Below are 72089 nucleotides of genomic sequence, written 5' to 3'. Positions count from 1 at the left end.
TTTGTTTAACTATCTTGTTTAATGTTAAGTTTATGTGACAGTTGTAATAACGCTTTATACTTAGGACTATCAACATAATATCAATGATTAGTAAAGAAGGCGAGACATTTCAGTGTGTGCACTCTTGTTTATGAATGAGGTGATTGAGAATATACAAATTAACTTAAGGAAGCTGGCTTGTCATGTTTGGGATTTTTTGTCAGATTTTTGGAATCCTCTGGTTTTATACATTTGAATGCCTTGAAAAAATTTGCCCGGTGACCCCCATTTTTCTTTTTGTAAATCTTTTACATGTATAATGATAAGCCATCTATAAAAGTCTTATCAAATTTTAATTACTTTTTAACAGTTTTTGAGAACTTCAACTTGTCAATGATAAAGCTATGAAAAGTTAAGAGAGAATATTTTCCCGCCCAAAATTTCAATGGCTAATATCTCGAAAACAAGCACGGTGCTCTATATATTTTTTGGCTCTTTGGATTCCTTTATTAATCCCCTATCAATATAAACTAGTGTTTTGAAAAGTTAATTACTTTGAAACTGAGAAGCGAACTCCCTTAAAATGGTCCTGAGAAGAAAAATTGCAAAAAAAAGTTAAAATGAGCATGTAATATTTAATTTTGAGTACATCATAAACATTTATATTTGATTTGACATCATAACAATAAACTGTCTGCAATGAAAATAAATTAAAAAAAATTGGTTCTCAACATCAAATGTTGTTGTTTTAAAGGAAATTAAAACAATTGAAGTCAGTACAAATTGAAATGATCACAAAAGATTGGACTTACATTTTTCCTTCATCTCAACTGAATTACGACCAATATAAATATTCATCATATACTTCATGCAGATGCAAGTTTTATACCAAATCAGCAATAAAAGAACAGTGCAAAGCATTTGCCTGTTACAGAAGAATGTAGTGAACTGTTTAAATGCATATCTGATTTTTTACTGTTTTGTTCAACCTTTTCTTTTTAGAGAACTTGTCTGCCTTGGTTGTAAGAGAGTTGTAAAACATCCTGTTACTAAAATGAAAATGGAAATATATGCTTCAGTTACTAATTTTAAATCACATAGAATCAAAATAGATGTAAGTTTTTTATACTTGAAGTATGTGCCATGTAGTGTATTTCTGTTCACTGAAAGAGAAATATTAAAACTGAAACACCATTGAAAGAGACACATAGGTGAAGTTCTTTTATTTTTGAATAAACAACTTCTTTATTAGGAAATTCTCATTTTTACTTGTCAAGGTAAATGTAGGTGCAGTTTTAAAAAAAAAATGAAGACCACATCTGCTGTACTTGTGATTTTAAATTACATACAAAAAAATAAAAAATTGAAAAAAACTGCACATTGGGAGGTCTCAAGCTTGAAGTATCCTAGAAAACAAAAACTAAAAAAGTTTTCATATATATGTTTATTTCCATGTTATATCCATTTTATTGAGTAAAGATTGCATTCATGCAATCAAAACCCAAATCTGACTGGCTTGATAGTTATCAAATTTTCATACTTTATAAATATTTTGAAATAAAATAAATGATTGTTTAAGCATTTTATTAGTATTATACTAAATATGTTCATAATAAAATAAAATTTTAGATATAAAATCTTGTAATTGCAGCTTTTAGAAGACACAATACAGTTATTATTACCACAAGATGAAAATGATGAAGAGGTAAATAATACACAATTTGCTTAACCGTCTTTTGGGATTATAGTGCGCACCCCCTTTATGGTCCAAGAAACATGAGAAAAAAGTTTATTGTTCGTATAATAATCCTAGACATTTTTGGAAAAATTACAGCTCCAAAATCAGCAAACAGGAAGTCTCCGGTAAACAGGAGTTTTTAAAAGGGACACCAATGCAAACAGATGGGCAAATTTACACAATAAACGTAACTACGGAGATATAAAATGTATTTTATTTGTATAAAACATGACAAATCTAGAAAAAAAAGACACATATTACAAATATAACATGTAAAACATAAAACATAAAAACTGCACAGATTTTAAACTGTTTTTTTGTATGGTAATTAGTTCCTAGCCTGATTACTTAATTATTTTAATTTATGCTTTCTGTTTCAGCTTTTTTAGTGCAAGTTAAATAGCTGGGTTTTTTTTACATATCTTATTTCTGTTGTTACAGGGTTATGACATTAGTAGTGTGCTGAATTCCGACGTCGGACCCATTACCTGTGTTGTGATGAAGAAGAACAATAATGACATATTTTTAAAAGAAATTAGAAAATCCTGATGAAGAGTTTCTTTTCATAACTTTTCCTCTCTGTGATTTATTTTTACATATATACTTAACTTCAACCAGAAGAAGAGGTATTTCTGGAGATATGTTTTGAGTTATTGTATAATCCATTTAGAAACATTCCAGATTTATTTTTAAGTATGCTTAATTGAGCCTTAGCATTTTTTAAAAGAGGCTTAGCATACAGTTAAATATATGCTCAAGAGCTTCATGGCTCTAATAAATCTTGAAATCCATTCGATTGATTCAGTGCAAAAAAAATGTATTACTCAGTATCTGTTTTATATGTTTTGTGTTTGTAAGGGAAGATTTAAATATCTTATGATATTCCAGTGTTTGACTGGTAATAAGTAGTTGTTTTAAACCTGTAGTTATCTTATGTCATTATTTATCTTTATGTATTATTGTACATTCCAATAAACTAAGAAAACTGATAAATGTCTGTCATTCCTCTGTTGTCTTTTTCATTTTAAGTTAATTCCTCTGAAACTGTTTGTCCAAAATGAAACCAAAAGTGGACACAATGATTTGCTATACAGTGTATCTGATATTGACAAACAATGAACCAACACAGCTATAAATACATGCAGATTCACACATTTTCAGTTCTTAGTTGACTGTATTCAGGCTTCTATTGAATCCCCTTTGCCACTTGATGGTTTGCATCAATACTCTGCACCTTCTGTGGTATGTGGGTTGCAGTAAATTGTACATTTATAGTTATCACTTGGCATCAAATGTTCATTTTTGTAAACTTTTACAAAAAATCTTCTCATAAACCTATGCACCATTTCAACCAAATTTTAACTAAATGATCCTTACCATATATAGTTAAAAGTTCCTGTTCCTATCAATCAACCAACATGGCTACCATGGCTATAGATAGAACATAGGTTTTTATGCATTTATTATATACCATCTTAAAATCCGAACTAAACCTATAAAATGATAAGCAATACAAGATCTTTAAAAATATTTATATGGCCAAAACCATTGGAATATTTTTTATAAGAGTCATTGCCTCAAAATAACAATTTTTTATCTTATTTTTTTCAATTTTGTCTTTTACCTCAATTTCATTTCCAGCTGAGGGATTCACTGCCACATGAGCATATTTGTTGAGATCATACCCATGGGCTTATTGATCATAAGCTGAAACTGATATTCTTCTTTTCTTGAGATGTGCTTTTACACTATTACTAGTTATTTATTAGAACATTATAGCTTACTGAAGTGTAAGTTTCAAAACTACAGAAATACAATCAGGACAAATCTTTATAACAGCACTCAAATTCTCAAACTCACTGACACTAAGGTGAGTATATCTTCCTGAAAGCCAGCAACCCAACATAAAAAGATTTGCAAAATTACAACATAATTATGTCTTTTTGGGTTGCTCACCAAATGTTTTCAATATTACTGAACTACAAACAACTGAAGTGGGAGGTTTAGCTATATATAAAATCAGTCTTTTTGGGGCGCTTTATAGCTTTCTGTACGCTGTGAGCAAAAGCTCTGTGTTGCAGGCTACTCTTTGACCTATAATTGTTTACTTTTTACATATTGTGACTTGGATGGAGAGTTGTCTTATTGGCACCATACCACATCTTATTTCTATTAGCTAACCATTTTCCTTGGGAAATGCCAGTACCAAGTCGGGCATGACAGTTGTTTTCAACTGGTTCCATTTGTTGATAAAGTCTAGTGTTTGATTTTGTCAGTTTTTATGGATCCCCCTATATATATCTATACAAAATATACATGAAGAAAGTTCTCAAACAAAAAATTCATAATAAAGCAAATCATCATTGCTACCAATACTAAATATGATTTGTGTCAGTAACATGCATTATATAACAAAACAAGTTGATGATACATAATCTTTGGAGCCTCTTGTTAACAAATACTTTGTATGACTTAAAAAGAAGGAAATTTGTTGTTTCAAAACCCATACCTGATATAAGAAACATTTCTTAATAAATTGTTCACAATTCAAAAATTAGATTAGCATATTTTAATTGCATTAACATAGAAGATAATTCATTTGCTTATCTGACTGACAATGACAAAGTTATATATATACTTAACCCATCAACACCAACACAAGTGAATAAACTAGGATCCTTAATAAAAAAAAGTCAATGGAACTGAGGACAGGGAACCCTTTAATATTTACCTGAATTTGTGTATATATATTGAGTTACTTAGTTATTGTCTTTATTTGTTTTTGTTGTTGTTATATGTCACAAACTGTAAAGTTTATATGGCAATAAAACTTTGAATTGAATTGAATTGATATATATTTGAGTTTAATACATAATAGCATTATAACAGCAAAGTGTGTTCCAGTAAACCTACGTTAAACTTATTGCAACAATTTCCTGCTTGGGTAGCTTTCAGTCCCTTTATTCCTTTCCAATTAAGAATTGTAAACAGTATATTTAAGTTCCAATGTTTTAGATGTATACATGTGTGATTAGCCTACTTACAGGATAGGTTAAATATGTGACGCCTCTGTCCAATAATTTTTCGATTTACGTTTTAAGAATGGATTGTATTGCAACAGTTGAAAAACACACAACTCATGCTGCATGTTTTTCCTGCATTTGTATTAAGAGGAAGTCTCTCTTTTGAATATTGTTTGACTAAGGTGGGCATCGAATCAACTACGATCTTTCCTCGAGGCAAGTATGCTTCCTTTAGACCGCAGAGGCTTTTCTCTCTCCTGATTTAAGAAATACAAAAGACAATCTTTGCCAAATATATTCTAAAGCTTATAAAATGCATTTGAATATCATATATCTAGAATGCTTCTAAACTTTTTCTGGTGACCGTGCACATGTTTGTGTGTGCTCAAGAGTGAAATTTGTGGTGAAAATACGACCATATTTGCAAAAAGGTTAAGATGAACCTTAATTGCTTTTCTATGTATGCATATTATGCAGTTTGAACTCTTTGGAAATTTGAGGAAGCTTTTTGATATAGAGGAATAAACTCGTCTGTTTGAATACTAGAAAAAGTTAACACAAATACCGCGGCAAAATTGACCTTGGACTTTTGACACCAGTGGATTACCTATTGGATGATGACCACACCATCATATAGTATTAATTTATTAGATTCAGTCACCTGTAACAGGTAGGATTGAGTAAGAATAGTCGTATGAATTGTTAGTAAACAATATTAGATATTCAAGGATACATTCATTAGCGTAAGTAGCCTTGACTTTGTTTAACCTTCGAAATACGAAATGCATAATGCTTTTTTTCTTTCTTTAATGAAATGTGCATAGTTATTTTAATTGCATAGTTAAAATACTTGATACCTGTAATAATAAAAGATGAAAAGCTTAGAATAGGACAACTATCAAGCGAATGGGACAGCTTTGAGGATCGGAAATATCATGCCGACCGACCACTGTATCATTTGGTAGTTAAGGTATGTTTGTCATGTTTGTGGATCATCTGATTTTAATGAAACCTTACAGACTCCCCACCGGAGAAGGAACAGACTACTATTATAAAATTTATCAGCTATTAATAATAATACTGTGTATAGGACGCAATGCACAAACTCGTGCTTTATTAGGATGAAGTAATGTATATCAGACTATGACATTCTATACCGTGACATAAATGTTATTAAAAGGCTTTTAAAGATGGGTCGCAGTTATTAGAAAGTTCGATACGGTTCTCAACATACATTGAACTGCAAATGTCCATATTGAATAAGCGTTGGAGGTGATATGTATTTGTGTATGGCTATCATGTTGTGAATAGATACAAAAATATGTGGCATGGGTGCCAATGAGACAACTCTCCGTCCAAGTCACATTTGTAAAAGTGAACCACTATCCCAATAATTTCTAAAATTTATCAACTGAATTTTTAAAACAAATATGTGATAAATATGACCGTATCAACGTTTACATTGCTTGTGTTATTTAAAAAGAAAATGTTAGCTTTAGTACTCAGAAAATAAAGTTTAAAAGTCTCTGTGAGAAGCCTCCAGGGGGGTAGTCAATTACCTGGGTCTATTAGTGTTAGTATAATATTCCCAGGTATTAAATGATAGATACTTGTGAACTTGTCATCGTACATTTATTACATGAATTGTAAATAATAAACAGATTCTAAATAAACAATGTTTAAGTATACAACTTTTAACGGTTTCTTGAGTCCTTTGTCCTTGAATCTCGTTTGTAGATGAGATAACTATTGTATAACAGTGTTACAGTTATCTAAGTTCGTTTATAGATTGCATTGTTTGCAAGTAATGTTTCAAAGAAAATATCGTTTTATAACTTTTTTAATGAACAGACAGACAAATCGTTATTGTCACAGAACTAGGGCTAAAAAAGCATACATATATATATGTGATAAATTATATAACTAAAAATACAACTTATACAAACAGTATAACATAAAATGTATTACTTGGTATAATATGGCGACTCCGATTCCCTAGTGTTGGCCGGAATAAGTTATGTTTTCTAAAACCCAAACGGAGACTTAACATTTGTTGGAAACATGTCAAAATGTCAATGCAAGATTACCCACAGTATATTAGGGACGACATCAACAGTTCAATGAAGGATAAAAAAAACTTTAAGTCACACAGTTTTTTCACTGACCCCCCCCCCCCCCCCTTTTTAACTTAAGTTGGGAAAAATTGATCGACCAATATAGATGTAAATATCAATGTCAGATAAACAAAACTAGCAGTTTAACCCCACCCCCCCCACCCCCCCCCCGCAAACTATTTGATTTAAGATTTTTATCCTACATTGATCGTTTGATGTCGTCCTTTATTATAGAGGTAAGCTTAACAAAATCCTTTTTTTTTATATAGTTCATAACAAAACTATTTGAGGTTTCCATGCAATGCACTTTGTTATTTCTAATAATTAAATAGTTATTTAGTTTTCATTTCATATATATCAGGTACTTTGCAAAAATTCATCTAGTGAAATGGAGCGGAAATTGGCTACAAAAACCGTGAAGTCGTTTATTCTAATTTGTAGTGTTCACTAGTACTACAACTCCAATTTAGGCGGAAGAAAGAAAAATCTTTAACTTTTTAATGAAAATCGAAAGTGTGCACACATAGTAATGGCAGTTTTTGAAATGTATCGACATTGTTGATATTCAAAGGAGAAATATCCAGCACACGTACCAAAGTGGTATTGTACAGAGTACCCGACTTGTTTACCAACCGTATGCGTGGTACATTTGTATTTAATTTTGAGTACGAAAGTTTTGAAATTAATACCCTTTCCTTGCTTAAAGTTCATGCAGTTAACTCAGTCTTATCATTTCAGTGACCATGCTGTCAGTTTATGCGGCGTTCTTAGCCACGGGCCTTGCTGTGGTTGCTTACTTTGGCCACCAAGTATGGTCAGTAAATAAAGCACCAACGATGGCGGAACAAGTTAAACGAGAGCTCATTCCAAATGAGGAGTTTGTCAAACACTCAGATACATTCAACAAGCAGCAAGTTATAAAGGTATCAATTAGGATTTTTACGTCTATATACATACCTGTATTAGAATGCAACATATTGTACATGTCCGATCTCTAACTAATTGGTCTTTTGCAATATATAAATGGTATATAGGTTTTGGGGAAACAAGAGAATTATATGTTTAATGCATATAATATTGATATTTTATCCTAACATTCGCAATTTTCAGCCAATTCGATGCATATTGAACTGAAACTATTTCATACACCCCTCAGTCACTAGTAATTACTTTACAATTTGTATGGAACCGGCTTATTGTAGCTTTACTTATATATTGTTATATATATGTACCTGTTTTTGCTGAATTCCTCTTTTTGAAGTTTTGGTACTAAAAGACAAATGACCTGCAGCATTTCTTGTTATCCTAGACACTTGACTTTTATCATCAGTAAACCTATAATGCACCAGTTTCAGTGTGTAATATTGATTGATTGATGGATTGGTGTTCTAATAATTGTAGCCACATAATATGTTGTTAAGATTCACTGTTTATGTGTACGTTGCACGTATTACAACCATGCAGGATGCTTTAGTGTTCCGCCGTAGTTACCCTTGGCCGTCTGTCCAATTTTTGTTTCTGCGCTCTATCTTGAGTTTGCCTCTTGCAAATTTTGTGAAACTAATACACAATGCTAATAAACCAAAACTGCTATAGACATAATTTGTCATTCTAGAGTTATGCACCTTTTGAACGTTGAAAATTACAAAGCTTGAGCGGGGGCATTCGTGACATATTCTTCTAAAACTTGTATATCATAATTGTATATGGCAATCTTATTTTATAGGTTACGGATAATATCTACGTAGCCATTGGCTTTGCTTTAGGGAACTCTATAATGGTGATCGCACCGGAAGGTCTTATTATTGTTGATGTAACTGAAAGTGTCACAGCAGCTACAGAAATTCTCAAGGAGTTTCGAAAGATCACAAACAAACCAATTAAAGCTATTCTCTACACTCATCATCATCAAGACCATATAGGCGGAGCGCAGGTAAAAACATAACAAATAAGACTGAAGTATTTGTCTATATAGATAGGACACCTTTCCTGCTGCGACCGCTATAGGTTTTTATGTCCAGTAAAATTGGGATGAATCAATAATTTGGCGCATATATATTTAAAAAAAAAATCAAATCCTCATGAACCCGTGAACAAAGTTTCAAGTTAATATGACACAAATTCATGGTAAACTATACATTGACCAAAATGTTTGACAAACTGGAAAGATGACACGAAGAGGACGAACTGCTGGGCGCACAGACCGGAAAACGTTATAAATGCCTCTTCTTTCACGAAGACGAAGCACAACAAGCACAGGGAAAGCTTTAGACAATTAAGCACAGAACAAATGTACTGAACAATAATAACAAAAAGATAAACATATAAATTAAATTAAAAATGGGAATGGGGATTCTGCCAAAAGAGACAACAATCAGATCAAAGTACAGAAACATCCCAAGGCCACCAATGTGTCTTCAACACAGCGAAAAATCCCGGTTTCAGCCGGCCCATAAACAAAAATGTGTACTGCATGTTTAAATAGAATGTAAAATACAGGTAATCAGAGACTGTAAATGGATAAAACAATCAATGATCAATTTAAAATTAAAAAGCTATCAAGTACAGGAAAAGCGAAAGACACCAAAGGGACATTCAAACTCAGTAGTTACAGTAGATAATAAACTGACATTGCCATGCAAATAAAAAAAAACAAACAATAGATAAAAAACACTACAGAAAGCAAACTTACGTCTGAGTAAAACAAACTCAACAAAATACCGTGTTAATCGCATGTTCTCCGAACAGTTAAGCAGATCCAAGAAATTGTACAAAACAAAACAAAAAGGAAAGTGAATAGTACATTTGAACTCAGAAATTGTTTTTAGCAATATAGTTAACAGGGGAAACGAGAAAAATATACAAAACAATGTTTTAACAGTTCAAGCACGTAAAAGGTAAAAAAAAAAAAAAAAATAAGATCATATACAAACAAACAAACAAAGAGAAAACTGCACTGGAAAACTACGAACAAGTAAATGAGAAAGTCTGGATACCATTTTCTTCTTTTTTAATAAAGGGATTCTTAGAAAAGGGTGTAGCATTGCCAGAAGTCTGGTCTCATCATAAGCTACCACATGAAGTCGCTAGTTTCTTCACTACATCATATGGTGCTAAAGTTAGACGATCTTCACGACAGTTTGGTGTAATGGTACCAGCTTCACGCAAGATCAATGCTGGTTTAGGTCTTAACTTGCGATATGATTCTCATGGGTTCATTCCTCCTTCCAAATTAGCAACTGAGAAAGTCACATTTGCTAAAATTGCAGGCAAGTATATTGTAATCTTTTATTTAAGAGCCCATCAATCGTGATAAGTAATAGCGATTGTAAGTTTATTTCACGCACAAATTTTCATGCAGCATCTCATAACTATTAGTATTTTAGAAGAATTGTATTAAATATATTTATAAATTTTGACTTTCATGTACCATAAACGTTGTCTTCTTTTCATATACTTTAAGTGATAAAAAGAGTATGCTAGTGTTTTATGTAGTGTTATGTTGTCGTTACAATTGAGCTTCTTTTTTTTAATACATTACAATCTTTTTCAATCCAAATGTTTTTTTTACGTGTTTCTACTTACAATCACAATAGAAATCAGTATGAATCCGAATATTAGTATCATTTCTATATGTATATCTGCGGATCTTGAAGTGGAGGCAACATATTTCGTTAGTCGTTGGTTTTTTACCATTTTGTTCTATTCTCTTTTTCTTCTGCCCATTAGTATATATTCTGTAAATCCAATCCAGGCCCTTATATCTCTCGTTAACTAGATATACTGTTTTAACTGATTTGTATTCTCCTTTCTAGGACTAGATGTGCACATCCATCATATTCCAGGGGAAACATCAGACCAAATTGGGGTATGGATTCCGTCCTGGAAAGCATTCCTCAGCGGTGATGATGTCTACAAAGCTTTCCCGAACATTTACACGATACGCGGAGCACCAGCCAGAGATCCAGTAGACTGGTATACATCTGTTCAGAAAATGCTAGATCTGGATCCCGACTATCTTGTTCCTAGTCACCATCGGCCAATCATCGGGAAAAATGACATTCGGAATGTATTAATTCCTTACAGAGATGGAATTCAGTTCGTTCACGACCAAGCACTGAGGTTTATCAATAAAGGTTTGACACCTGATGAAATAGCAAAGCGTGTGAAATTGCCAGAAAAATTAGAGAAACATCCTTATTTAAGAGAATTTTATGGCACTGTTCCATGGTCAGTGAAAGGGGTGTTTCAGTTGTATCTTGGATGGTTTAGTGGGGATCCAGTAGATCTTTTCCCCTTATCAACACCAGAAAAGGCATCACGTGTCATTGCGTTGGCTGGAGGAGTTGATAACACTATTTCCGAGGCTATTAAAGCCTGGAATAAGGATGATATACAATGGTCTCTCGAGCTTGCTTCATATGTTCTCATACAAGATAAAAATAACAAAGATGCCAAGAAACTTAAAGTTGATGCTCTTAACTTATTGGGCAGCAGACAGATCAATTCCATTGCTGCTAATTATTACATCACATGCGCACTCGAGACAGAAGGCATTGTTAACCTCGAAGATGAGTCAACTAGGAAAAACGAGTGGCAGATAATCCAAAAGCTGCCAATGAAGCAGTTGTTCCAAATATTTAGTTCTATGTTCATGCCGGAAGTTGGCGTTTGTGAAACAACCGAAGGAATCGTCCAGTTTATCTTTTCAGATACAAACAGTTTTGTGGTATTGAGAATTCGAAATGGTGTCGCTATTATTGAGGAGAATGGAAGAGCAAAGAATGCGGATGTAACTGTAAAGACAACCGAGACGAAACTTAAGGCAGCGTTCATAACGAGACTTGATGGACCAGGAGACTATACAAAAGACCTAAATATAGATGGCGGCATAGTCAAGTTTAAAAATTATATGAATTGTTTCGAAGAAGATTTCCAACTTCTTTTGCCGTAGACAACAACGTTAATTAGAATAACAACATATCATATTACGTCAAAAACAAAACAATACAGGTTTTATTAAGCAAATGCCATTGTTTGAACCTATCATTGAACATCAGTTTTATAAAACAAGTTATCATGACATCACAAAATAAACTGTTTGTCAGTGGTTAACACTTCATTTTACTGTTGGGAAATTATTGAATCCTGGGATGTAATTCGTGCATGGTGTATCCCCCCCCCCAAAAAATAGAATCAACTTTGAAAGCAATATATAGATGAATGTTAATAATATACAATGCATTGAATCGCTTAGCACGTATTAAACATGTACAAAATGTTATTTGCAATCAAACACTATTTATAAAACAAAATTAAAAGAACTAACCCATTTGTACGGAGTTGTTGCACGAATCGATTTTTTTTTTGTCTTATTGGCCCAGATAACGTATATAATTTATATATATGCCCCAGAAAATGTGTTTTAGTCAATTATAAATGTATAGGCAGTAAACTGATATAGACATTTACTAAACTGAGATCTGGCTGCGACTTCCTTATTAAATATCTTCCGAGAAAAATATTAATAATTTTAATTTGGTAATATCAAAATAAGGAGATGTGGTATGATTGCCTTTGAGACATTCATCCACCAAAGTTCAAATATAGTGGATGTAAGCAATTATAGGGAACTATACAGCCTTCAACAATGAGATAACCACATACCTTATGTCGACCGACTACAAAAGAAAAAGCTGCGAATTGAAAAATATGAAACAATTTAATTGAGAAAACAAACGGCTAAACAAATAATTTACGAAAAAAAATATGACAGACATGGCCCAACCTTGGCGATCGACAACCACTGCACTACATTAACCCTTTTTCAACTGAGTTTTATAATTTGTGCTTATGTTGTACTGTTAAATCACTGTCCCAAGTAAGGGGAGAGTTAAAGCGCTCACCTTAATCCTTTACGTGTCTGTCGTTCAGAGGTTAATTGTCGTTGGTTCATGTCTGTCATATTTGTTTTACGTAAATTGTTGTTATACATTAGGCTGTTAGTTTTCTCAATCGAACTGTTTCATATTTTTAATGTCGAGGTTTTTAAAGCCGACCATACGATATGGGTTTTTCTCATTGTTGAAGGCCGCAAGGTTGCCTATACCTGCTTACATCCACGTCATTTGATATTTGGTGCATAGTTGTCTCATTGGTAATCATACCACATCGCCTCATTTTTATACAGGCTCCTGACTTGAGACAGATAAATAAAGAATGTGGCGGGGTTAAACATGTTTAAAGGCGCCAACAACCCCCTAACCTTGGATAATGATATATTGGCATAGCACAAGAGCATCAATAAACTAACACAGGCTCCTGACTTAGAATAGGCATATATATATTTATATATATATATATATTTATGATATGGTGGAGTTTAACCTGCTTGAAGGCGCCCATGAGCCCTCCTCTAATCTGGGACAGTGGTGCAACGTTCCACTGAGAAGACAAAAGTACAAATTGTAAATATCAGCTGTAAAAGGTTTACCTCACCATATCGATACAAATCAGAAAAAAATAATAAAACAACAGACTTGACGTGGCTAGGTATTTATACATCCCTCGCAACAAAAAAGACATAAAGTTACACTTGCGAGTTAGTTTGTTTTTTGTGAAAAGAGTTGCTTATCCAAAAGCTTTTTATTGTCTGACCCTCGAGACAAAAACGTATTAAATTCAGCTAAAAGTATAGTTACTGTTATCTTGTGTGCATATGGGTCGAGGCAGAAGATAACGCGAAATTCAATATTTTAAATAACGAGGAAGACATTTTTTTTTTTATTTTTTTTGTAATCGTCTAGTAGGTTATCCAAATATCGCTCATTTAACATATAATAATACAGTAAAACAAACAATACATTACCATTAACAAATTATAGTTACTTTGACAAAATCAAATATCAGGTTTCGGCAAAATATTTCCTTGTAACTTAACAATAACAATTACCATAACCATTATTGAATTGTAAGTTGATAAAAGGTTATTATATCAATTTAAACAAAACAAATAACGAGATAGATACAGTGACTATAATATATATTTGTATATTGAAATTCAATTTCGGTTGTATTTGTTGTTTAATTTCAGTCCCTTTCATATATCATATAGTATACACATCACCAATTCTCCAATTCAAGTCTGTATCGGGATTCTGAAATTAAATGCACACACAATGTTCCCTATATAATCACCCAAATGTTTCCAACAAAAGGGAGGGGCTGTCCCCTCCTAAATCCGCTTCTGGGAGAATCTATTCAATAGGTTACCTAAATGTTCGCACAAATTGAATTTGCATCAATATTCATTCATTAATTAGTTTGCAAGGAAGAACCATTGTTGCAACTTGATCATTAATTAGTTTTAAAAGTGTAAGAATATATCCAGATGCAAAGATTATATACAATGTAGTTAAAATTAGAATAAACATGGTGCCCTTAACAACGTCATATTGCTGGGTCGTATAGTAGTGCTCATAAAATCCTCTTTCTAAATTATTAACATCAATTTTCAAATGATCACCAATCAAAACCTGGCTTCAAAGTTATTGTGGCGTGAATCAGACTAGTGTGGATACTAAAAAAATCCAATCATCTTTTAGACAATCTGCTATAACATCATAACTGCGAGTACTCTCAGTACTTCGTGTCTTTTTGTTGTTGGGATATACAAGTACCCGGCCACTTCCACTCTGTGTTTTTGTTAGATGTGATTTCTATTTGTATTCATCTGATAAGTTTAGCCTTTTTCAACAGATTTTTGTCGAGCCTGCGACTTTTGTGCGTACCTTGCAAGGTCCCCATGCCCGTCAGATAGTTTTGACTTGACCTTTACCTCATTTCATGGATCATTGAACAGGGTTAAGTTTTGGTGGTTAAGTCCATATCTCAGATGCTAGAAATAATAGGTCCAGTATCATGATTCGGTGTATGGAAGGACTGTAAGATGTGCATGACCAACTGGCAGGTGTTATCTGACATTGACCTCATTTATATGGTTCAGTGGTTATAGTTAATTTTTTGTGTTTTGATCTGTTTTTCTTATGATTTATGCAATAGGTCTAATATATTTGATGTATGACATGTTTGTAAGTTTACAAGTCTAGCCTAGTCTTATTTTCATGGGTCATTTGTCAATGTTTAGTTTTCTTTGCCAAATCTGTTTCTTAGAAACTATAACATGATACACGGTGTATAAGCAATAGGTCAACTATATTTAGTGTATTGAATGATTGTAAGGTGTAGATGTATATCTTGTAAGGTTTATATTACCTTGACCTCATTTTCTTTGATCATGTTAAGTTTATGTGATAGTTGTTCAGCTTTAAATTTATGACTATCAACATATTAATAGGGGAGGGTTGGGGTCCCGCTAACATGTTTAACCCCGCAACATTCTGTATGTATATATTATGTGCCTGTCCCAAGTCAAGAGTCTGTAATTCAGTGGTTGTCGTTAGTTGATGTGTTACATATTTGTTTTTCGTTCATATTGTGTACATGAAATTAGGCCGTTAGTTTTCTCGTTTGATTTGTTTTACATTTGTCATTTATCACCCCGGGGCCGCGTTTTATATATATAGCTGACTATGCGGTATGGGCTTTGTTCATTGTTGAAGGCCGTACGGGTGTCTATAGTTGTTAATTTCTATGTCATTTGGTCTCTTGTGGAGAGTTGTTTCATTGACAATCACACCACATCTTCTTTTTTATATTCAAGAGTTGTACCGGTGCGGCTTCGTTTCATATTTATAAAAAGAATGACCAACGTAGATACAAGTACTATCTTTTCTTAGGGAGGAATAAATAGTACTATTTTTTTTTAACTTGGATTCATGATTGACAACATACGGTTACGTTTGAAGGACGTACTTTTAAAAAAACTATCGATATTCTCATGGGAACAAACTGTGCTCCCTTGCCAGTGGATGACTTTATACAGAAAGAAAGAAAAGAAGTTATATAGTAGTATTCCGGCTTTAGCTTTACTTTCCGCTATAAAGATCATGTGTTATGTAACTAATTAACTCAAAATTTGGTGACTAGTCTGTGTTTAACCATGGAAGTATTATATTGACTTATAATACTTCCATGGTTTAACGCATCTATCCTATAGAAATTGAAATAACGGATAAGATATGTACAGAAGTTACAGTTAACTCTTCTTCATATCTTGACTAACACCTAGAAATTAAATAAGAGGGCCACGGTTAAAAAACTAATATTGATGACAAAAGAGATTTTTTTCAGCTTGCAAATTGTGAACTTTCCATTTCTATACTAGCAACATTCCAGCAGCCACTGCATACGGAGTATACTATATCTCCCAGGGCTTGCATTTCTCATCATGATTGCCTTGCTAGAGGATTGTTCTTCACAAGGAAGCTATTAAATCCATTGAAAGTTCCAAGTGGTGAAGTTGAATAATCAATTAAGTCAGCCCTTGGTTAGTTTTACGGACGCCATCAACGTAATGGAATATATGGTAAATACAATCCACAGAGACGGGTCCCCCTTTCCATTATTGTGATGTAGTACCGAATTAATCTAATTACCGGGTTTGTATTAAAATGAGCAACACAAGGGTGGATAAAAGCATAAAAGATTTATTTAAAGTCGGTTATACATATAACAATACAACATAAGCTCTGTAGAGCTTTTATCCGACATACGTATAAGACAAGCACAATACACAATGATACATAAAACACATAAAACATGCAAAATAAATAATGTTATCAAGCACAACAATTAATTAGCACAATTAAAGCATATAAGCAAACATAAAATGCAGATAAACTAACATTCATGCAATAGCAATTATAAAGCACTAAAAGTAATTCAAGCATTAAGACCACATATAAAAAATTATGCCAAATAATTTAAAAGCCAGAGTATACATAATAAATAAATAAACTTATCTACAGCTCATTGAGATCTGCAGGAGGAACACTGACACGAACTGCCCTCCCAATTACCAACCAAACTTTTGAACTGACCCAATGGCATTTCGTCCCTCATTTTATTTGGCAGTTCGTTCCAGAGTTTGGCTCCTGCATATCTAAATGAGTGTAGCCCATGGGTAGTTGTCCTTACACTGGGAACATCTGCTATGTTGTTATTTGTAAAAGAGTAATTACATTTTTTAATTTCAATAAGTTCATGTAGATATAATGGACATTGTTTATTAATAATTTTATATACCTCTATTGCTATCATTCTAATTCTTCTGATTTCTAAGCTTGGTAATTTTGATTTAATTAATAGTTGTTCATAGGTACTACAATAGTCTTCATATATAAATCTAAGGGCACGCTCCTGTATTTTCTCTATTTTTTTGGTGTTACACTCACCACAGAAGTGCCATATTACAGGACAATAATTAAAATTTGACATTATAAATGAATAATATATAGTAAGTCTACCTAATTTTGTTAAATTTTTACCAATACGTTTAAGTACATGTAATTGTCTTGATGCCTTTTTACAAATATTGGAACTTCTTTTTTTGGAGCATCTTAGACTACCCCAAGTTTTTCAGGTGCTGCGCAGTGAAGCTAATTGTGTATTCTTTGAGTGTAGCGTAATACAAGCCGATTCCAGTTTATTCCCCTTTGTACATATAGTATGCCAATCCGGAATTTTCTTCATATCCATTTTCATTCATGTTTCTTCGTGTGACGTCTTGCGCAAAGTTATGCGCACTGTTTACGTATTGTAATGGAGTGTTGATATTGTCATTGAAACGACGAAATGTGTAAACTTTTGGAGTTATCTAGGCCTCCATAATAATATTTTATAAGTTAAGAAAGCAGACATGGCACAGAGGAAATCGAAAGGAACATTAGATGGAAAGATCGCAGGTCTATATGATCTGGATAAGACGATAGGCAAGGGGCATTTTGCAGTTGTCAAACTTGCAAGACATGTTTTTACTGGTGAAAGGGTTGCAGTCAAAGTTATTGATAAGACGAAACTTGATGAAATATCTAAATCACATTTATTTCAGGAGGTTCGGTGTATGAAATTAGTTCAGCACCCAAATGTAGTACGTCTTTACGAAGTGATAGATACTCAAACTAAACTGTACCTTATTCTAGAACTTGGAGATGGGGGAGATTTGTATGATTATATTATGAAACATGAACAAGGTCTAGGTGAAGATTCAGCACGGAAATATTTTAGGCAAATTGTAGAAGCAATTTCTTACTGTCATAAATTACATGTTGTACACAGAGATTTGAAACCTGAAAATGTTGTGTTCTTCGAGAAACAAGGAATAGTTAAATTGACAGATTTTGGTTTCAGTAATATGTTTAAGCCAAGCGAAAAACTTGAAACTGCCTGTGGATCTTTAGCATACTCAGCACCAGAGATTTTACTAGGAGATTCTTATGACCCCCCAGCAGTAGGTGAGTAGCTATATATACATGTAGTACAATGTACAAGGCAATGTTGCAAATCAGCATGCATACATGAGGGGGTTGGTCGGTTGGAGGGGTCCTGATCCCGAAATCCCAGGCTTAGAAACATGAAATCCCCAGGTCCCAAAGTTAAAGAAATTTAAATCCTGAAGATCATTCAAAAAAAGAATTCCCAGATCCTGAAAGGATCAATCATGAAATCCTGAGCTTAGAAACTCCTGATCCCGACGTCCTGAAAAAGGTCCTGCCCCCCTCAAACATTTGTTTTTGTATCATTTTTAGAATCCATAACATCTTGCCTGGTTGCTTAGTTGATATCCTCAGAAAATTTGGCCAAAAAATCCAACCGAAAATCACCCAACTTGCATGTACATGTACATGTATGAACTGTAGTTTAATCAATATGGAAGAAGGTGCACCAACAGCCCCCACTAGTGTACATGTACATGGTGAAAAGAATTTAAATTCCAAATTCGGGTGTGTTCGCCTAAAACCGCATTCACATCATACACATGTACAAGTTCGGTTCGCACCCTTTAACAGAAGGGGGGGGGGGGGGGGGCAATATATACCTTTTTATGTTAACCTGTTTTGGACTTTTTGATACAATGTACAAGGCAATGTTGCTTCCTTACATGAAGGGATGAATTACTTTAGATCACGCTACACTGTACCGTGTAGACATGGTTTGTGATGGTGAAAGTTCCTCCATCGTTCAAATTTCATCCATGGAGATCCCTGTTTGTATATTGCTTTTGAATAAAGAGGATGCAATGTAACTATTAAGATTTTATTGTTTCACTATAAACACCATAAAGATACATGTACATGTACATTCTAAAAGCGAAAAGGGTTTTCTTAAATTAGTGTTTTGAGAATAGATTTGGTGAAATGAAAAATGAATATATTGTTATGATCATGCATGCCAAGACATCAAACGGTCACCAATTGAACTTGTCACTTGTAAGTTAAAGATATTGAAGCTTGAACCAGCTCACACAATCATTCAGTTTATGCACTATTCCAAATCAAAATGATCACTAGTATGGCATGTCTAATTTCAGCAGGAATTACATTTGTAACTCAAGTCTGCTTTTAAATAATGGAGCGAGTTGGTAGTCTTTACAATGTTATAACTTCACAATGTTACCAGTTAACGTGATTGCGGTAAAGCATGGAGTGACTTTGGTAGAAAGTGGTGTGCTTCCTTTATTACTACAGTGTATTATTCTACATCATCATGTTCAAATGTACATACATGTAGCTAGAAATTGGAGTGTTTTACACCAGCATCCAAAATTTCCCCGTTAACTGTGCTGTGAGCCTTCAACTTAATTCATCACATCATGTTTTTAGCAACATGCATGACATGTTTATTATTCTCTTTATCAAATGTTTATTTTTACATAATTGTAAATAAAAAGATAGTTAATTATCATGTCTTTTTCTATGAACAAAAGTTACATATTTTTGTAAGTCATGTAAGTTTAAATCTAATTCAAACCAAATTTCAAAACACACAAAAAAACGATACATGCATAGGCGGATCCATGGGGGCCTTTCTGCCCTGTTGCGGTTTTGGCAATGTACTTGTAAAGTTGCCTTTTGTGTAATCCATTTCTTATCAGAAAGTTTAATTAGATTTATGACACCTGGTGATTGCCCACAGGTTAATCAATTACAGCAGATTAATCTTGTTAGTCAACTGTAATTGCTAATTACTAAATATTAAGTGCAAACCTACATGTACATGTTTACATGTATATAGAATAATGAAGTATACATGTACTTGTACAATGTATACATATCGTATATAAACATGAACCTCTTAATTCACCTTAAGGATTTAGTTTTCAGATGTCGTGGTCATAAGTACATTACATGTGCAATGTAATTACATGCTTTGACCCAAATATGTCAACTTATTCAAGATGGTAACTTCAAAGAAATCTCATACTTAAAGTCACATGTACAGATGTTAAATTTAATTAATACATGTAATATTCATGATATTAGTAAATGATATCTTAATATGATGCACATTTTATCTAAAGAAGAATAAGTGTTTGTTAATCTGTCTTTTAACTATATTTGACATGTGATACACATCATGTACATATTGTAAAAGCAAATGTTCATGTAAATATCTTCTCCATCTATCCCTTGGTATGCATACAGTTTTACTTTAAAGTTGGCATGGGCTACCATAGGTGGAGAAGGGACAGCCAGCAACCCTTATGGAGCTACATGTACATTTATGATACATTTTTTTTTGTACATTAAAGTCATTTACATGTAAAGAGTACAGAGTTACAGAAAAGAATGGATGACCTTCAAATTCATGATTAACTGAAAACCAGGGTTTCAATTAATGTAGCTTATAAATAAGAACATCATTTAAAAATCTGGGTATTTAATTTAGACCCCAGAGGAGTCATGTTAACATATTAAGACACTTCAAATAATATGTCTTCATGGGAGTTCTTTTAAGTTCATGTACAGATTTAATAAAACTAATCCTAATCTTATTGTATTACAAAATGCAACAATAAATGTGTATGTACTTTAAAAATAAACATAGAAAAACATTCATAGTCTTACAGAAGCCGTGTTTGAAACCTGTCCAACATTTTGTTATTTTGAGAATGAAAAGTATAAAAATATATCAACTGTAAGCTGTGTGGTTAATAGACAAACCAATATCTACATAACTACGATTACAGGATTGAAATTTTTCTAGATTATCAACGTGATTAAGATCTTGTTATGCTTTTGTTTTGAGGAAGATTCTGGTTTGCCAATCGGATGAGTTGGATTTGTTGATAACTGATAAGTTGCACAAGGTTTACTTCCGCTGCAATCATTTACATTGTATAAAATATTATAAATAAACTTGGTTTACATGGTGAACTGACAGATCTCTGCATTCCATTAAAATCTTTATGCAGTAAGAGTGTTTAATGTCAGATCTGCACCTTAACTGATCATCAGATGGAGTTGCATGTATATTGTAGACTGCAGGTTAATGGCATGTGGAGAATGATACATGTATAAATACCAAAATATGTGTGAAAGCGCTTTTACTAATATCTGACACTTTCTATAAAAAAAGCTGATCAATACATCCAACAAAAGTTAGTCAGGTCAAACTAATAAATCATTTATAATAAATGTGCAACAAGTGAATAACCTTTGGAATTGCACTTACAACTGATAAATTAGAACACATAAATTTTAACGTTTGCAAAGCATTTGTGTGAGCATTCAGGTGTTCTTTATTTATTTTTTAGGGAGGGGGACATGTTTGATGTTGTAGTTGCTAGATACATTTGTACATTGCATATTCCTATTTTCACTTTTCCCTCATATTGACATACCTGACATAATATAATATGTAACTAGCTCACTCACAGAGTAAGCCATTTTGTTTGATACATTCTTATTATTTTGTTTTCAGATGTATGGAGTTTAGGAGTAATTCTGTTTATGTTGTGTTGTGGAGAGCCACCATTCCAAGAAGCCAATGATAGTGAAACATTAACCATGATACTGGATTGTAAATACAAAATGCCAGCACATGTTTCACAAGAATGTAAAGAGTAAGTCACAAAAACACTGTCATACTATTGGTTTATTCTCTATTTTGTCTGTCTGTTCTAAGTGAAGGTTTAGATTTTAAATTTCAAAAGGGTAGAAACCTGTGTCAACCAAGGTCATAATATAAGTTGTATGTATATATATAAAAAAAAAGACGATGTGGTATGATTGCCAATAAGACAAATTTCCACAAGAGACCAAAATGGCACAGAAATTAACAGTGTTTAACACCATACAGCCTTTAACAATGAGCAAAGCCTATACCGCATAGTCACCTTTGCTACTGATCATGAGCCCCAAACTGATCCATCCATTGAGGGTTAGTAGTGAAGTGTATAACAAATGTATTGCACAGAGGACTTTTCCTGCCAAGTTTTGTATAAAAATATATAATGAAATACAATAATATTAACAGATGACATTACCATTAATGTTAGATGTGATGTCATGAAGTTGAACTCCCTATGCAATATACTAACCCCATACAACTCCAACTGGGGAGGGGTCATCACTGGACAATAAAACTTGCTGTGATGCTATACATTGTAAGTGGACAAAATGCAGATATATGTATATGAAGTATGGATCAATTGAGTGGTGTAGACCCTACTCCATGGTTTTTGTCCACAAAAGTACTCTTAATTGCATACAAGAAATATATACCTAGACTTATGTATTCTGATGGGTAACATAAATAAAATTTACCAATTTTTGTGGATTGAGGAAAATTGGTATTTTTGTGCATATTTGTTATTGGTTTTTCAAAATTCTACAAACAAGTCTATACAGAAAATTTTATCCAGTACATGTATGCATGCTGAAAACATTTTATAGTGAATGTGTCATGCGATTTACATTTTACAGGGCTATTTTGAGAACGAATTGTTATATGTACTGAATGATAAACTATCTAGAATATACATGTAATTATAAATTTGATATAGGAATTCAATTACACATGTTACAACTATGAATGCTTTCAGGACTATTTGTAAATTGTAATATATATACTAATTATGTGTATATTGTTTATCGTCAACAGTTGTTTTGCACTTTGGTCATTGTTGGCAGTACATGTAACTGAACTTGTTTTGTTTGATGGATGATTCAATGATTTTAAACCTATTTTCAGTATTTGAAAAATAACTTTTCATTTAGTTTGTGACACATGGCATAACCACTAAATATCAACTAGTATAGATTGTATTTTTAAGTCTGTGACACCCACTAGATTTCTTTTGACCATTCATAAGTCTTACAATTGCTGTTTCATATGCTTACACATTTGTACCTTATCTTATTTGTCCCCTACTGAAGAAGGGGACTTTAGATTAGAACTCCATCCATCTGTCTGACTGTTCATAGGCCAGTCCGGCAAATCTGTTTCCACACATTTTTCTTCATGCTCGAAGATGTTATTTTGATATTTGGTACATAGTTTTATCATGACAAGCCACAGATCAAGTTTAAAGTTTGTTCTGGTCTGATGATTTTGAGCAGGGATATGGTCCTCTAGTATACATGTATATACAGAACAATTCTGGATGAATCATTGAAAGACTGAAGTAAACTGGTTTAAAACATGTCCAGGACATTTCAATGTTATACATGTATCAAGTCACTACATGATTTAACATTGGAAGTAACTGACAGGCCTTTCATTTTATACATGTATATTCAATTAGACAAATAGATCTGTATATTTTTATGTCACCCCTACATGTATACATATATCTACCACTAATGATAAATCAATGGCATACATGTATACGACTTTCAAATGAGTGTATGTTACAGGCACCATCAACAGATTTTGGGCTGAAAATTATAAGACCAATTTTATGAGCTTTTTTGTAATTCATTGAGCCAAATTTTACCCAGTTTTCACTACATGTATATATGTATCATGTATGTTTATGTCAGATCATATTTTATTTCCCAGCTTTGACTGAAAAGAATGATGTATTTCGATAAATAACAAATGTATAAAGTCCAAGATGAAGGGAGTTACCCTACAAGTATATGTAATTTATGAATATATATGTGATATTGATTATGAATTTAAAGGGTTTAATTTTCCAGATCATTAAAAGATATGTATATTTATAAATTCAATGACAACAAACATATAAACTGCATGAACTGACACAGTTATTTTCAGTACATGTACATGTATACTACTTTTAAATAATTATTCAGGCCAAAACACTGCAACAACTGTTCAAAGATCAAATTGTTTTGCATCCAAACATTAATTCCCATGATAATAGTAACATCAATTTGATGATGAATTTCAGAAATTTAAGCTGATATGTGATCTATCTCCTATTAGTTGATTCAGATCAAAACTGATCTCCCTTGTCGTCCTGAGTGATTCCTATTGATATAGCCGGTACTTGAAGATTACTGATTCAGTGGTACTTGAGGGATTATTACATCTCAGTACAAATATTCTTGATAACTTAGTTTTTAGATTGCTATTCCCTCTTTCATTGGTGGTTTTACTTTTTAAAGTGTCATACAATGACATCAGCATTTAGATAAACACCTGATGTGTGTGTAAATATGTATAAACTTTTTTCTATATATAAGGAATCCGGAATAAGCACCATGTTCTTTGCTCTCACTTCTTTATATGTTGCATGCTTAGTGGAAAAGTGATAAATATTGATGTTTAAATCTTTAATTTGACACCACTGGGGATCAAAGTCATCAAACCCTCAACTTCCTGCAATGGAGGTGAGATAGTACTTAAGCCCTACAAGGTGGTTATGACATTAAGACATTGTCGTCCTTCATATACATGTAATATATATTTGTCACTTGATGCTAAGCATCTACCAACAGATTGAAACTCAGGTGAACAGACTCTAGACACCTCCCTCTAGTTCATACCTAATGTTCATATCATTGATATCAACCGTGATACCCGATAAATGAATGAAATAACACAAGAATTGAAATCCTCAGTTAATATCATGATTTTTATCTTGTGGAAAATTGGCAAATAAAATCTTTTTGTTATGCAATCATTTTAACAATTTATTTGCAGACATGTAATACTAAGACAAGCTATTTTTTATGAAGTAGTTCAAATTAAAACAGTGAATCAGAACTAAACTAACAATGTGATAATAAAAAGCATGTGAAAATCTCTTACAATTTCCTTATCTATGAGAGGTAAACAACTGAAGTGGTTTTTATGGAAGACATATGTCTATATTTCTAAAAGTGGTGTAACATTAAACATTCAAGATGGACTGACTTGCTGTTTATTGAAATTTTGTCACACAATAAAGATCAACAATAGGTGAGGGCGTCAATATTTGTCCAGTGGCGGATCAAGAACTTTTCCTAAGGGGGGGGCCGCTGACTGACCTAAGAGGGGGCCCGCTCCAGTCATGCTTCAATGATTCCCTATATAATCAACCAAATTTCCCCCCCCCCTGGATCCGCCTATGTTGTCTCCTAAAAATTTGAAAAATGCAATAATTGTATCTAGCTCTGGCAAAAAGATTTACAAACCCCTTCATGGCATAACACTAGCTCACTCAGTAGTTACAAGCACATTAAATCCTTGTTCTTGTACATGTAAGATCAGCCTGGTAATATAAGTGATTGTATCAAAATATTTGATTTGAAAACATGTGTCATTCTCAATTGACATTGAAACCCTGATATGATAACTTTTAGACAATGATTTCTATCATGTCTATAGGAATATATAAATAAGTAGACAGTGGTGGTGGATCCAGAATGTTTCGTAAGAGGGGGGCCACAGACTAATCATGGGAAAGAGGGGGGGGGGGGGGCTCTGATCATGCTTCAGTGGTTCTCTATATAATCAACCAAATTTTTCCCACCCTGTATCCACATATGGTAGGTGTGGTATAATTGCTAATGACATTTACTATCCACCAGAGTCTAAAAGTCTTTTTTTCCGAGAGAAATGTTACTATTGAAGTAATACTAATGATACTTCCTGATGTATTTTTGATTGACAATGATTCAATAAAAACCTAATTGTGTTTGTTCTGCTGTCTTGGGGACTTGGTAATATATGGTCAGTAGTTTGACATTTACCTAGAAGCTCTTTCCCATTTATTGTTGATTTCCATTACTAATGATAGGGACAAAAGACATTTCCTGGTAAACGATAATTGATTTGAGACTAGCAGACAAACTGTTACTATAGGATAGTATGATAATCTACAGTTATTGATTCACAAAGTTTGCTGAAAAGAAACTAGTAATGCCAGTTGGGAATACTAATAGATTACTTAGGTTGATTTTATGTTTGTCAACATATCAATCATTCTGCAAAGATTTTTCAGACATTTTAAATTGAAGGGCAAAATATTTTTTGTCATCATACAAACCATTCATTGAATACCTTATTTGTGTCTTAGAACTCTAGGTGCTAAATGTTAAAATTTAATAACTCTTTTCAATCTTTGTTACATTATTATAAACTTACAGTTTTCTCAATTGTAGATATCAAACTTTGGGTCACTATGACCTACATTTCAGAGTTAGAATGGTAGGACCTGTGTATTATTTTACTGGGGATCATAAGTCAAAAAGTTGAAATCTTTGGTCATTTATAATTGTTGATTCACCATGGAGCAGGTCTCCTTGATATTAAACAATACCATGGAATTTGAAATTACAAAACTTTCTCTTCTATAAACACTTGAATTATAATACATTCTCTTATAAAATTTATCAAGTTAGCACTAAGAATATATGGTGCTCTAATTAGAACCTTGAACAACAACATACACTTCATATATTTACTTTGTTGTACAGTATATATATATATGTAGGATTGAGATGTTCATGTCATGGATACATAAAGAACAACCTTTTAAACTTTCACGTAATCATAATTTAAACAGTTTTATGGCTGCAACATTTAAATGCTGGGAGATTTATAGAAGAATAAGTCTTTGAAACTGAAGACATATTTTTCAAAATCAATATGTATTTTCCGGTGAAAGATATAGATTAAAAGGAGAATGTTTCAGACATGTTTCCACAACTCATTGTAATTTTCAATTGGATGCAGCTTAATTAAAAAGACTTTTAAGATAGAGGTTTGCATGGATTTTCTCTAATGGATGCAAGTTGCAAAATTCAATATCACACCAATTGTTTTAATTGATCAATTCTTTCTGTCAGAATGGGTTTTTAATTTGAAATGAAATTTGTCAATCCAGTTTTATTGAAATTTACAGCTTGAGAATACATGTATTAAATCTAAAATTAATGGGACATTTTTATTCTTAAAATAGTTTATTTGTTATGCAAATAATGCTTTTAAGAAAAAAGATGGGTTTTAAAAAAAATATTCTTATGAGAATTTTAACTGTCCCCATATATATATATATATATATAGATCTAACATAATTTACATTGTTGGGTTGATGTTTAGACGAGTTGTATATACACTGTATATAAGTAAAAAAAAATTCTGTTTAGTATTAAATTTATATTAAGATCCATTTTGTTACATCTTGTGATCAATTTTATTTGGCAATCGCCAATGGCAGTCAGCAGGGTTAAAGAACATCAGTTGTTCCACCTGTTAGTCAAATGCATTTTGTTTAAATATACTCTTTCACTTTTTTGGTCTTTTGGAAAATGTTGTTTGTGCTGTTTTTAGACCCTTCTACAACGAAATTTGTTTTACATGCACATTTTAGACTTGCATATATATATATATATACATGTATATAAATCCAAATGAAATCTACATAGAATTGATGTACTATTGAATGTTACTATTAGTACAGTTTAAATAAATATGTCATTCATACAGGTACATTGGACTTTTTAATTTGTTTACTCCAGTACTTTCCTACCAGTTCCTGCGGTTTTTAAAGATGATAATTCAGTTTTCTGTAGTGAAATAGTGCATTCAGGAAATGAACATTTGAAATCGATTATTTATTTGAATTGAATGGTAGGGATGTCTTCAGTTGTTACATAGAATGTCATATCTGATTTTAACGAACTGGTCATAGCTGGTTTGTTTCATTATTTACAGTGTGTAAGCTTTTGTCAAAGGTTGTAGGCAGTTTTAATGTGATAGAGATCTACAATAATTAAATGTTAAAGAGTTGATCGATTAAGTATTTAAATGGGTTTAAATGAAAGTTTATTTGCAATCTAACTTTAACATTCAACACCTAACTGATACTTGAATATTTTTTAATTAAGTGATATTTTTCAGTCTGAGGAATTAGGATAAATATTCCACAAATTTTATAGGTCAAACTGTTGTAGTTGTTGTGTATTGGTGATCATTTGTAAATGTTGATGTCAGATACAAGTTGTAATTCAATATTATTTAAATCTGAGGCAATATACACTGGCACTCTTCCTTCAATTTACCCTAGGCCCATTATACTTCACCAAAATGTGCACCTTCCATGTTCTTCTATCCTATTTTAATCTTGCAATTGAATCACTTTCCATTGGTACGTGTATCTTTTGCCTCTCTTTTCTACATTGTGTAATCCACATTCTATTTGGGCTATGTATACCAGTATAGTGGATTCAATATAGGTTACACAAATCAGAATTTGCTGTACATGATGTGAAATCCAATGTTCAGCAATGGCTAATGGATTCACACAATCTGCTGTCCATTATAGCGAGAAAAAAAAGTTTTTTGATAACCATGATAAGCGTTAATAGGTAGTAGTACAATGTTCAGGTGGCATTTTGGCTTATGCAGTAACTTTTTCTTGGAGACCACTGGACCCAATTTAAAGCAAACAGCAAGCAATCTTTGTTTGATCTCTTTTGAAACAATTATGACAGGTTAAAGTTACATTATTGCTAGAAACACTGACATGAGTCGACTGAGAGATAAAAAAACAACTACCGTAGTACTAGTTTCATTAATTTATCTTCATCATGATATTACTAAAATAAATTAAGTAAATTTTGTTTGAATGTAATGCCTTTGAATAATTTATGAATATAGGTTTGCATTTCTTAATTTAAATTATCTTCTATATTCTTAAAATGGTATAAACACGGTCCCTTGGTTTTTCACTGTGACAATATAATATTTGACACTGTACACACAACAGCCATCGATCAATCTTGCAGAATGACATTACATTAAGACTAAAGGTTTATAATACCTTTTTAGGAGACTACAGCTATTTTTATGTTGACTACAAATTGATGATTTTTTTTAATTCTTTTTCAGTTTGGTTAGTATTATGTTAAAGAGAGAGCCATCAGAAAGAGCAAGTTTAGAGGAGATTTTATGTCATGATTGGTTACACATGCAAATGGAGGATATGCCACCACCCGCATTGCCACTCATTTCAAGAGAACATCTGTCGGAAGAAGATCATAATTATTTGGTGGAAAAAATGGTGGAGGGAGAAATTGGAACAAAAGAAGAAATATTAAAGTATGCTATCATGGTATTTTATAAATATAATATAAACGATAGATCAGCTGTTAATACCGGTACATGTATGACAGAATATGAGAATTGCTTTGAAGTACCAGTGGAAGTGTAAATTGCTTTCCAGTTTATGCTTTTTAGTTCAGAAAAAATAAAAAATATTGTATATTTTAAACTGTCCTTGTAAATTCAAAACATTCATACATTAGATGATCTAGAACTTAAATATTCATAAATACTGTACATGTGCATTGTATGACTGCCTTTGGAAAAAGTGCTACATTGTACATGTGTTCTTATTTTTATGGTACATGTATCAACAATTTCTACATACAAGTCTTAGGAAATTTGTATTTATGTTTAACTGTTAAATCCATTATTCACTTAGACAACTTTATACCAACTAATATTAACATCACATTGATATATCAATAAATTAAAGAATCATGAAAGTAATATTTGAAAAACCTTTAAAGTGCAATAAGTAGAAGTTTAGAAGCAGGTTAAACTAATTAGTACAACCTCCTAAGGTGGATTTGAAATAATTTTATGAGTAAAATTGAATTTCTCTTTGTAGGTCTATAGAAAAAGATGAGTATAGTCATATAACAGCAACATACTACCTGTTGGCGGAGAGAAAGTTAAAACAACATCGTCAAGAACTACAGAACTCACTATCACAAATTAGGAAACACTCAGCTCCATCTGGTGGTAAACCACATTTGGAACCCCTTGCTCTTTCACCTCGGTATGTGTATTTGCATAAAGTACTTGATTTCTTTGGTTTTATATTGTGAAATGTTGTTTTATCCTTACTTTTCTGTAGAAAAAATAGTTTTTTAAGTAGTTCCTCTTTCTTATTGACCAAATGAATAAGGCAATAGTAAAAAATATGTTTATATCATCTACCAGTAGATAATCAGTATAAATTTATGTGTCTGTAGTTCATGTAAATCAAAAACAAATCAGTCTGCAAACACAAAATGTCATAGAAAAGATTTAAGTTTTTCTTGATTTAATGAAAATGCTTTGCCACTTAATGTATGTCCTGCTGAACTTTGAACCTTGACCACTGCAATTTTTGAGTGAGATTATTGGTCCCTTTTTTTCAGTGTATCCAACAGATTTTAACAAAACACGAACACTTTTAATTGGAAAATTTGTTGAATTTCAGAGGTAAATTTAAATTTATGCGACGTCAAATCAGCAAAGTATTAGAAGACGCTTAAATAACATGTAAGCTCAAAGTATATGCAATTGCTTCATTTTAATATGAATGTGTATTATAACATTGTTTGGAAATATAATACATCTGCTGTTTTCTGTTTTGATATAAACTAGACTCAGTCTTCATTTGGAAGAATTTTTCTGCATTTGAGATTTTAGTAATGAATACAACTGGAATAACATGAATAAGACAATTCGTCTTTAAGAAGGATGTAAATACTCATTATTGAGAAATATTGACATTCAATTCTAGTGCAATTCTAGTTCTCTTGTATCATTAAAGAAAATGAGAATTCAATAACTAGTGTCCTTGGCCTGAAGAAAATTTGATTGAAAATGTGGCTAGAATATTATTAAGACTTTTATCTATACTGCTGACACAGACATTTTACAATATATAGTAATTCTTATAGTCGGAAAGTAAGTAATTTGAAAATATGTGCAGACGTTAACTAATAAGAAAATATCCATTTAAACGCGGACAAGTCAATAAAAGATAATTATATTTGCATAGGAGCTTGACCATGCAAATAGTCCAAAGTTTTCAATAAAGTCAATAATTAACCAACATATATCCATTGTCCTTTCAAACATCGTTCTGTGCATTTTGTGTTTGTAGGACTGCAGACAATATTGTGCCTTTCTTTCTTAAGGTATCTGCTTGATGGAATACCCCTATAGCCAACCATATTATTATATACATATATATTGTTCTTGGAGGGCATTTCTGTTAAAACATACATGTAACCTAAGAAACGACTTTGAAAATAGGTGTCATCACTTACATTAAAGCAATTTTTGAGACCTGCACACATTTTAAGCTTGTGCAACATGATTTTTCACACTCACATATTATATTGAGTGGAAAATTCAAGTTGTCTTCAAAGGGTCCCATGTATGTGTTAATGGAACTGCCCTTAGTCTGACAATTATTATTCCAGATATTATTACAAGTATCAATAATACATTTATCTGTCAACACTGGCTAAATGTACACACATAAAAAAATTAAAACAATAAATAAATAAATAATTTACTAATATTTACTGTCTCAGTAGATATATGCATCTTATGATATAATTTTTACCAACTTTTACTAGATGACTTAGGTATTTTATCTCGTAAGATTTTTTGATTTTGCACAAATAGTCACGATTGCACAAAGTATAAACTATTTACATATTTTTATTATAATTTTTGAGCCATTTAGCAGTGCTATTAATTATTTCAGTTTTCTTCTAGCTTTGGTATGACTTTGGTGCTAGGAATTCTGTTTATTTATCACAATTCAATGAAATAGATGTATGCAAATCACATAATCTTGTTGTGACTGACTCTGAAACCCCAATACATTATAAATCAAATTACTTCAGTCAGACCAAATTTATATATTCTCTCGGTTGTTGAATTATGCCAAAGTTGATAAAACTGTTACAAATAGAATTTTGGTTTTGCAATTAATTACTTTTTAGAAAAACTTCCAGTTAATAATGAACTTTTTTGCTAATGTTTCATGCAGTGCAGTAACTCAATCTATATATAGTTTAAAACAGACAACGATAAATAAACAAATAAATTAGTTGCCTTTACAGGCTTCTTTCGATAATGTGATTTTGACATGTTTCTATTTCATTCAGATTTTCACACTCATACATATTGTATCTCATTTTCATACTTGCTTTATATTTTTTTTTACTTTTTCCACTTTTTCAAAGACCGGAGATACATGTACCAGGGAATAGACTGTTGAACTGTCTTTTAAGTCCAACCTTTGAAGAGCCATGTAGTTCACCCCAATCAGATTCAAATCAAAATCCTTTCGTCAAAAGTTTGTCAGGAACTATGACTCTTGATAGAAAATCCTCTAAAAGAAAGAATAAAATTAAACCTCAAGGATCTAATCGATCACAAAGGAGCCCAAGTCCCAGAAGTATTTTTCGCAACTTCCAGCCAACCTTGGGAACTATTCATGATGCAGGACTTTCTCAGTCTGAGGAATCCCTAGTCACTAAAGGAGTTGGAAAAAAAGGTCAGCAACCATTGACGAAAATTCAGATTCTTAAGCATTTCTTTGAGAGAAAGGTGGCCGAACTTGTTGGAAAAACGTCCACTGCTGAAAAAAGGACGAATCTGTTTAAACAGGTCACCTCTTCAAAGAAGCCAAGTTCAGAGTAAATATCTTTTGGCATGCTACGTTTTTTAGTGTCAAAATTAATTGCGATTCATTTTTGGGTTTTATTTGAAGGCTTTTCACAATAACCAGCATGTCATATGGGTCAGTGTATTTGGTTTATTTTTGGAAGGAAGATTATTATTTTGAGAATTTTTTATGCCTCTCCATCGTGTTTAGGTGAATGATTAAAGCATGATTTAATAGCTTTGTTTACTTCCTACTGAATCAGATATCAATCTTGTTATGGCTCTAGATAACAAGGAATGGCTTTTATTTCTTCCTCAACCTGCCTGCTTCGTTTGCATGGATCATTTGATCACAGTTGACCTCATCATTGGTAATCAAGTGTTTTTACTAAAATTACTATGTTCTTGCTAATAGGGTATGGCTTATTTGTCAAAGTCTTCTGCAATTACACCTACAGAAAGAATTAAAAAAAACATACAATTGTTTCTGTGTCGGTTAATCAATGGAAATGAACTAGGAAGTGAAAATTTTATAAGATCAGTTTGCAAATGTTGCAAATTAATGATGCATTGTCATGTAAACAATTTTTTTTTTGCTATTCAACATTTTTCATGAATGTTTGATATTTTTATAAAACAAAAAGATGCATTCATGTAAATTTGAATAAGAATATTTAATTGTAAATCAGAATTCATTTCTTATTTATAAAGCAGAAAAACAAGTTTGATAAAACTATCAATTTAAGGCCTTTCAAAGATGATCTGGTATGTGTAACTTTGAATAAGAATCTGATGCATATTTATACAATTAACAATTTGCTAAGCTATAAATGTTTTATTTGGTTTTGTAGACGAGTTTTGAAACTTATTTCTTGCCATTGGATTTCATTACCAATACTGATCAATGATATTCAGTGATTTTTTTTCCCTGACAAAAAACCAACCTGGATTTCTAGACAAGTAAATACATCTCATATCTATATGCAATTGTAGGATTTTGTTCCAAGCACTAACTGATCAATGTTATTCATTAGTTTTTTTAGGCAAAAACAGAAACTGACTTAAAATTTTATCTTTCAGCAATGAATGGAAAACGGGAAATCTAATTTCTAGAAAGACACGATAAAACTTATTTTAGATTTAAGTATTTCAGTATTTTGAGTCAAATTGGACAAGAACCAGCTCTCAGAACTCTGTAAAAGATTGTGATAATTGTCTTTTATTTCAGTTTTCAGTTCATATTTCTTCAAGAAGATAATTGAATAGAACTAAAAGAGATTTAAGGTGGTACCTAACACTGCAGGGAGATAACTCTGTAAAATCAGCAGAACATTTTAATGACGTTGTATTCTTACGGGAATATTAAGCTTCTCAATGATCAAAATGAGTGTTTGTCAAACTGCTATATAACCAGTGTAATTTTTCTGATTAAACGGTTGGTTCAATTTTTATACGACCGCAAATTTTGAAAAAATTTTCGTCGTATATTGCTATCACGTCGGCGTCGGCGTCGTCGTCGTCGTCGTCGTCGTCCGGCGTCCGAATACTTTTAGTTTTCGCACTCCAACTTTAGTAAAAGTGAATGGAAATCTATGAAATTTTAACACAAGGTTTATGACCACAAAAGGAAGGTTGGTATTGATTTTGGGAGTTTTGGTCCCAACATTTTAGGAATTAGGGGCCAAAAAGGGCCCAAATAAGCATTTTCTTGGTTTTCGCACTATAACTTTAGTTTAAGTTAATAGAAATCTATGAAATTTTGACACAAGGTTTATGACCACAAAAGAACGGTTGGGATTGATTTTGGGAGTTTTGGTCTCAACAGTTTAGGAATTAGGGGCCAAAAAAGGGCCCAAATAAGCATTATTCTTGGTTTTCGCACAATAACATTAGTTTAAGTAAATAGAAATCAATGAAATTTTAACACAATATTAATGACTACAAAAGGAAGGTTGGTATTGATTTTGGGAGTTTAGGTCCCAACAGTTTAGGAATTAGGGGCCAAAAAGGGACCCAAATAAGCATTTTTCTTGGTTTTCGCACCATAACGTTAGTATAAGTAAATAGAAATCTATGAAATTTAAACACAAGGTTTATGACCATGAAAGAAAGGTTGGGTTTGATTTTGGGAGTTTTGGTCCCAACATAATAAGGGGCCCAAAGGGTCCAAAATTAAACTTTTGTTTGATTTCATCAAAATTGAATAATTGGGGTTCTTTGATATGCTGAATCTAACTGTCATGACTGTGTATGTAGATTCTTAACTTTTGGTCCCGTTTTCAAATTGGTCTACATTAAGGTCCAAAGGGTCCAAAATTAAACTTAGTTTGATTTTGACAAAAAATGAATCAGTTAGGTTCTTTGATATGCTGAATCTAAAAATGTACTTAGATTCTTGATTATTGGCCCAGTTTTCAAGTTGGTCCAAATCAGGGTCCAAAATTAAACTTTGTTTGATTTCATCAAAAATTGAATAAATGGGGTTCTTTGATATACCAAATCTAACTGTGTATGTAGATTCTTCATTTTTGGTCCTGTTTTCAAATTGGTCTACACTAAAGTCCAAAGGGTCCAAAATTAAACTTAGTCTGATTTTAACAAAAATTGAAATCTTGAAGTTCTTTGATATGCTGAATCCAAAAATGTACTTAGATTTTTTATTATGGGCCCAGTTTTCAAGTTGGTCCAAATCAGGATCTAAAATTATTATATTAAGTATTGTGCAATAGCAAGTCTTTTCAATTGCACAGTATTGCGCAATGGCAAGAAATATCTAATTGCACAATATTGTGAAATATCAAATTTTTTTTTAATTAGAGTTATCTTTCTTTGTCCAGAATAGTAAGCAAGAAATATCTAATTGCAAAATATTGTGCAATAGCAAGATTTTTTTTTAATTGGAGTTATCTTTCTTTGTCCAGAATCAACTTAAATCTTTGTTATATACAATATACAATGTATATTCACTTTTTACTACCAACTGATAAATTAAAATAATCTTTACCATTCAGTGATAACAAGCAGTTTTTTTACATCTTAATATTTTATGATGTATTTAAATGAGTAGTTATTGTTGCAAACTCCATTAGAAATTTTAATTGAGATTAGTTTTGGAATAAGGGAAAGGGGGATGTGATTAAAAAAATTGGGTTCAATTTTTCTCATTTGAAATTTCATAAATAAAAAAGAAAATTTCTTCAAACATTTTTTTGAGAGGATTAATATTCAACAGCATAGTGAATTGCTCTAAGAGAAACAAAAATTTTAAGTTCATTAGAACACATTCATTCTGTGTCAGAAACCTATGCTGTGTCAACTATTTAATCACAATCCAAATTTAGAGCTGAATCCAGCTTGAATGTTGTGTCCATACTTGCCCTAACCGTTCAGGGTTCAACCTCTGCGGTCGTATAAAGCTACGCCCTGCGGAGCATCTGGTTTTGATTTTTTTTTATATTTTTGTCAAAGGGTCAAAGTGAATTCTTTGTCAAAATTTTAAGAAAATTAAACGAGCCAAATTAATTTTAGTTCAGGTGTTAGGTACCACCTTAAACCTTTACAGCATTTTCTCTTTCAGTGTTCTTTTTCTTTAAATTTGTGATACATTTGGATATAATGGCCTTTTTTCATATTCTATTAATCTTATAGGGCCAAAGCACGTAGTGTTAGTTGCCAAGAAAATCATTCAGCTTGTGGAAAAATGAAATATGATTGGTAATGACAACTTCATGTAGCTTTCCTTGTCATGTTGCTTAAAAAGGAAGTAGAATTGGTTGAGGGTTTTCATGTCTCACCACTAATGTAGCCTTACTTGTTGGCCTTAACCAATAAGAGAGAAAAAATAGATTTAGGGTTAAAGAAAATAATAAAATTATTGCTTTCAGCACATTTTTTCGTTAGCTTAGTTGTGTCCATTGGAAATGTAATCTAATACCTATTTAATGTCATGTCCTCACTAAAGCTATACCCTGTAATTATAGTTTGTGCAGTCCTGTAGATAGAATATACTAATACTACATGTTCATGAAATTAATATATATATTAATGTTTATTTAAAATATATGATAACGTTATTTTGGCAAGTAGGTAAGTCCACATTACAAAACGTGCACTAAATATTGTTGCCCACTACAAATAATGAGCTGAGGATGTGAAAATGATTGGTTTCCATGTGTTATTATGAGCTCCTTCTTTCTCTGCCATGAAAACATCCTTGTTTGGCTTACATTATCAGGTGCTTACCAGTAAGGGTAAACATTGTTTGAATTTTAACCTACGATGTCTTGGATCCAACTGAACAAACAAAATGCATCTGTTATCAATTTACATTGTAACTGAAAACGAAATTTTGTGAAGAAAATTTTAAAAATTACATGTACTGGTATTTATGTGTTATTCGTGATAAATGATTGTTTGTTATTTTTGGAATACTGAAAAGACTGCCAAAAGTACTCCTCAGTATATTGATGCCAGCATTAAAGAAACATTTGATTGAATAGATATGATTGAAAGTTCACTTTGTTTATTTTCACAAGTTAAAATTATTTGTAAAAGATATGACAGAAAAACGTTTGCTCATTAAAGACATGTTAAACTAAAAATAGTCAGAATTTCTGACAATAATTCCTATTGTTTATCACATTGTTACTAAGGTAGTTATTAGAATTAATGATCATAAGGCACAAATGGCTATTTGATACATGTGACTTTGGATAAAAATTGATCAGACGACCTCCAGTGATCGACTTCTTTGCGTAACGATTTGTCCAGTCTGATAATACCAGCATAATGGTGATTAATTGAGTGAAAACTACATCAGGAGCATCTATTTATATTGATATAATTATTGATAATAGTAAATATTAAGAAGGAATTGTTGTAAATATAAAATAATATTAGCCAAGTGAAAAGTTCAGGATCATGTAGGAGTTGTATATTTTATTAATGCTTAGAAGTCATGGAATCAACAACATATCATCAGACATGATTTCTTATTTTCCTGAGCTTAATTCTTGAATGTGCAACAAATTGTCTTAGTTTGAAGTTCTAATTCTTGAATGTGCAGCAAATTGTCTTTGTTTGAAGTTCTCATTCTTGAATGTGCAGCAAATTGTCTTAGTTTGAAGTTCTCATTCTTGAATGTGCAGCAAATTGTCTTTGTTTGAAGTTCTCATTCTTGAATGTGCAGCAAATTGTCTTTGTTTGAAGTTCTAATTCTTGAATGTGCAGCAAATTGTCTTTGTTTGAAGTTCTCATTCTTGAATGTGCAGCAAATTGTCTTTGTTTGAAGTTCTAATTCTTGAATGTGCAGCAAATTGTCTTTGTTTGAAGTTCTAATTCTTGAATGTGCAGCAAATTGTCTTTGTTTGAAGTTCTCATTCTTGAATGTGCAGCAAATTGTCTTTGTTTGAAGTTCTCATTCTTGAATGTGCAGCAAATTGTCTTTGTTTGAAGTTCTCATTCTTGAATGTGCAGCAAATTGTCTTTGTTTGAAGTTCTAATTCTTGAATGTGCAGCAAATTGTCTTTGTTTGAAGTTCTCATTCTTGAATGTGCAGCAAATTGTCTTTGTTTGAAGTTCTCATTCTTGAATGTGCAGCAAATTGTCTTTGTTTGAAGTTCTCATTCTTGAATGTGCAGCAAATTGTTTTTGTTTGAAGTTCTAATTCTTGAAAGTGCAGCAAATTGTCTTTGTTTGAAGTTCTCATTCTTGAATGTGCAGCAAATTGTCTTTGTTTGAAGTTCTCATTCTTGAATGTGCAGCAAATTGTCTTAGTTTGAAGATCTAATTCTTTAATGTGCAGCAAATTGTCATAAGTATGAAGTTCTAATTCTTGAATGTGCAGCAAATTGTCTTTGTTTGAAGTTCTCGTTCTTGAATGTGCAGCAAATTGTCTCAGTTTGAAGTTCTCATTCTTGAATGTGCAGCAAATTGTCTTTGTTTGAAGTTCTCATTCTTGAATGTGCAGCAAATTGTCTTTGTTTGAAGTTCTAATTCTTGAATGTGCAGCAAATTGTCTTAGTTTAAAGTTCTAATTCTTTAATGTGCAGCAAATTGTATAAGTTTAAAGTTCAAATTATTCCTTACAACGTTGCACAGAAAGTTGCCTTCAAGATAGAAAAATCTGTTCTTGTTCAACACTTGTTGTAGATAGAAATTGTCATTCAAAAGATCTTAGCCTGTATTGAAAATAACATATATAAAGTATATTTGTTCACTCTCAAGAACCATGCATATATATTACTTCTTGGAAATGCCCCCCTTGCCCTTTTGCCAATAAAATGAAATTATGCTTAAAACAGTAATTGTCAAGATTATAATATGTGTCATTATTGTCAGTAGTTAGTTCAAATTTCTGTCTATAAGCTGCATGTCATTATGCTATCAAATTGTTATGGAACTGTGAAGCTATATTTGGCTATATAACTATTGATCTTTGATTCGTGTAAAAAGAATTTGCTATTTCTCCTGTCACGATTTTTCTCTACAGAAAATGATTCATCTATAATTATGGGTGTACTCTTATGATAAGAGGGCTAAAGTATTGAGTTGACTTGTTCTGAAAAGGATTGGTGTTTAAACTTTAAATCTTGTGTCAATTGAAATGTCTTTAAAGAGTTGCCCCTGCCAAATTTAATTTGCCTCATGCAAAAGGGCAATTTGAAATTAAAAGCTAGAGGGATAATAGCAACTTATATAATTAGAATACACTGAGAAAGATCTTTGAATAACCATCAGATGTGTCAATAGCTCCAATAGGATTCTTATAAATTCTTTTGTATTCATAAATAAGATTCCTATGTAGGAAGTTAACTTTTTATTATGATTGCTAGCTGAAAAAAAGGAGGAAAAGTTGGAATAGATAATCTTGTTTCTGGAAGTTTGACATTTACAATGACATCAATGAACTGTTAATTGTTAAATTGTTTAAAAGTACTTTAAAGCTGATTAATGGTTAAGTTTAAAAGAAGATGGCAAAGAAAGTGAGGGTTTGGGAGGTGGGGACTGATAATGAAATGAGAAAGGTAAGGGAGGGGAAAAACATTAGATTTGAGAAAGATACATGCACCCTAAATGTCACTTCTAATAGTTACCATACCTCTAGAAGACCATGGATTTAAAATGGATTCCTTAGGGGTGTACAGGCCAATCATTAGGAGGTGGTTACTGGTTACTGGTTATATGCTATTCAAACAAGTGCCTCTTTTATTAAGACATTTTGATATATAAATAATTAATGTATCCAAAGAATATATAAAAGATACCACCTACAGAAAGGATAAGTACCAGTCAACTTGAAAGACAATGAAACCCCAGGTGTGAAAATTTAAAGGAAAAAAGGCCAACATCCTGCAAGATTTATTTTTTTATTTCTATAATGGACATAAGTATATAAGCTTCATTTCTTTAGAAAGGCCTAATCTGATATGTCTCCTGTATTCCTTATATAATTGACAGAAATTTGTATACAATATAGAAACCTGTTGCAACCAGTAGTTTGTCAGATATTGATAAATCAATGCTATAGAAAGACATGTCAGGAAGGGAAGCTAATGTGATGTGACAACAGAGATCTAAGGAATGCATATTCACATGTACAAGGGAATGTTTTCTTTTTCTTTTCACTGTATGGTATTTTATAACCGTACATCAATGCACCTACAAGACCAGATGTAGAATTAATACTTCTTTCCGCTTTTATTACTAAAACCTAAACATTTTGCTAAAGCCCTTCAAGAAGTAAAAGTTAGGCGAGATATTTCAGTGGTTATCCAGATTCCAGAGAAATATATCCTATATCTATATATGAATTTTCTTAGTAATTTGATTATAACAATTTGGGACCTTTTTTAGCTGACAGTATGGGTTTTGCTCATTGTTGAAGGCCGTATGGTGACTTAAATTATTGTTGTTAATGTCATTTGGTCTCTGGTAGAGAGTTTTCTCATTGGCAGTTATACTACATCTTCTTATTTAATAAATACATGTACCGATTCCAAAATTCTTAATGTTAGGAAAAGGTCGGAAAAGTTTTCCAATCTTGTTCACAATTTGCACTTAATTGCCCTCCACCCATTAGAGCCCGCCCTTTCCCCAAATATGGAAGATGAGAAATCCTGATACATGTATTACTTGACAATCTGGTCAACTTGTTAATACATTTCAAAATTGAAAATTCTGAATTGAAAGATATCTTGTGGTTACTAAGTTGAGGAACTAGCTTTATCCATGATAACACTAATATTGTGTCATTAGTCTCCAAGGTATTATATATTTGTTGTTGAGGAAATTCTATGGAATTCACGGTATTGCTTATTATGCTGTCTGTGCCACTAATAAAGTCATGATTGGAAATGAGATGTAACACCATAAGATGTAGTAATATGATATTTTACGTCATAAAACTGGGAAAGGGTGAATTGTCACACCATGTAACCAGTTTGTATCATTGAATTCTACACTTTATGTTAGACCTAACTGTTTACCAAAAACAAAATTAAACTGTTTACAGAATTTAGAATGATAAAGAGATGTGGTATGATTGCAACTGACTCAATTATTTGCCAAAATGTAAACAACTTGTTTTCTTTTACTTTCCAAATGTTACATTTTATAAAGTGTAGTTTAACAATAAACATTTTAATTTTGAATATATCAAGTCTTTGATACAATTAGGCCTGGCTTTCTTCAGCATATCCAATGATAGGAGATAAACCAGTATGTCAAATGCACAGCAATAAACCTTTTCTTCACCTGAAAGGTCTTCAACCCTAAATGGCTCACCTCTTACATGCACATTAGGTTTAATCATACCTGTCAACCTGTGACGATGAAAATGCAGGTCATGACCTGCATTGAAGAATCAAATCTCAGGTCATAACGCGTACAAACTTTTTCGAGCTGAATTTCAGTATTTATGGTACATTTTCTTATAATGTATATCAAAGATACCAAAACATCAATGCATGTTCACTTGGTTAAGTCATTTTAAATCTTATTTATTATAATTTCATTACACTTTTAAAGATTTTTATAAACTTGTGTATCACAGTCTTATGTCCTTTACTTTTTGTCATCATCTTAAGTTTATTTTTCAAATGTATTTTAAAATGAGACTACTAGCCTTTAAACATACCATGTAGAGGTATTACATGTATAAACATTCATCTCTAAATTGACAAGGAAATTAGACTATGATAAAATATAGTAATACAGTTAAAGGAAGTATAAATGTAAAAAATAATTTTCAATTTTTTAAAAAAAATTGTATAAAGGTATAAAAATAATGAAAAGTTATTCTTCAATATGTATTTGAATTTTATATTATTATGATTTAATCTTTTTCACCCATAAAACGTAAATATAAAAACCGTTTAATACCAGAACTATGTTGAATTGTTGCATAATAATGGATTTTCTTCTCTTTTAACAGTTCATAATTTGCTAACATTGTTTCTGTGTTCTATTGCACAATGTAACTGTTAAGTTATTCAAATATAGATTTTTTTTTAATCTCAAACCAGTGCTTAGGATGTTGCTTATCTTGCACTGGGTCATGAGCTTTAATTCTCTGTGCAGTGCTGTTGAATTCTTGTAGGGATTTTCCAATTTTGTGTCATGAATAAATACACTATGTCTGTTCTTTTCCAGTAGAAAAAGAATTTAAAAAAAAGGAGTTTATTATTAGAAAATTATCTGTTGTTGACTTTTATAAAGGAAAATCAATTATAATATCTGTCAATATTTTAATAATTAGGTTAAGAAATATTTCCTCATTTTAGTAATTTATTTGTAAATAGAAATTAACTGAATGACCTAAAAGGTAACATTTTACATGTGTAAGAAGATGTATAAACATCTATGTTTAGATTAAACTAAGAGATCACAATTCAGTCTGTGCCAAATTGTTTTAGGGTTTGTCTGACTGAAAAAGAAATTTTATGTTTTTCCACTATACAATTGAAAAATTTGAAAACTTCAGTCTGACCAAATAACTTTTTGTCTGACATTTTGTCAATCAGAGAGAGTTTGGGATACACTGCAGTTATATATGCATGCATGTAACAGCTACATATCTAGGTATAAACTAAAAGATCTCAGTTTTAGTCATTGATTTTTTCAGGAAAAGAGAAAAGCTGTAGTTAACTAAGGTTGCATTAGATTTTTTCATGTGTTAAGTACATACATTTGATGAGAAAAGTGTTTTTATAATTACACCTACTTGATAACCTTTGATAAGAGATAAAATATTGTTAGACTCTCATTTGGTCAGTGATCTGGGTGTTCTGTTGCTGCGAAAAAACTGAGAGCTGCATATTGAAAGATTTTTATTTTGGAAAAAAAGATTGCAATAGTTTTGATTCAACATTGCAAGTAATAATTTTCTGGTTTGTTTACATGTTTCTTATATCACTTTATAATAAAGTAGAGCCTCTTTCACATGCCTTGCTGTGTTTAGGATTTAATGAAATAATTATTGGCTTGTAAAACAAATCAAAACAATATAACTTGGGATTAAAACAGCATTAACCTTGACTAAAAATAAAATTCTGTTATCATATAATAGATTTCTGATTGGTATAAGATAAGAGTTGTATATTTCAAAGAGAATTATATTTAGTGAATTAGCATTGTAGAGTTGTATATTTCAAAGAGAATTATATTTATTAGTGAATTATTATGTACAGCAAGGGAAACAAAGCTTTTAATTCCATCACATAGCTATAATATTTATATCTTTATTAGTAGGATTCCCCACTCAATATTGAAGTGTCCTTGTGAGTTATATAGGTAGTGACTATTTGTTAAGTTTTATTACTCCCTGGCTATGGACCTTGAAAAAGCTGGAAATAATAAATTAAAGGGTTTTGAATTTTAAATCTAGCATTTTTTAGATGAATGAGTTTCCAAAACATTGCAAGACTTCTTTTTTAACCCAAATAAGTATGTCTATGCCTATTCCCTAAATAAGAGGGGGTTGGAAAAGACTTCCATTTTATCTTTAAAAGATTTCCAGATGGGTAATTGGATAGTATAGTTTTTCAATAGAAATTAAAGGTTAAGAAACATTGAATATCACTCTTGGTGAAAAATGCATGCGTTAATATATCAAAACGATATTCTGCCAATACATTTCCTTCACCAATTAGCTTCAGATTCGATTAACAGATTTTTCTATGTAATTGAACCTTACTCACGTTAACACACCATGATATAATCAGATTTTTAATTATTAATTGATTGAAGTAACTATTTTTAAATCGAGGTTACATCACATTTAATACCTTTTATGCCCTTTGTGATATCCAATTAATTGCCTGATAATTGTGTATTGAAGAATGTCAATAATGCAATGAGAATTCCTGATTAGGTTTCTGATTGCACATTGAATGTAAGATCATAAAAACAATAATTTATGACATGCAGTGTGTTCCTAGGTAGCTTTATGAAGATATTTTATTGAGAGAGGAGCTACATTTGTAAATGAAAGTTCATTATTGACAGTAACTTTTATTGAAAATGATAAAAGATTCTTCCTGTCCTTAGAGATAATTCTGAAAGCTACTGCAGGAACTAATTAAAAGAGTCAGCAATAATAATATACCAACTGTTTTGTTAGCGGTGTGAAACTGGAAGTAAAGTAACTATATGTGGTTTTGAATGTATTAAATTTCTTCTGGTAACACATACTATTCTGTTAACACAATGCTATTATAAGGCTTAAATCTAGTCTAAACCATCTATTCAGGCTTATTCCAGTTAAAAAAATATTTTTTTCTTTAAAAATCAGGGAAAATTTACATGAAAAGCCATGTTAACTTTTAAAATTTAAAACTTTTGACCTATCATTTTTTTTGGGATCCTGAATAATTCGAAGTTTTGATCAAGGTTTTAAAATAGAAACTGATTTAATGTTGAGAAACTTATTTGGACTTGACTGTAACCTTTGACAGTTTAAATACCTGTTGTGTCCTGTACTTTACTTGGTCCTTACACCATCTTAATGTTAACATTTAATTGGCTGTATAGCCCTTGTGGTCAATTGTATGATAAGTTACCTTTTGTTCTTACAGTTTCAGATGATGACACAAGTTAAACTTCTAGTATTCTTGGTATTTAAATCAATATTAATTGAAATAAAATGGAGAATGCTTTAAAAGCCATTTAAAATCTGCAAGGAAGTATCATATATGACCATCTCCCAATATAAGGTTATAATATTCTGTTGATTGTGTACAAATTTTCCATTGATCTTATCAAGAATGCTTTGAATCAAATGAAGTTAATGTAATTCTAATTTTTGTCATTGCAAGCTTAAAAGTGGAAGATATAATCAAATTTCTTATTATATGGGGAGTTCAGATTCAGTTTAGATAAGGAATATTGTTTTGAAATGAAAGTAAATGAAGGGTGGGAATTTGGAAAGATTTATTTTTCAGACATAGGTTATAGATTATATACATTTTTTGCACATTTCATATATGCTTAATTACTCAAAGGAAGAATGTTGCTTTGCAGGAGATTTTATAAGTCTCTTCCAATCTTCCTTTAACTGTTTTAATGGATGATTGCCCTTAAAATGTTGAGACCTTGAATAGAGTATTGATTCAGACAACTTATTTACATTTAGATAATCAAGTATGAAAGTTTGTATCTCTGTCAGACTCCATGTTTATTATGCAGACGGCATCAGCATTATTGTGTTTTTCAATTAATTTCTCAGAAAGTAATGTTAAATTTCGATTGAGGTGTTTAGATGAATAGTTTATTTTAGAAATGATTTGATAGGAGCAAAACAATTAAGAGGTAAAGCAAAAGCACTAACAACTCTTAAGATACAGGGACAGTCTCTAACAAGCATTAGTAAATAGGCATCTGCATCTGTAGCTATATACTTATACATGTATGTAACTTTTAAACTGTACTGATTATGATTAGATAACATATAGTGGATTATTTTCGAGGGTTATTTTTGCAGAAATAACAAAATCGCCAAAATGAATTCCAACAATTTAAAACACCACATGAAAAGTATAGATACTAGTTTTCAATCCTTCAAAATATTAAACGCCAAAATATTTCGTATACCTTAATTATTGTGAAATTTTACACCTGCAAAGAAGACCCACTATACAGTAATTGCCACTGGACATAAAAGCAAGCCTCAATTATTTTAATTATGTAACACAAGAGTATTTGATTAACACTGCATGTCCTTATACTGTCACATGAAATACCTTGCTGCCAGTACATATTACTAAAATAAATCTGTCTGATGGTGTTGAGGTGGTGTTTGACTGTTAGAGGGTTTAAGGAATGACCAGTAACATGAAAATTAAAATGAATCCCTCTTGACCAATCGAATTTCTCCTGGAACTAACTTTTGACTGACAAAAAAGTTGCACTTTTCATGTTCCAGTCAATACTAATAAAAAGTATGGATTCTATGGTGGGAGTATTAACTATTTCTGGCTGTCTGATATAAATAATGTATACTTTCAAATTAAGGCCTACTTGATTTTGTTAATCAGTAAAGTAAATTGTGTTAATCTGTAAAGTAAATCAATTATCTGTGAAGATTGTGGTATGGAGAGGGATATTAGTTCCTGAGATAGATGTTTAATGGGGAAAAACTTTGTATGCTTCGGTTTATTAGATGACAGATATTAAGATTTGATAAAGGTTAACTAAATATATCTTGATGAAAAATTGTTCCAAAATTGTACTATTTTGGTCGCTCTAAATGAGATGTCTCAAAGTTGATGCAATCAATTTTGAATATTATGATTGACTCTATAATTTATTTTCTTGTTATGGGAGGGGGGAGCATATGGCCCTGTGTTCATAAAAATTTCCTAACAGCAAACTGTCCAAAACTCTCTCATGTTTGTCACATAAAACAAGGGACGAGTGTATTGAGGATGTAGACCTTTTTATAGAGATATTCATCTCTTAAATCAGCTTTTTAAAACCAATTGTGTATGGATAGATTTTTCTAAAGGAAGTATAAAGTTCCACTTCCTATTTCATTTGTAAATCACTTAAGTTTGAAGTGGTTTTCATATTCAAAAACTGATAATGTACTGTTTTTTGCAAGCCTTTTACAGTTTTTATCCTCCGCTCTTATCCAAAATTAAACCAAACTCTTAATGAAAGGAGTTATTTGCACATCCTTTTTAAGTTGTTTCCTGCCCCCTGCAGAAAAAATAGGGTAGATAGGGATGGTTTATGATTTTTTTATTTTTCAAATATTTTTCATAGTCTTAATAGAGAAAAAATCTATATGTTAATGGTCCTTTACCAAAAAAATCATAAATATGTGTTAGAGAAGGCATTACCATTTAGGGTAGGTATGGAGGAAGTAAACAAGAGTAAATTTTATTACCCTAATCCAAAACATGGACTTTGTCATTTGTAACAGCTTTGACAGGTAATTGATATTTCTTCCACAGAAAAATTGCATTAGCATTTGTAACAATTTCTAATTTCAAGAGTCCATGTTTTTGTTGTGTCATTTTGTGATCTATTGGATGTTTTTATTGGATTACTATTGGTTTGTTTTGAACTTCCTGGATTAAATGTCAGACCATATGCTGTGCAGGATCAGTTAACGATTTGAAATTTGCTATACTCTATGATATGTTGTTAGAATGTCAGGCCTTGTCAATGACATTGTCTAGATAAAATTTCACCAATTTTCATCCCACACAAAGTACAAAATTTATGTTAGAATTAGGCTCATATGAATGTTTTGTATTACAGAATCATTTGTTGCTGTAAAACTGATATTAGGAAATGCTGAATTTTATTTGATTATTTATTGTAGCAAATGGGCATGCAGATATGTTGTTTAACCTATTGTAAAAAATCTTTTTTTTTGTAAAAAAACATAAATCAAAAAGCAAGGAAACATACAAGAATAAACATAATGCATAATATTGTAGGGCTATTGACTATGTATATTGGTGTTTGTGATTTCATTCATGTTTTGATCATAAAAGAGATTTCAGTTTAGACCTGTAATCCATGACCGATTTGCTTTCATGTATAACCTTTGGAGAGGGAATTATAACAGATATATGTAATCACTTTGAGATCAATTGTACATTCCTGATTCTGTATATAGGTTTTAGACAATAACTTTTCTCTGTCTATTTTCAGTATACAGACAAAGGACAATGACCAGAAAGATGAACCGACAATGCCAAAAATAAGTATAGTACAGTCCCTTGTGTCACCTCCCGGTACACATCCATCACCAGGTCAGTCCATGTCCTTCACCCCTGACCGAGATAGACTGTTACCACGTAAATACAGCCTCATTCAGGAGGAATCAGAAGATTATGATGATGACGACATGGAAGTTGAAGAAGTAGATATACATCATGCTAGATCGGCTGAAAACTTACTTGATGATTCAAGTTATCGTCCAGAGGTATTATCACCCGTTGGTTATGAGAATATGAACTTGAAGAGACCACTGATCTCAGTTGCTAGTTCACCTCAGTTATTAAAACAGATCTGTGAAGAAAACGAATCGGACGAAGAAGATGATTTTGTTCCATCCAAGATTCATTCACCACGAATGAAAAATAGATCTCGATGTGCATCTCCGGAAATGATTAGAAAATATGAACAGCGTAGAAGAAAAGGTGCAGGGTCAAGAGGTCATAGTTGTAGTAGCTCTGATGCTAGTGACACTGATGACACTGAAGGACGATCAAGAAAGGACAAATTGAAACATAAGTTCATGCATCGTCGTAGAGACAGTAGTGATCATTCCAGTGATACTGATGGTGGACCCTCGGGACCAGGGGGAGGTAATCTAGGAGGAGGAAGTGGTTTTGATGGTGGACATGGCCGGCCACCTAAAGAGAGAAAAGACAGAGATCATAAAGACGATGGCGGAGGAAGTGGAAAAGGAAGCGGGTCAAAGGACAATAAAAGTGGAAAAACTCGCCAGCAGAATCATTTAGTCAATAATGACTTGAACGGACGAATCATCAATGGGAGAACGAGTGAATTGAGTATATCGTCAGCAATATCTAACTTGAGTGTAGGTAGTAAAAATAGTCTAAAATACATCGTTGAGAAGAACGAAAGTGATATAGAGGACAACTGTAGTTCTAATGACAATTGTTCATATTCTGGAAGCTCACGGCAGAGTAGTCAGAATCCTGTAATATGTGACTTTCATTCGTTAACCAATTCTCCTCATAAAGACTTCTTTAGGTTAGCTGATAAAGAGAATTTGTCTCAGTCTAATACTCTGATATCATCCTCCGTCTGTTCACCGAAGGTCAAAAGTCGTAAATTAAACAACATGAAAGTGGATATAAATCGTAATGGCTACTGTCATGTACACCACAGTCAACAAGTTCCGACGGTCAAAGCTGATACTAAATGTTGCTCTGTTGTTTAATGAACAATCATTCTAGTATACTTGCTACTATGATTGCTTTTTATGATTTGAAGATTAAACTCGATTTTTTCATTGTGAAAATTACATAAAAAGTCAGAAAATTTTTAGGCAATATTTAAGAAAAATGTTTTAGTGTAAATTTTATTCTGTTTTTTAAGACTCTCAAAAATATTTGTCAGTCTTTTCATACATTTTCTTTTCCTCCGTTAGACAAATAGAATGGAAGATTTCTATTATTGTTTTTTCTGTTAAATTGTACTAAGTTTCAGTATTTATTTTAATGATTTTAAACCTTGAATTGTGCTTTCTGCAAATTTGTACTAAAAAATAATTTTAAGCTAGTAAATTTGAGGGCAAATTTGATGACATCTAAATATTTTTTTTCTGTAGAAAACTTGGCTAAATTGGTAACATATTTGCTAATTAAAATTGAACACATAAACGTGAGCCTGTTATGTAAGCCTGTTTATAAAGGCTGTTTCTGTAGCCTGAAACTAATAACATTCTATTGATTTACAGTAATATATGCACTTTGCATGTTAATATGAAAGTTTTTGCTGATATATTTTTTACAAGATTTTTCTACCTCTGCATAAAGTTTTTGACTGCACCATTACCAGAGAGTTAGATATTTTATAATTTTTTAAAAAAAATATTGAAACTACTTTTAATTCAAAGCATTAAAGAATCAATATGACACTTTTTGATTACCAAGATTTACTTCCAGTTATTTGTTTGTTACATTCAGTGAAACATTTTTACTGCATAATTACCAAAATAATTAGCTGTGATTGTAATTAATCAGTACCCACATTTTCTCTCTCTCAATGTTCCTATAATGCATTGTACTTTTTAAGTTTTTTTTGTTTGGAGATTTTTTTTATTGAAATTTTATTTTTTCAAACAACTAATACATGGTTTTATTATTTCTTATCAATCAAAACATTTCATATTTCCCTTACCGATTTCACAAGTTCTAGTAAATATATATACATTTGTACTTTAACATCCTTAAACTGAACATTAATTAATGTTGTTGCCATGGAATTTAACTTCCTGTTTCACTCCTTTTGATATTTAAACGGCAGGTAACGACTGACATTAATTTTCACTTCGATTACAGAAATAAAACATCGGTGACATTCAACTAAAAATAGATCTGTAACAGCATGTGTTTAATGACTAAGTGAGAACAAAAATCAATTTGTTTTTTTTTAATAAGAGTTTAACAATCAAAACATCATCGTCTGACTTCTTGATGATCATAAGGAAACTTAAAAAAACACACTAATATTAATCACATATTTTCTAATTGCAAATAATTTGGTGGAAAAATCCAAAATCTGATTAAGAGAAAAAAAACAGTTTTGTCAGGTGACCTCTCTTATTAGATCAATTTTCACTTCTAAAATGTTTAATGGTTTATTTTGATGTAATCCTTATAAGAATGCCTAAACTGGTGTTGTCCCTTAAATTTTTTGTGTGTGGTAGGACCACAAGGCATACAAGTTTCTACTTTCCATCTATGAAATAATAGAATTTTTATAATTATCATTTTTATCAAATTAACATGATCAATTGTACAGCAACTCTTGATGTTCTTCACATAAGGCAATTTACTTAACTGCATGTAATTACATACCTGCATACATTGTACATTGTAAGACACTAAGCGCTCTATATAAAGTATATATATGAACAAATATGTAAATATTGAACTTTAAAGACATAATTCAAGTGATAAGGAAAATACTTCATTAAAATCATTTTACTATTCTAATGATTTTTAAAGTACTGTCCTTGGGGAAAGAAATATTTGGATTGTTTAAAAGGATATTTTTGAAGGATTATAAAGATACAATGTAAGAATTAAAAAAATAAATTTAGTCCTCTGAATCAGCTGACTTTCATAATTTTAATATAGAGGCAAGAAAGATAACCCAAAGATGTTAAAGAATTTTATTTGCCAAGCAGATTTAATACTTATCACAATTCTTGCAAGGTTGGATATTAAAAGAAAAACACTTAGAAGATCCCCATTTACTATTGCTTCTGCAACCAATAAGAACTGACTGCCATGATATTGATAGTGGCATTAAAATGACAACAAACAAACAAAATCCAAACAAAAAAATATTTCTTCAGTATATGGGTGATAAGAAATATTAGCTGCTTGACACAATCAGAAATTTTATCTCATTGGCTATGTTCACATTCTAACAAGCTTTACATTGTGACTCAAAGCTAATATTTTACACTATCTGTGGAAAATCTGATAATTTATACTTAAAAATCTTTTACGAAACATGTTTTACATGATAGTGCTTATTGACTATGTATATTACCAACACACTTTTTAAAATCATAAGTAATGATTTTCATCATTATTGCTTTGACAATCCAAAGTGATACCAATGGCAGAATAAATATTTATTTGATTATTGATCAAAAAGTCAGATATTGAATAAGATAGCTACCATCTGTTAGCTGATTTCAAATTCTGATAAAAAAGTGATTGTTCATGGAAAGTGTTATCCATGGTACTAATTTAGTTCAATCTATAGTCTTAATATATAATCTTTATATAATATATATAAATGTTCTCAATTCTGAGAGTTGTATGACTGAATAGACTAGTAACCCTACTGTCATGGCATAATAATACTACATACATGTATGTTACTTCATATAAAATAGATCATATATAAAATTTATACTCGTCCTTGTAGCAGTAACCAAAAATAAGAATCTTATTTGATGAAAATGAGTCATTTTGTTATTTGATGAGAAAGAACAATGAAAGAAGGCATGGTGACAGATATAAGTTAATCTAGAAAATAAACAATGTGACTTTTAAGGACATCTTTTATGTATATTTTCCAAAATCCTAAAATTCTATGAATAAATTGGTTTCGCCTATGTCATACATGGATTTTGTGGATAATATTGAATTATCTTATTGAATATACGTTATGATCATTTTGTTAAGATATATAACTGGTTGTGGAGTTAGAACAGAATATACATGTATATATATCTTGTCCATCATGTGAAATTTAAATTTTATTGTACATATATACATATATACTATAATTAAAGGAGTATTTATGTTCCCACAGTCTGTATAAAACCCCATTTTATTTATTTTTACTTGTTTGTATTTGACGGACAAAATGACTCACTGTTTTTATTGTTTTATATTTTTTGGGACTACATATAATTTTTTTATGTTGATAGAATTTTAGTCTATTTTTACTGCCAGTAGTCATATATGTTCATATACAATGTAAAATTTAGCTTTTTTGTTAATCTGGTTCATTATTAGTAGTAGCAATTTGTTATATACATGTATCTTAAAAACATTTTACTAACTATCGTCTTAGCATACCTTGGCATCTGAATATGTCATTTTTTAAAGATGTAAAATAATAATAATCAAAGTACAAAAAAAATCATTTTATGTATGATTTACATTTTTTACGCTCATCAGTATGTTTGTTTAAATACAAGTTTATCTTTTGTTAAAATAGTAATTTGCATTTTGGGAAAGGCTATTCCAGAACTAATTATATTGAATTTCACTATAGGGATTAAAAATAAGTTTAAACACGAAGACACATTTAATTTCTAATTGAAATTGTATGTGTTGGGGGTTTTGGCAAAAACAGTCTTCCCACCCCCTACACTTTTAATTTATGATAGGCCTAATTTTCTGATATAATATCTGGTAAGATATTTCAGTAATTCATCCTTTCATTTTTGTGTGTGTTTATATCTGTACAATGCATTTCTTAAACCAATTAAGGTATATCATTGATATTTTACCACAGCAACTTATGTTTCAGAATTATTTCTGAAATAGTTAGCAATTATTGCCTATTTTTGGTACTTATTCAAATTTTATTGTTATGTCAGCTTTAAATAAATAAATAGTAAAGAAATGTTTATTTGAACCTACTTTTACAAATTGCTGTACTAGAAACTAATGATTTTTGAGTAATCATGTAGGCAAATTATCTGTGTCATGGAAACACGTTCCTTATTCCATAGTTTAAAAAAAAACTTGTGTTGGATTAGGAAAAAAAATTATCACTCTTTATGTATAAATGTCTTATTTCCACTACTTACAACAATACATTTTGCCTGTTTTGTGGAAGAAGTGATTTTGTGACACATTACAAAGTTGTTGACAAAATCAGCACTAAATAAGAGACCTCAAACCCATGCCATGACAATTCTATGCTTAACAGTGATATATCAATCATTTTTGAGTTATTCAGGGATTATATCATTTCATTGTAAGATAAAACATTTACATTGTATATATCATACAGAACTCAAGTGATTTCAGATACTCTATAAAACAGTGTTTAAACTTTTCAATTTTACTCCTTGTGAATTTCCTAACAGTAAGATAACGTTTCGACCCACTCTTCTGTAAGTTTATATCAATTAACATTTTTATAACCCAGAAATATTTCCTTTCCATGTTGCCTCTTTTTTTCATTGCGAACAAATTCTCCCTTAAGAATGGTCTTAGTAAAGAGATATTTTTTAAAACTTGACTAGATATGGTTCTGATAGTCATACTAAAGAAACAGAACAGATAAATTAGAATTACATCAATTGCAGTTCCTTTGCAAAAAATGAACAAAGTGTTATGTGTCCTGTGTTCATGAATTACAAAATAACCACAAATATTTTAGTATAAAGTAAATGACTTATGTCCCATTAGTTTCCAAGATAAGGTTAGAACTAAATTTAAAATAGATTCTATCAAAGCTTGAAGTGATTGGTGTTTTTGTTAGGCAGAGCTTTCTTTAGAGACTAGAAAATCTAAGGATTGTGTGTTCATTTAAGTTTTGTCAATGGAGTATGCATCATATGTAAGTGTTATAGTAGGGATTATTGGATGTTTAGAGCTGGTCTCTTCAAGATGTATCTATATTAAAAAAAACATCCATTACAACCAAAACTATATAGTTGTCAGCACAATTTCTTATAAGTGGTCAATTTTGTTTTTAATTTCAACAGTAGCTTGTCACCCCTGAAAAAATCTTTGATGTTGTCTTAAAGAATTTTTTTTATAAGAGGGAGTGTCAAAAATATAAGTGACAAATGCCAAGAGAATAAATTAAGAACAGGGAAAATCTTCAGAAAAAAATTGAAATGTTTTGTGTCATAAATTTTTTCAGGTAGACTGCTTTTGAGGAGTGTAGTTGGGCAACATCAGACAACTTAAATTTTATTTTTTGACCACAGGTCACTGAGGTGTTTGTAATTCATGTAAATTTTTAGGTTACACCAGTAGCGAACTAAGTTTTGTATTTACATAAGCAATAGATTTTCCAATAATTTTTTTTTGACAGCTCGTGGTAATTAAAATTGAATTGACCAGAAGTCAGAAAATGGCTGAACTGTTGTATGATTTTTGGTGTAAATAGATAGTTAGCTTTATGTAAAATATGTATCATTCACTTAATCATTCATCTTCATCTTAGTATTACTTAATTAATTATACCTGGCTGTGTGTGGAATGAAAGACTTTGTTATAAAGGTATTCTATTGAAGTGGGTACAGAACACCTAAGGGAGTTAACTCTTTAAAAAAACAGCTTAAAGTTTTAATCACATTATATAAGTAAAGAGAAATCAAGCTGTTAAATGATAAAAATTTAGTGCTTGTCAAACTGCTATTATAGCAATGAAATTATCCTGTTAATTGTGTCGTTCAAGTTTCTTAAAATTATATTGTTCAAAATTTTATACAAATCAAATGAGCCAAATCTATTTTAGTCAGTGTTGGATCCTCCCTTAATATAAAGTAAACACAGATTCATTTCTCTAATGTGGATGTTTAAAATTTCAAAAATATTGTTGCTGGAATACTTGTAGATTATAAAAAGTTAATTTGAAATAAGTTTAGCAATTGATAAAAGTTTCCTTTATTTTTACTGAAGCATCCACCAGTTAAGTGGTTGCGGAAGCTTTGCACATTCAGGTCAAATGTATTAAGTTATATAGTCAAATTATATTTACCATGAGTTCTTCCTTTCAAATTGTTTAAAACACTCAAGTTTTCTTTTAGACATGATCAAAAGTAGGCTTTTCAATTTATACCAAAAATTTTTATTTAATTTTTTTGTTATTTAAAAAATGTTTTTTTCAAAATTTTATTTAGAAATACACCAACTTTTACTTTTATTCTGTATTAAACTATGTTGCCTTAAAATGTTCCAGATTCTTTCATTTCTTTTTTAAGTTCTCAAAATATGGCAGTAACAGGAAGTATTTTATGCATAGCAATAACATTGTATTGGTATTTAATTATAGTAGTGGGATTTTCACTTTATACTTTATATTAGATAATGATTAAGTATGACATTAAATAATTATTAAGTGTGTCCGTTTTATGGCGGAATATCTTTTTATAATATAGAGATCATGATACAATAAAGCATTTATATTTTTGTTTATGTATCAAATGTACAGCAGAAGTGCATAAAAATAAGAAAACAATGGAGCATTTTTATCTCACCTGATGATAAACAACAGACAGTAGTGTTTAAATAAATGCTATATATTAAATTTTAAATTGTTTGGGGAGGTGGATGTAGTAACTGTATTGATTTATTTACATTTGTTTATAAGTGTGAAAGAATATTTTTCAAAAAAGTTTTGAAACACAAGTAACTGATATTATGTAATACGTCTTAAAAATGTTTCATTGTGAAAAAAAACTATTCAATGATCCATTCATTATCTTGTATTTGTATCAATCTTTATAGAAAATGTAATTCATAAATTCACCATCATTCTTGAAGAGATTGTTTTAGATATCAATAAAAATACTGCCAAACTTTAATTCCTTAATAAAATAATGGTTTAAACTTTAAAAAGATAACTATTGAGGCATTTTTAAGACATATTACAGCAATTTGTTACTGTAAAGGGAGTTAACTCAAGGTTATTAATTGTCACATCATCATACACGAGGTACTCATATGTACAAAGATATTAGTGTATATATATATAATGGACATGTACCACATTGTGGTTCTTGTTTAGCTTAGATTGCTTTGTCTATACCAACCTCAGTGCTCTATTTGTGTGTGAGAGGTGATCAGAATAAAATGTTTGAGAATGTGCTTGATATTTTGTTTTTATTCAGCATAAAGATTGTACATCATAACTCTGCTGGCCCATTTGTATTTGATATGTTTAAAAAACTTGAACTTTTGAACAGCTGGAAATGTTGGGTATATGTCACAGCAAATCATGGATACACGCTATCAAAATATTTCCAAGGTTACCATACAGTCTTCATCAATAGGCCGATGTCTATACAATAGATCAAACTTTAAATCAATTTATTTTAAGTCTAAAAACAATGGAATTACACTGAATAGAAACTATGAAAGATCTTTTACCAAATACCAGCTAACAACAGAGAAGCATTCAGATAAAACAAAGTTTTCTGTCAGACTCACAGGCTCATAAATATGAAACCGGTTTAAACTACCAAAATCAACTTGCCCCCTGGTTGAATATAGACCAATAAAAATTAGAACATGAAAACTGAGTCATAAAATAATGACTTTAAATAATTATAATACTGGTAGCCTGAGATAAAAAGCAATCTAAAAAATGATGTACTGGAATTCAAAAAAAGATACCAAAGAATGCTCGAGTTTATTGATGCAAGCTCAAGAGACTAACGTAGCATGCCGATATGAAAGCAGGGAGTCAATATAAAAAAAGAAGATGTGGTATGATTACCAATGAGACAACTATCCACAAAAGACCAAAATGACACAGACATTAACAACAAGTTGTCCTGTACTTGAAAGATTTCATTTCGTGTCCTTTTACCATCATTTGTTTCAATAAAGACAACAGTAGTACACTGGTGTTCAACAGTCAGAAATCGATTGAGAGGAAACAAATCAGTGTTTCAAAAACAGTAACGAACGATTTTAAATTGAAATGAATTGAAAATATAGCCCAGGTTGATCCAAGAACTTTTTCATAGGAAAGTAAAATCATTGTTCCTCTTTTTAGATCATAAAGTTTATAAACTGATATATTTTATGTGCTAAATGAAAATGGTTATGCTGAACTGATGGTGTTCTCAGAACTAAAAGCCGGTTTTTAGGCAGTAAAAAATTCTCTTTTATTTTCGATTAATTAAATAAAAGCGATATTGAAAATATCCTAGGTAAAATGATAAAACTTAAAGGCGGGAATCAATAATAGGCTGTATGGCTCATCTATATCTTCTGTGGTTTTGGAAATCATGTAAAAGTTGTCGTTTGTTTATGTAATTTATACATGTTTCTCGTTTTTAGCTCACCTGACCTGCAAGGTCAAGTGAGCTTTTCTCATCACTTGGCGTCTGTCGTCCGTCGTCAGTAAACTTTTACAAAAATCTTCTCCTCTGAAACTACTGGGCCAAATTTAATCAAACTTGGTCACAATCATCTTTGGGGTATCTAGTTTAAAAAATGTGTCCGATGACTTGCCATCAAACCAAGATGGCTGCCATGGCTAAAAATAGAACACAGGGGTAAAATGCAGTTTTTGGCTTATGATTATCAGGTCAAGATCTATCTGCCCTGAAATTTTCAGATGAATCAGACAACCTGTTGTTGGGTTGCTGCCCCTGAATTGATAATTTTAAGGAAATTTTGCTGTTTTTGGTTATTATCTTGAATATTATTATAGATAGAGATAAACTGTGAATAGCAATAATTTTCAGCAAAGTAAGATTTACAAATAAGTCAACATGACCGAAATGGTCAGTTGACACCTTTAGGAGTTATTGCCCTTTATAGTAAATTTTTAACCATTTTTCTTAAATCTTAGTAAGCTTTTACAAAAATCTTCTCCTCTGAAACTACTGTGCCAAATTTAACCAAACTTGGCAGCAATCATCTTTGGGGTATCTAGTTAAAAAAATGTGTTTGGTGAACCGGCCATCCAACCAAGATGGCCGCCACGACTAAAAATAGAACATAGGGGGTAAAATGCAGTTTTTGACTTATTACTCAAAAACTAAAGCATTTAGAGCAAATCTGAAGGGGTTTAATTGTTTATTAGGTCAAGATCTATCTGCCATGAAATTTTCAGATGAATCGGACAACTGGTTGTTGGGCTGCTGCCCCTGAATTGGTAATTTTAAGGAAAGTTTGCAGTTTTTGGTTATTATCTTGAATACTATTATAGATAGAGATAAACTGTAAACAGCAATAATGTCCAGCAAAGTAAGATCTACAAATAAGTCAACATGACCAAAATTGTCAGAGAACTCCTTAAGGAGTTATTGTCCTTTATAGTCAATATTGAACAACTTTGCGTCATTTTTGTAGCTTGTACAAAAATCTTCTTTTCTAAAACTGGGCTTAATTTAACCAAACTTGGCCACAATCATTACTAGGGTATCTATTTTTAAAAAGTGTCTAATGACCCTGCCTGTCAACCAAGATGGCCGACATCAGTAAATACAGTAACAGGTGAGCGACACAGGCTCTTGAGAGCATCTAGTTTTATTTTATATAGATTAGACCGTTGGTTTTCCCGTTTGAATGGTTTTACACTATTAATTTTGGGGCCCTTTATATTTTGTTCGGTGTGATCCAAGGCTCCGTGGTGAAGGCCGTACATTGACCTATAATGGTTTATTTTGTCTCATTGGCACTCACACCAGAGTTGTCTCATTGGCACTCACACCACATCTTCCTATATCAAAATAAAATTCATGGCATTAGACATTTAGAGTGCCTGAATTTTTATTTAAAAAGACAATCGCAATCGAAGTACATTGGGATCAAAACCTTCTTGTAAGGTGGTGTTGGTGGAGTATTGATATTAGATGGAGGAGGAGGTGGTGGAAAAGGAGGTTAGTTAATGTTTCAGTGTTTTGTAAATAACAGTAAATTCAGGACTTATCGCGTGCTTTTATTATTTCGATTTTGTCATTTTAGACTGTTAACGTCTTGTAGCAATGACTACACTTTCGGAATCAGATGCAGTAATTTGACAATGTCTGATTGATTGGTGGAGGTTAATGTCACATCATCACAATTGGCAATTCACAGAGAATAATTACCTTTGATGGTCATTGACAAATGTCAATTGGAGATGAATGGGAGATTTATTCATGATTCAAATTTAATTTTTTTTAGCCTTGTATAATTGCACACTATAATGTAGAAAAAACCTTTTATTGGACTTGCATGTGCCATTTGTTTTAGTATATTGCCATAGAGATATGCTCTTTTCATCCAACATCGTAAGAAGCGAATTATTGATTGATTGATGTTTAACGACACTTTCAGCACGTCTACTGACCTTCAGTACAGACCACTGGGGTGTCAGTAGAGAACCACCAACCTTCGATAGAAAAATAAAATAAACGAATCGAAGGCTTGACGTTCTTTGTTCGTTTTGTCGTTTTAGTTTTTAATCCATCTGCATTTATTGAATATTTCTCTGTTTTCATACCCAATACAAAATGCAAATGCCAAAGTTGTTTTCAGTTCTACCCAGAAGCATGAGCGAAGGATATTGGATTAACATTTATATGTATTAAAATCTGTAAATCAGGTAACCTTTCGTAGTAAGCTTAACACTTTGTTTTTATAAGGAAGGAGTCCGTCTTATTTCTTAGCACACAGGCATATGTCAATGCCATTTTGCACAATTCAAAACAGAAAGACGGAGATATTTATTTTGTGAGGCTATTTCAACTTCTAAATATTCCTAAAATACATTATAATAATAAAAAATCAGTATAATAATTAATAATTCTTAGCGCTATCATGGATAAAATTACTGCCAGATTTATATAAACTTATGCTGTATGTTAATCAGCAATCCATCGGAGAAGTTCTAAAATGTTGGACGATCGCCTTTTTAAAAAAGAGTTATGCTCCTTTGAAATATTAAATTTATGACAAATGGCCTCGTTAGCGTTCTCACGGGTACAATTATTGTAAGATTTTTGTAAAACGTATACTGTAGTTTAATATCAGCAATATCCCGGACAAGTTTTAAAATGGTAGACGATCGGTTTAGGGCAGGGAACCCCTCCTAATAGTAGTCAACTAACCCACGTTTTTACTTCGGTGACTTCTAAGACCGGTCAATAGACCCTAAATGCAGGTTCTGTCGGTTATCATGGAGGTGTCCCTACCATTAACACTGTTACGCACACTTTTTCTTGGCCAGTTGACACCACAGGGTCCATTTCATCTTACCCTGGTACAAAAGTTATGCCCCTTGGAAATATAAAATACGTGCATCGTGGGGGACATTGTGACTTTTATCTAATTTCAACTATTCAGCTCATGTAAATGTAGTTACATGTATTAAGATAATGGACTTTCTTTATCCCCAGTGAGAGAACAGTTTTTCTAATTCGGGAGTTTATCAATCAACACTACTGCACTTTCTTCAATTATAGGTTAAGTAATTTGAGTAAAAAGATACTAATGTTTTAAGTGTCTGCTTAAGTTATGTACTCGCAATTAATCAAGATGACTTATTTTAGATATAAATAAGATGAATAATGAAAATACTACATGCATTAGTGATTTTCTATAGAAGTTATACTTTTCATTACATTCGTATATTTTCATTAAAATACCGGAAAATTGACTATAAAATCCTTTACTTACGTATATACTCACACAGTGTTTATATAGATTATACCTGTTGGTTTTCCTGTTTGAATGGTTTACTCTAGTCATTTGTGGGACCCATTATAGCTTGCTGTTCGGTGCTAGACAAGGCTCAGTGTTGAATACCGTACTTTACCCTATGATGGTTAATTTTACAAATTGTGACTTGGATTTAGAGTTGTCTCATTGGCACTCAAAAACATCTTCTTATATCTATGTTATATGTTTTTGGAAGAACTTTGTTGAACACTGCTTACTTTCTTTTTCATGATATTTATGCTAACCTGAATGTTGGTTTAGATAAGTAAACAACAACAGCTCAATACTGCAGTTTTTGTATGTCACTAAAACCTTTACTTTTTATCATTGATATTGTACTTTAATCGTGAATGAATGATTAAATTTTTATTTACATAAATGACACATTTGATATCACAGTTGAATCTCGCTAGAGCAAATACACGGCTTTATGAACAAACGCTTAAATACTAAAGCTGCTTCTTGGCGAAACTCGATGTCAAAAAAAGCGTAAACTATAGGGTTTACTATATTATGAAGAATGAAGATATGGTATAGGAACGTCAAACCAGGTCTTTGTGAAGCTGATAGTGTTTCCCAAAAATCTTCATTGATTCCTTCAAGGAATAGTAATACCACTTTCGGAATATAACTAAGTAAAAATACTGTAGTTATGATAAAGAACATTACCGTAAGTTTATAGGTCAATCGACGATTTGTTGTTCTTCGTTGTTTTGTTGCAGCTGATTCGATATTATGTCCTGTAATATTTGTTCTAGTTTGTAGTGCTGTTGAATGTTTTATTGTTTTGTCTGTTATGTTTACCATTTCTATACCCTTAAAATCATCAACGACCGGATTGTTTTCTCCCCTATCGGTCGTTTCGCTTCTTTTTTCATGACTTCGTAAATCTTTTTTATTAACTTGTAATCGACGAAACACTGTGCCTATAATTCTACCGTAAATAACAATAAGAGATGTTACTATTACAAATACGAACAAACCAGCTACAACTGAGTATACAGTCCTGACCAAAGGATGCCCATCTTTCAACCTTCCACATCTCATTCCGTAGATTCCAAAGTCAATGTTGTGGAAAGAAACGGTTCCAAATACAAATGGTAACGGTAAAGCGCAAATCAAGGACATTAAAAGTGCCAGTAACAATGCAGTTCTTTTCACAGAAATCGACATGGGTTGTTTCCGTGGCCTACAAACTTTCATATATCTTTGAATTGCAATGATGAACAGTATAAAGACCGAGTTATATGTAGTATTTCCTGCAAAAAACACGAGTGTCTTGCATAAAATGTTGTTTGAAAATATCGTCTGATTGCAACTCTGAAAAATATAATATCCTCCGACGTAAATAACTGCTATCATATCAAAGAAAGCTAAAATTGGTATAAAATATCTTTCTTCTGATGCTCCCCTCATCTGAAATGCATAAACCAATATAACAAGAACGTTTCCTATTGTACCAAGAGCAATATGAACGGCGAGAATGACAATGTTCGGCATTAGGTTGTTAGTTATGTCTTCGTTCCATTCTGATAATGTAATATTATTGAGCATACTATTGATATCCATATCTAATCACTCTTGTTTGATATCCAAAAACAGAAATGTATTGACTATTTCCTCAACGGCAAAACCCAAAGGTTAAAGTTAAGTTTGTACTAAAACCTTACTCCGGGAAGTCTTGCCTTTGTTTAAAAAACATTGACATGAAAATATTGCCATATGTCATTATTTCCGCAAATAGTAGAACTGTTAAAATTTGAAAAAAATCACGTAATTGAATAATGAAACAGAAAAGGCGTACATGCCTGTAATATACTAATATAAAAAGATAGAAAAGATCTTTCACTTGATTAGAGACCAACGCAAAACCCACCACATATTGTAATCGTCGGTATAGAATTGATAATGAATCAAAGTTAGAAACATGATATGGGGACGTTTTTTCATTCCATAAAAAAAAATGCAAACTAAAAATGTCCTTATTTTATTATCATTTGTACAAACAGATGAACAATTATAATCAATGAATTTGAAGTAATAGTTTTAAAACTGAACAAGTTGATAACTAATTGATACACTTGCATAATGAAAAATCTGCATTGAGGTTAAAAAAAACTACACCAAAATCACACAACATTGTATTGAGACTATTACTTGAAAAATAGCGCATCATACGGCTGAATTTGGATGACTCACTCGACTGCAATATAACGAACACAAGCACAACACACCGGACAAAGAAAGTGGTAATACCTTTTACTACGAATAATAGAAAATGTGGGGTTTATTTCAATTAGATATCAACTCAGCGAAGCTAAAATCTTAAAAGTAAAATCACAAAAATACTGACCATGAACTGCGAGGAAAATTCAAATCGGAAAGTCCCTAATCAAATGGCAAAATCAAATGATAAAATACATCAAACGAATGGACAACTACTGTCATATTCCTGACTTGTTAAAAGAATTTTCAAATGTAGAAAATGGTGGATTGAAACTGGTTTTATAGCGCTAAACCCCTCACTTGTATGACATTCGCATCAAATTCCATTATATTTACAACGAGGCGTGAACAAAACCGACATAATAGGTAAAATTGTCAAAATATGGGCACAGCAGTCATCATTGTGTCATTATCTCAATTTAGAACAAAAACAGACAAATATACAAAGACGCACAAAAAGCATCTATCAAATCTATCAACCACATTCATTGCTAAGAGTCGTGTGTTTGGCGTCAGAATTTAAACGTCAATTTTGTCGTTCAAAGTATTATCAGAATTAAAATTTCACATGTGAAATGGTGGTAAACAGGGTTGAAAAATAAAAAGTTTGTTAGAACTAATTTCAGGAAAAGACCGAGATTTAAAATTATCCAGAAGTTCTTTAGAATTTTTAAGAATCCAATGGTCAATACCACTACACGGGTAAACGGTTTCACAGTATTTCTGAACACCCTCTTTCACTTCGGACAGGATTTTAGTCAATCTAATGGAAAATTCTTTAGTGGAACATGCAGATGAGCCGGCAATGTACCGTTGTTTGTAAAGAATTTTGTGAAGCGTAGGTATCCAATATAAACAAGGTAAGTCCTCCAATTTGTGGTTCAATGCAATGTTCATTGAAACCATGAAGGACGTATGATTCGTCAAAATCTCATCCTTGTCAAATGATATATTTTTGTATGTGGTATTACCCGAATGCTCATTTATTCCTGATACTTTTACAAGACATTCGTAGTAATACGATTAACATACAAAGACACTATTACTTGAAGCTTTGTCCGCAGGAACAACAACATACTTATCATGAAGAGATAAAAGATATTTCACAACCTCTTTGACTGAAAACGGACTTTGGTCGATCATTCACACATTTGTTCAACTTATGAATGCGACGTTTCATCAGAGACCTGATTGTTTTGACCAATTTTGACAACTGTCCAGTTCAACTTCTTCTAGCCCATGCTCTGGCGTAGTTCACAGTGGAATCCATAATTATTTAAAAGTTATGGTTCCAATTGATGTGTTGGGGTTCTCTAAACTTAGGACCATGAGAAATCACCTTTCGAAGATTTTCATGTTGAATTATCGTTAGATCCCCAGTAATAACATGGCCAGCGCGGCTGTAATTATAAGGTGAGTGGGAACAGTCACATGTAAGAGTTTTTTCTAAGTCAAGGTCTTGCAATGTTTGTTTATACATAATAGTTAAATACTTTGGGTGCAATGGTCTTGGTGTAACTGTATGAAACAGACTGATTTATTTTGAAAATAAATAGGAATTTTAGATGTTACCTCCTTGTGATGTAGAACGTTGCAGATGTTGATTGCTTATATCAATTTCTCTATTGGTAAAGTGAACAGAAAGGCATTTCCTCTTTTCCTCATGTAAAGGTTCCGATCTTACTAATTTGAAAAGACGGAAAGAGCTGCATCACAAATTATACTGACAATATAAAAAAGAAGATGTGGTATGATTGCCAATGAGACAACTATCCACAAAAGACCAAAATGACACAGACATTAACAACTATAGGTAACCGTACGGCCTTCAACAATGAGCAAAGCCCATACCGCATAGTCAGCTATAAAAGGCCCCGATAAGACAATGTAAAACAATTCAAACGAGAAAACTAACGGCCTTATTTATGTAAAAAAATGAACGAAAAACAAATATGTAACACATAAACAAGCGACAACCACTGAATTACAGGAAGTCTGCATATTGAAGAAAATGTATTGATGCATCCTTTGTCATGAACATATATAATCTCTCAAACATTTAAGAAAATTAACAGGCAGTGAAAAAAGAAAATGTCTAATGTAATATAACCCTAGTGGATGATGAAGATGTGAAAGAAGGTCATCAAAGTTCCCAGAGGGCAATCTAGGTTTGGAAGATTTTTTTTTACATTAGGCCGATGGTAATGTTTTTGACCGTAGGTACGTACGTTGTTGTCGTGAGGTAGTATTAAATAAACTCATTACATTACCATATCTGCAGTCAAGACTTGACAAAATTCCTACTACATTGACATCATTATTGCAACCAACTAGAGGCCAGAAACGTCCTGTCCATTGAATGACGTTGTACATGTCTAGCTGGAGCTAGACGTATCAATAATTATGCAAGAAACATAGACAGAAACCTTTGAGTTTGAAATTTTGGCCCAACCTTTTCAGTCTTTAAGTTTCCCCTGGTTTGTGTTTTTATGTTTTGAATAACCTCATTGGTTGATATCTTTGGCGGAAGTACATGTGATACATCCTCATTCTTTCAATATCCAAGCTGTGGGAAGGTCGTGCTCCACGTGTTGTCGGCAAAGTAACTATATTCTTTAACTTTTACTTACATTTGCCTTGGTGGCTGTAAGACCTTGGTGGTCATTTATATATGCCTTGGTGGCAAAAGACCTAGGTGGTCATTTATATATGCCTTGGTGGCAATAGACCTAGGTGGTCATTTTTATATGCCTTGGTGGCAATAGACCTAGGTGGTCATTTTTATGATTTTTTACATTTGCCTTGATGGCAACAATGAATTAAAAATACTAGCCTTGGGGGCGTCAAGACCTTGGTGGTCATTTATATTTGCCTTGGCGGCTTCTTGATAGAACTAGATGGTAATGTTTGACCTTGGTGGCAAAAATGCTTTGGGATTTAGACCTTAATAGGTAGTTATTATCAACCCAGGTGGTCAGATATTTGTTATGCCGTGCGCCGGTTAAACGCAGGGCAAAGTGCTATCGCTATATAAAATATATGTGGAAGTGGGGGCTCTGGCCATTTTGGAAAATTGTAGTTGAAAGGAGAATAATAAATTGTTTATAGGGTAAATAGTTTCTTTTGTTACTTTTGACTGTGTTGTGGACTTTTCATTTATTTTTACATCGTACATATTGATAGAAATGCTATTTAAAGACTTTGTTAGAAAAGAATAGAATTATTGAGAAAGTGGAATAATTTAGTGTGACATGTCACTTGATATTCATGTTTTTTATCGGAGTGATGTGTAATGAATTATAAGGTGTCTTCGTCGAGGTCCGCGTTCAGCGGTCTGTTTGATTGTACATAGAATTGAATAGAATGCTTTTGTTTTCAGATGGTGTTACCTACAGCTTTGACAGGGTGACGAATGAAGGAGAAGTAATATGACATTGCACGATGATTCATGTCAATGAATTCGAACAACCTTTTTAAAAGGAAAGGATTTTTTCTAATCAGAATATGGTGAGAACCAATTACAATTGAAGTAATGTTTTGATTTCTGAAAATAGGAAAATAATGAATGGGAAAAATATTGATACTACACTAAATTATGTATGTCTGTGTTGAGAAAGGCAGAAGATGCCAATATGGCACGGTACTAAAAAAAAAAAAAAAAATCTGTGATGGAAGCAGCTTTATGTTCAAATGAACCTATTTAAAAGTAATGCTAATAATTTTTCCGTAATTTCATGATGTTTTCTATTGATTGTGTATTTAATTTCATTGATGTGTTGAAATATGTCACAAAAATCTTTTTGTCATGGGAGATTAAATAATGGTTGCAATATTTTTGTTTTGTTTTGTTTTATCTAAATTAATAAATAAATATAATGTTGAATGATTTTGTATACTAGTACAAATGTATACTTAAATTTTATGTATGGTTAAATTTTTTAATTTAAATTTCTTTGTCTACAGTTCGAGGGACACTGATTCCCTAGTTGTTTTCCACGTGGATTGTAGGCAAAGGGATTTTTCCTTTTCAAAGTGTGACTAATGCTGTCTTTAGTACAAATAAACAATTTGTTATTGGTTAATATATTTTCAGCAGACATGTGAAGAATCGAGTGGAAATACAATTGTCAATGTTTATGAAGTAAAGAGTGTGTTTGATTCAACAACAGTAAAGAAAGAGACAAGCCAGCATAGTTTACACTTGGAGGTTAAGTCCCTTTGCTTACAAGCTTTCCACATGCTGAAGATGTTATTAGAATAATGACAATGTTCATTTTGATATGAGTTCATTGCCTTAACTCAACTTTTAAAAGTCCGTATGTGGTCAAATTCATGAGAATTTATTGAATTATGAACGATTTATAAAGAACTGTTTACATGCATCTTTAAATGTTTAGAAGTGTTTTAACGTAATTTTAAAAGGAATAATATTTAATAAAAGTGTTGAATTTCATTGCCTTAACTCAACTTTTAAAAGTCCGTATGTGGTCAAATTCATGAGAATTTATTGAATTATGAACGATTTATAAAGAACTGTTTACATGCATCTTTAAATGTTTAGAAGTGTTTTAACGTAATTTTAAAAGGAATAATATTTAATAAAAGTGTTGAATTTGTTTTGAGTATTGGGAATACTATTCCTTAAGGGAAAGCCTTGCTAGTGGTGTATTTTGAGATTGGCCTGCAAATATGCTGTATGGACTATAGAGTTTTCTATGCCCATAACTTAACATGAACTGTATGCAAGATTATATCAATCACTGAGGATATGTGTATAACCTCATTGGTTGATATCTTTGGCGGAAGTACATGTGATACATCCTCATTCTTTCAATATCCAAGTGGTGGTTGGTTTAAGGGCTATGTTTGGTCAGGCAATACATATTGCCTGTTTGGGTTGATGAGGTTCTTGATAAGTTCCCCCCTCTCCCACCCATAAGTACCAAAATGTGGATATGTTTTTATATTTATATTTCAATATTGGTATTACATGTATGCATTTTGGGTTGATGAGCACGAGACAAATATTAGAAAAACATGAGCATTACCATGGGATCATGTTGACAAAACAAACCTTCGCTTTATCGATTTTCAAGGGAAAGGTCAATTAGGGCAAGTGTATTGGCATGTTTGTGTTTGCTTTTTCATTACAATGGTAAAAATAAGATTATATATCTCTGATGACAAAAATTTTGATTATAATGCTTCATTTTATGAGCTCCAGAGTAGTTTTATAACTGAAAAACAACTGTGCACTATATCTAGTGAGCTCTTCTGCATTGTATTGTGCATGGTAGTCCACATTTTGGTTTCTGAAACGTTAAGATATTATCTTGTATTCGGTTCTTTCCTCTAGAGTTTTCTATGCCCATAACTTAACATGAACTGTATGCAAGATTATATCAATCACTGAGGATATGTGTAGATCATAAATCGTAAATGTTCATAGTAATATAGTACAGAAAGACACGATCTTGTGCGATAGCCATAACTATCAAGAACATAATTTCAAAGGAGAAAAACAAAACGAAAACTTCAGAAGTGTTTCAAACTAGGAATCAGCAAAATTATCATTATTTTCCGCAAAAGACAATTAAGAGGCTTTTTTCACAAAAATCTTACGACAGACTTGGACAACATAGGTATGATGATTATAAATCGATAAGTTAAAACACAATTTGAAGAACGATTTATTATGTTATTGTCTTTATATAATACTGTGGATTCATTATTATTCGTTGTGTACCATTTTTCGTGGATTTCGTTGGTACAGGTGAACCACATAATCAAATGTTCAACGAATGACAAGTTTTCTATATGTAGGTATGCAGACTTCGGCAAAATAGTTATCAAAAGTACCAGGATTATAATTTAGTACGCCAGACGCGCGTTTCGTCTACAAAAGACTCATCAGTGACGCTCAAATCGAAATATTTATAAAGTCAAACAAGTACAAAGTTGAAGAGCATTAAGGATCCAAAATTCCAAAAAGTTGTGCCAAATACGGCTAAGGTAATCTATGCCTGGAATAAGAAAATCCACGAAATCAAATATCAACGAACATGTGATTTTTCCTTCATCCACGAAAATTGGGACCCACGAAAATAAATGAACCCACAGTAACTTGAGAGCTTTTGTTATCTAAGGCTTTTTGAAGTCTTTCAAGTGAAAATCCTATTTTTTCATAATGAGTAAAACAATGAGATTTTGTCTGATTTTCAATGACCAAGAGCAATCGAATGCGCACAGATACAGACCAACGTATGTCCTACGACAATATTTCAAATGTAAAACACAAAAAGACATTATACAGGCAAGGTGTGAAATAAAAGAGAAAGCAGAAAGATCCGATTTTTTGCAAATAAGATAACAACAAACTTTCATAGAAAAAAAGCAGAAAAAGGAAAATAATGGGTTGCAGAATCATGGCTGTTAACAGGATTAAAAATTTGGTCGGATAAAAACAAAATTGACATTAGATGGATATGACAAATTATTTTTGATAAAATTGAGAATGGAAATGGGGAATGTGTCAAAGAGACAACAACCCGACCAAATAAAAAACAACAGCAGAGGGTCACCAACAGGTCTTCAATGTAGCGAGAAATTCCCGCACCCGGAGGCGTCCCTCAGCTGGCCCCTAAACAAATATATACTAGTCCAGTGATAATGAACGCCATACTAATTTCCAAATTGTACACAAGAAACAAAAATTAAAATAATACAAGACTAACAAAGGCCAGAGGCTCCTGACTTGGGACAGGCGCAAAAATGCGGCGGGGTTAAACATGTTTGTGAGATCTCAACCCTCCCCTTATACCTCTAACCAATGTAGAAAAGTAAACGCATAACAATACGCACATTAAAATTCAGTTCAAGAGAAGTCCGAGTCTGATGTCAGAAGATGTAACCAAAGAAAATAAACAAAATGACAATAATACATAAATAACAACAGACTACTAGCAGTTAACTGACATGCCAGCTCCAGACTTCAATTAAACTGACTGAAAGATTATGATTTCACCATATGAACATCAGGCATAATCCTTCCCGTTAGGGGTTTAGTATCATACCATCATAACATATATGAGAAGAACATAACCCGTGTCATGCCAATAACTGTTTTTAGAATAAATGTGTTTAGCTCCGATGCAAAGACCTTATCAGTGACTCAATATTAACGCCAAAATATGCAATTTGTAATGACTTGACAACAGTATCGTAATTATATCCCTTCTTAATAAGTCTATTCAAAGTTTGATGTATATTTCGGTTCTTATGTAAAAGTGGCTTTCAAATATTTGGCGTTGTGTGTCCCTGCGCTTCGAACGCAAGACATTTATCAAGTGTTGTTTTTATGTTTCGTAAGTGCGCCAACATTCCCCCAAGTAGGTGAAAGGTGTTACATTACAATATAACACATTAGCAATTACAGTCGTAATATAACAAAGGCAGCAACAAATAATATCACTGGAGACAAAAGAAATTCAAATGAATTAGTAATAGTTTACAGTTAAGCACCTTTGTAAAACGCTATATTTTGTGGCCAAAAAGGGGTCTTACCGGGCTTACTCCTTTGTTATTATTTAGGCTTCGTGTGAACATATTTAACCGTTCTTTGTATTTAAATCGCTGTTCCTCTTCCTGTTTACCGAATGGAATCATTTGTAAACATTAATTCACTTTTTTACTGGTTTGTAATAACATTGAGAATAACGTTACACATATTATATATAATTTACTGCTTTAAAACAGTTTATGAAATAATCTGTAAAAAATTCAAAAGAAAGCGTAGCAAGCTATAGAGTGGGTCTTGAGAGAAAATTTCAGTTGTGAACAGTTACATATTTGTGGTCTGGGGAATATAGAGATATTCCTGAGTGAGACAACATGTACTTTATACGTAGTTGAATGATACTGTCTAATAACAAATATGTGTGTTGTTAAATAAATGTTGTACTTTACCGAATTATTTTATTACAGATAAATGCCTTGTCCTTGCCTTAATCGTGTTTAATGACTAAAATCAATACTTGTTACTCTCCTTGCTAAAAGAAATTACTATGACACAAACCCGTTTCCCTCGAGAATTATCTTTCATGATTTGATATATGGTACCTGTGTTTTCTGTGAATTTGGTATGACAGTTGCTGAAATGTGTTCCAGTCTTTACAGTCTACAGACCTTTTGTGTGTGAGTATTTTCAGAACAGAGCAAGACTTATTTAGATTTACATTCTGATTCTTATTAATCGAAGATTTGGTGTTCTTGTTAATTCACCGGCATTGGAATTGAGAACTTGTTATCGAAAAGTCTGACTTTGATTTTATTGTCACGGGCTTGAAATGACTTCTATTATCAGGTAAGGCTTGTGTCTTTTTCTGCCGGACTGGTCCATCTTTACTGATTGCTAAAATGTAGTATAAATCTTTTAATCTGAGACTTACTATAATATTGATTGGGAATGTTCCTCAGGCTTCATTTAGATTTAAATATACTGGGAGTTATTCGATTCGAGATGCTGTTTGATGCTTGTGGTATGAAAACGATGGGATAAATAACATACTGAACTTATGTCAGCATATAGATATTTGTATCTGTTATAAATTTATTTAATATTCTCCATATCTTTTATACTGCAACTAGTTGTGTTTATTTCCTAAATAAAGTAACAAAGCTATGTTTTGTATAATGTCAATTTCGTCATGAAACACATTCTCCACAATCAGGGGTCCATTAAGGGATGAAAATAAGTTTGACACTTGCGTTACGATTTAAAACGTTATCAATGTATTGATTTAAGTTGCAGTATAAAAACATTATTAGGTCAATGTCATAAACATATATTTTTAATTCGTTTTAATCGGTTTTCCACTTCCTGTTTACCGAATGGTATCATTTGTAAGCAATAAATAAACTCATCATAGATACCGTTTTACTTGTTTGCCATAACATTGAGAATAACGCAGCAAATATTATATATATATTATACTGCTACAAAACAGAACAGGACCTGGAGGTGTACCAATAAATATACAATATTAGG

At 31.8% G+C, this 72089-nt stretch overlaps 4 protein-coding genes and 1 long non-coding RNA gene across 9 annotated transcripts in view; 4 read left to right on the top strand and 1 right to left on the bottom strand.

The window, feature by feature from the left end:
* The window catches only part of LOC139523585 (DNA repair-scaffolding protein-like), a gene marked incomplete at its 5' end in the record, with an annotated part of 35133 nt that extends 32423 nt beyond the window's left edge, over nucleotides 1–2710 (top strand). The window contains 3 exon segments of the mRNA XM_071317711.1: nucleotides 982–1093; nucleotides 1631–1684; nucleotides 2159–2710. Coding sequence (XP_071173812.1) covers nucleotides 982–1093; nucleotides 1631–1684; nucleotides 2159–2266 — 274 coding nt within the window.
* A 2675-nt stretch (nucleotides 2711–5385) lies between these two features.
* On the top strand, nucleotides 5386–12209 carry LOC139523586 (linear primary-alkylsulfatase-like). Of its 3 annotated transcripts, none has more exons than XM_071317713.1 (5): nucleotides 5386–5410; nucleotides 7593–7777; nucleotides 8581–8787; nucleotides 9874–10123; nucleotides 10670–12209. In XM_071317713.1, exons 2-5 carry the CDS (start codon nucleotides 7598–7600, stop codon nucleotides 11806–11808), a joined length of 1776 nt encoding a protein of 591 aa, XP_071173814.1. In that variant the 5' UTR covers nucleotides 5386–5410; nucleotides 7593–7597; the 3' UTR covers nucleotides 11809–12209. The 3 variants fall into 3 exon arrangements, with proteins under 3 accessions (XP_071173814.1, XP_071173813.1, XP_071173816.1); XM_071317712.1 differs by having other exon boundaries at nucleotides 5386–5483; XM_071317715.1 differs by lacking the exon at nucleotides 5386–5410 and adding an exon at nucleotides 5532–5710.
* Nucleotides 12210–17505: 5296 nt separating this feature from the next.
* LOC139523598 (SNF-related serine/threonine-protein kinase-like) lies at nucleotides 17506–50980 on the top strand. Of its 3 annotated transcripts, none has more exons than XM_071317733.1 (6): nucleotides 17506–18268; nucleotides 21738–21879; nucleotides 29103–29312; nucleotides 29887–30057; nucleotides 32252–32707; nucleotides 47838–50980. In XM_071317733.1, the coding sequence occupies exons 1-6, from the start codon at nucleotides 17674–17676 to the stop codon at nucleotides 49096–49098; spliced, it is 2835 nt and encodes a 944-aa protein (XP_071173834.1). In that variant the 5' UTR covers nucleotides 17506–17673; the 3' UTR covers nucleotides 49099–50980. The 3 variants fall into 3 exon arrangements, with proteins under 3 accessions (XP_071173834.1, XP_071173837.1, XP_071173835.1); XM_071317734.1 differs by lacking the exon at nucleotides 32252–32707 and adding an exon at nucleotides 36324–36389 and having other exon boundaries at nucleotides 17534–18268; XM_071317736.1 differs by lacking the exon at nucleotides 32252–32707 and having other exon boundaries at nucleotides 17532–18268.
* Nucleotides 50981–61208: 10228 nt separating this feature from the next.
* On the bottom strand, nucleotides 61209–62381 carry LOC139522391 (cholecystokinin receptor-like). The gene has a single exon (XM_071315910.1). The coding sequence runs from the start codon at nucleotides 62369–62371 to the stop codon at nucleotides 61211–61213; it is 1161 nt and encodes a 386-aa protein (XP_071172011.1). The 5' UTR covers nucleotides 62372–62381; the 3' UTR covers nucleotides 61209–61210.
* A 3159-nt stretch (nucleotides 62382–65540) lies between these two features.
* LOC139523584 (uncharacterized) lies at nucleotides 65541–67178 on the top strand. Its single transcript, XR_011664649.1, has 3 exons — nucleotides 65541–65645; nucleotides 66423–66550; nucleotides 67137–67178. It is a non-coding gene; the product is annotated as an uncharacterized lncRNA (long non-coding RNA).
* The last annotated feature ends 4911 nt before the right edge of the window (nucleotides 67179–72089 follow it).

The sequence above is a fragment of the Mytilus edulis genome, chromosome 5 (assembly GCF_963676685.1).
Source record: "Mytilus edulis chromosome 5, xbMytEdul2.2, whole genome shotgun sequence".
Classification (NCBI taxonomy): domain Eukaryota; kingdom Metazoa; phylum Mollusca; class Bivalvia; order Mytilida; family Mytilidae; genus Mytilus; species Mytilus edulis.
The sequence above is the reverse complement of the archived record's forward strand: the minus strand, read 5'-3'. Positions and strand labels throughout refer to the sequence as shown.

Excerpts from the sequence above, each read along its gene's own strand:
- LOC139523598 (XM_071317733.1), top strand. The coding sequence starts at position 17,674 with ATGGCACAGAGGAAATCGAAAGGAACATTAGATGGAAAGATCGCAGGT. Across the intron at positions 29,313-29,886 it reads ACAAAAGAAGAAATATTAAA|GTCTATAGAAAAAGATGAGT; the intron begins GTATGCTATCAT and ends TTCTCTTTGTAG. Across the intron at positions 30,058-32,251 it reads CCCCTTGCTCTTTCACCTCG|ACCGGAGATACATGTACCAG; the intron begins GTATGTGTATTT and ends ACTTTTTCAAAG.
- LOC139523586 (XM_071317713.1), top strand. The coding sequence starts at position 7,598 with ATGCTGTCAGTTTATGCGGCGTTCTTAGCCACGGGCCTTGCTGTGGTT. Across the intron at positions 7,778-8,580 it reads ACAAGCAGCAAGTTATAAAG|GTTACGGATAATATCTACGT; the intron begins GTATCAATTAGG and ends CTTATTTTATAG. Across the intron at positions 8,788-9,873 it reads ACCATATAGGCGGAGCGCAG|GGATTCTTAGAAAAGGGTGT; the intron begins GTAAAAACATAA and ends TTTTTAATAAAG.
- LOC139522391 (XM_071315910.1), bottom strand. The coding sequence starts at position 62,371 with ATGCTCAATAATATTACATTATCAGAATGGAACGAAGACATAACTAAC.